The sequence below is a fragment of the Manacus vitellinus genome, unplaced genomic scaffold, assembly GCF_001715985.3.
Source record: "Manacus vitellinus isolate BGI_N305 unplaced genomic scaffold, ASM171598v3 scaffold_0_pilon, whole genome shotgun sequence".
Classification (NCBI taxonomy): Eukaryota; Metazoa; Chordata; class Aves; order Passeriformes; family Pipridae; genus Manacus; species Manacus vitellinus.
This window is the reverse complement of record NW_021938789.1, coordinates 39,528,185-39,595,326: the sequence shown is the minus strand read 5'-3', so window position 1 is coordinate 39,595,326 and position 67,142 is coordinate 39,528,185. Positions and strand designations below refer to the sequence as shown.

Genomic DNA, 67,142 nt, shown 5'->3' with positions numbered 1-67,142 from the left:
TATGAGGCAGCTCTTCTCCGGCTGCGACACCTGCGTGTGGGCAGCTGCTGCTTCACAGCCGCTTTATCATTTCATTTCACAGCTCCGAAAGGGCTTTGCAAGCTGATAGCAACGCCCCCTTGTGTCAGAGCCAAGCTTTGCGAGATATTTAAGAGGCACCGGTACGAACCCGTTCAGCTCACCGCTGGCTTTCCACAGTTTGTGTTTCACCATCCAGTTGCTTTTGTGGCATCAGTGACAAACAAAACACGTTCCTTTACGGGTCGTGCCGGAGGTGGGTGGGCTACCCCGCTCCCACGGGGAGCCGGCGCTTGTCCCAGCGCTCACCACCTGCACTCCCCGGCAGGCGATCCAGTCGGCAGCTTCATAGAATCATAGAATGTTAAGGGGTTGGGATAAACCTTAAAGATCATCCAGTCCCAACCCCCCCTGCCATGGGCAGGGACGTGTCCCATTAGACCAGATCGCTCGAGGCTTTATCCAACCTGGCCTTGAATGCTGCTTCGTTCCAGTACAGCTCCTTTCCCAAAGCCAGGAAGAGATGGAATGAAACCAACGGGAGAGCAAGCTGATGGAGAAACCTAAATGCAGTTTGGCAGTTCTTTAAAAGTTTATTAGCTAAGCTGAAAGGCCACTTCTTCACTCATTTCAGGGAGGAAAGCAAGGCAGTCGCTGAAAAGCCACCTAGAGCAAATGGTAGAGAGAGCCAAGTGGGGAATGCTCCATCTGCTCAGAAAAAACAAAGTGCAGAGTGGTGGAACAGGAAGCCAAGGGTAGCCAGACAGAAGGTGACTGTCAGTGCTGACAGTAAAAAAGAGAAATCCAGGGATGTTGGAGACTGAAACAGCCCCTTAAGGCCCTCCATGGAATGAACAGATCCGAACTGTATGGGCATAACCAGCATCATTTAAATAAGGATTTTGTTTTGGATTTGGAAAGCAGCAGGAAGCTGAGACCAAAGTTCTCCTGGCTTACTGGTATCTAGGGAGGATATAAACATCAATTATGGTTTAAGTCAGAAAGCCCCAATAACTGTCACCTAGATATCTCCAGTTTGCTTACCTCAACTTTAATCTGTGAGCAAAAGGGAGATTCCATTGACAAGAATAATATCAACAGCAACAATTTCTGGAAAATTCTCTGTGCACCTAGTGGGGCAGCAGCCACAGGTCAGAGAATGGGAAGAGTGATGAGGAATTCCTGTGAATGGGATTGAATATGGCTCAGGCCAGACAGCCTCATCCTAGCAAACAGATCTGCTTTAGTTGTTTGGTAGCAAAAAGGCTTTAGGAAGTATTTGCGTAGCACTACGTGACATGCTGAAGAAGTACTGTCCAAGTCTAACACTGGGAGCACAGAAAATCAGAAAACAGGAATTCAGAAGAAATTAGGATCTGGGCTAGGGCTACTAAGTACCTTTCTGCCAGTGATGAGAAGGTAGGCATGAAATCAATCCCCATGACTCGTGGAGCAGTAAATGAAGATCCACTTAAATGTGCCCAGCTCAGTTCTTGTTTGTGCCATGACTTTGAAGGCATGGGCCTTGACCAAGCACTGAGACAGCTCAGCAAGATTTCCCTGATGCCTGAATCTGGACAGCTGCTGCTTCACAGTCACCTTTCACTTCAAAACTCCAAGTGGACTTCACAAGTTAATTGCAACATCCTTTTTGTCAGAACCAAGCTTTGCAAGATACTTAAACAGCCAGAGCATAAGTATGCACTTGTTCAGCTCACTGCTGGCTTTCCACAGGTTACATTTCACCATCCAGTTGCTTTTGTGGCATCAGTGGCAAACAAATCACATTCCTTTACCCCCTCTGTATTTCCCATAAACCAAGGCTACAGGCAGCAACACTTTTATGAAATGTATTGATACATAATTATTTTAATATATACAAGTAATACTTTTTAAGATTTGGGATTCATGCTGGCCTTAAAAATTCATTGCTGGTTATAGGATTGATTAGGAAACGCTATGCTCTGGGTCAGCCTTTCCTGAAAGCTGTGAGCAGAAAGCCATAGAGTCTCTGAGCAACCTGATCTAGTTGAAGATGTCCCTACCCATGGCAGGCGGGTTGGACTGGATGATCTTTAAAGGCCCCTTCCAAACCAAACCTTCCTGTGAGTCTATGAAAGCTGTGCCTAGGAAGGTACAAGCAAAGCATTTAGGACTCACAGTATGAGACCCATCTATGAGAAAGTGGGGCCTGGCTCTGGATTTTATAGGGTGTGATGCCAAGTGGCTCTGGGGAGGCACCTCCTCTTCAGACTCCCACCTTTGGGTGGAGGTCTCTATCCTACTGCAATCCCAAATTTCCTCAAGCCTCCATCTTCCTGCCTCACATGTACAGCAATGCTGCTCCCCTTCCAGAGAGATGAGGCAAGCAGCAGTGCTGTTCACCCCAGCCCTTCTCTTTCTCCTGCCCAAAGCATGTCCAGGATCTCTTCAAGTGCTGCCATCACCATTTGTATTGGCTTGGTATGGTTTGGGGTAGATTCATAGCATTCCTGAAGAAATGGTGGGCAAAACAGTGCAGATAACGCAGTTCTGGGCAAAATTTGCTCAGGGTTTCTACTTAGGGTTCAGAGGAACGTGAAGAGGATCTTCAAAAGCATTTCATGAGCCCATTGCTTGTTCCCTGGCCAGCCACCGAGCCCTTGGAAACATGACTTCTTCAGCTGCTACTGAAGCAGGAACCAGAGGTTTTTATCATCTGGCCTGTGTGTCTGGTGGCATAGAGGGCAAGCATTTTCCCAAGGAGATGCCAGCCTCGCTCGGCACTGGTGCCAGAGCCCATGACTTTTGCACTGTCCCACAGTGCTCTCTGCACACACCTGCCACAGGGGCTTGTTTCTGTTGAGCTGATTTAGGTTCATGTCCTGTCACATGCAGCTGATTACATTTGCACCTCTTGTCATGCAAAGCCCAGGGTCAGGTTCTAAAATACTGTAGATAACTCAGTGTCTTTTACCTGACCCAGGAGGAAGTTGCTTTAGATAGAAGTCTTATTAATGATGCAGCTGCAGGGCTCAGTAAAGTGGAGGCACTTCAGATTTCATCTGAATAATTAAATCCCATCAATAGGACTTTCCAGGACCACTATTTAAAATTAATAACTTCAAATGCAATTCTGGTGTCTAATGGAATCCACTGAAATGGGGTTTGTTTCTTTTTTCTTTTTTTTTTTTTAAATATAAAATGCTTTATAGCTTTCTTGGCAATTTTACAGCCACCTGCCTCTCAGCCCTAGCTGATGAGAGCTAGAACAGGGGCTTGGGGTGGTTTCTGAATATTTTTAACCTCCCAAAAACATGAAATGGCTCCAAACCCAGCATCCAGCATGCTGGTGCTCATGTTTAATGGAATTCTAATAAACTGAGAGAAAACGAGGAAGTCTTGTTTGGAAAAATATGTCTCCTTTGCCTAAGAAGATGGGAAGACAAGGGGTCATCTAAGTCTATACCAAAAGCCAGTTCTCTTTTCTGAGAAATAAAATCTTTCTTTTCCCCAGAAACTATGTCACTCACAACTGGCAGCTTTAACTGTGATGAATGTGTTGAAGAAGCCAAGGGACACTGTCTCTAGCTGACACCATCACAGATTTGCACACCCGAGTGGGTACAGTGGGATAAAATGTAAGGTTCATAGGAAAGTACTAGAGCTTTCCTCTTTGGACAACCTTCAAGCAGCACTGGGGAAATCTGTGGGCCAGCATGCTGTTCATCATAGTTTTCTGGCGTAGCTTCATTCACCACCTAGAAGAGCTTATCAAAATTTGATTAGTGCTGCATGACTTTTTTCCTCCTCTTCATTATGCTGGGGAGGCATTCAGTTCCTGCTGCTTTGCATATTTTGTGATAGGAGGGTTGACAGTCAAAACTTCCCCTGCTTAGGAAAAAATTTTCCCTGTCTGTCCTTGCATGCTGCCAGAAAGACATGTCTAGTACAGGCCATGACCTCTAATAGCGGGCAAATGGAGATAAGTGCTTCTCTCCCTAGTGTTTTTCAGCTGGCTGAGCCAAACAGCTGCTTGAAGCATCCCTGGTGGAGGGGCTTGTCCGGTTTTCCCACGGGAAACAAGAGGATAATGCCTTTTGGGTCACACTTGCTGCAGATCACAGAGCAACTGGGAGCCGGCCTTGGCCTTAGAGAGGATCTGCAGTGCCCCTGGGCACCAGTGGGTGGGTGGCCCCCAATAATGATGCTGCTTTCTCTGTCTTTACCTGCACAAGGCACCAGAAAGAAGGAAATTGGCTGCAAATTTGAAGCCAGGGTCAATTTTCCCTGCAGAGACCTCTTATTTCTAGAAACACCATCTTGATTTAAAAATGTGATTTTGGTAGCAGCAGGTTGGGTGGGTTTGCATGTAGAGAGGTGGAAATGAAACCATCAACCTGGTATCACAAGAGCAATTGGGCAAGAGGGTGGGAGAAGAGAATGACTTTTTCTCAGTGAGGAATGAATGTGCTACTTTTGAAACAGGGAAGGAGCGTGCTCCTTTTGGCACACAGAGAAGGGTTACTTTCCATGCGATCTTCAGAAAAGCAAAGACACAAAAACTGGGTTAGCCCAAATAAAAGATGTACTGACCCACTGCAGGGATGCTCTGAAAATAACTGAGTGCAAGCCTGGAAACTAGTTCTACATGGGCACAGTTTAGCAAGAGGCCATGAAGTATCTCTGTTTCCCAGGGCCAGGATCTGACACCAATCACGAAGGAAGGATGAGCAGAATTTTATCCCCAGGTTTAGGCCCTCTCAGCAGAGCCTCATGGACCATGAACATCCCTGCATACCTGTTCCCCTTGAGCCCAAGTGGCCCTGGAGCCAAAAAATGAGCCAAGATCCCGGGACTGCCTCTGCTGCCTTTGACTTTGGGCAGCTCCTGATTCCTGCTGAGATGAGTTTTACCTTCATGCAGCCAGATTTTCTCTCAGGCCTGTGGGCTTTCCTCCCTGTCATTTGTATCCTTTGTCTGGTTTTACCAGTCAGCACTGCAAGTTTTTCACTGCGCAGGTGATGTTGTGCCCAGGAAGGCATTTAACAGAAACCTGGTGAATGTTTGTTAGGACTCAGAGGGCCTGAAAAGGCTATTTTATCCCTGCTTGTCTGTCACTGATGGGAAAGACAGGAACTGAATTTGTGCCTTTGCAATCTTGTAGTCTTAGTAATTTGTAAATTTAATAATTTAATGCAGTGACTATGGCTCAGCACCAGGTCGGTTCAGCTCTCTCCTTCATCTCAGGTGGGAATACAGTTAGATGCACAGGGCCATCCAAAAGGGAAGGTATCATTCTTGTGAGAGCTCTCCACAATAATGAAGAGAATAAAGGCTGTGAAGCTGTTTGCCCTGTGGACTACTTTTCATTTAAAAGGCTTTTTTTTCCTCTTTGTGGGTCTGAAGTAATAGCTTATAGCACACTTTAATGTTATAAGGTGACAAGGTCAGGGGAAACAAATGTTCTCAAGCTTCCAAAGCAAGCGGGAGTATTCAGTGCTGTACAAAGACAGTGACGCTTTAAAATCTCTGGACCTTTGGCCACGGTGCTTCGCTGGCAATCGTAAAGGTAAAGTCACACAACTCAGGAAAGCTCAGTGTCCACAGCCTCCGTCAGCCTGTCTCGCTGTGAAGGGACTCTTGCTTCCCCCCTGTAGCAGCAGTGGAAATTTCCAGGTCTATTTCTCCGACCCCCTGGAGCAAAGCTTCGCTGAGGAACCTGAAGAAGGCAGTGTTTACCGTCTGGCCAGATGTATGCAGCACAGGAAACAAAGCACGGCAGGAAGGTGGCAGAGTTGCTCCGGTTAAACAGAGGACTTATAGGCTTTCACACTCTCCCAACACGGAAACAGTTATTGAATGGGAAGGAAGGTTAGTCTCGTTTTCCTGCTGGGCTGCATGATAAAATCCCTTTCGCCTGGTGCAAAAATGACGCGGAGCAACACAACAGCTCACTAGGTGGTGAGCTGTGCCGAGCCGGGCGGCTCGCAAACCTCTCAGCAAGCCCAGGGGTAGGGCTAGACTCCGGGGCGGCGGCTGCTGTCACACACCGGGGTCCCGGAGAAGCGCCGGCACCGCCGCCTCTGCTGCCCCACCGCCTTCAGCGCCAGGCGGGCTCACCCACCCTACCGGGGCTCCCGAGGGGGGGGCAGGAGCCGCGGCTGAGAGACTCAGGCTAGCGTGGGGACCCTTTTCTGCCGGGAGGAGCAGCCGGTGCCCGGCGGGCAGGGGCGGGGTGTCCCCGGCGCGGGGGCGGTGCGGGCGCCGCCGGGGCCGGGCCGTGACCGCGTCCCGCCCCTGGCGGGGCGGTGGCAGCGGCGGCGGGGTGCGTGCGCGGAGCGGCGCGGCGGCAGTGCCGGCGCGGAGCCGCGGGGAGCCCCGAGCCCGCCGCGGCGGCAGCGGCGCGCAGCGCGGCCGCGCCCATGGCGAAGCACAGCGGCGGCAGGTAGGGTCGGGCGGGGCGGGGGCCCGCTCCCCCGGCCATGGCTCAGACGGAGCCCGAAGGCGGTGCTGCTGTGGCGCGACGCCGCCCTGCGCGCACGGAAAGCTGCGGGGCGGCCCCGGCGAGCCCGAGCCTGAGCCCGAAGCCGGACGCGGGGCCGCGGGGGGGCCGCCGCCGCCGCCCTCGCGCCGCCGCGACTCGGCGCACGCCCCCGCCGGCGGCGGCGCTGGGGGAGCTGGAGGCGCTGAACCTGAGCGGGCGGGGGCTGGAGGAGCTGCCCGAGGAGGTGGGCGCCGCCCTGAGGCGGGCTGGCGGGTGCTCAGCCTACGGCGCAACCGCTGAAGCCGCCTGCCGCCGCCGCCCTGCGCCACCTGGGCGCCTGGCCGAGCTCGACCTCAGCCACAACCGGCTGCGGGTCCTGGGGGACGGCGGGGCGCTGGCGGGCTGCGGGGCCTGCGCAAGCTCAGCCTCAGCCACAACGAGCTGGGCGCTGAGGGCCCGGGGCTGCCCCCGCGACTCGCCGAGCTCGGCTGCCTCGAGGAGCTCGACCTCAGCTTCAACCGCCTGCGCCGCCTGCCCGAGGGCCTGGGCCGCCTGCGGCACCTCCGCACCCTCGACGTCGACCACAACCTGCTGCCCTCCTTCCCTGCCCCGCTGCTGGAGCTGGCCGCCCTGGAGGAGCTCGACTGTTCTGGCAACCGCCACCTCGGAGCCCTGCCCGAGGGCATCGCTGCCCTCCGCCGCCTCAAGATCCTCTGGCTGAGCGGCACCGGGCTGGTGGCCCTGCCCGAGGGCCTCTGCCAGCTGAGCGCCCTCGAGAGCCTCATGCTGGACGGCAACCGGCTGCAGGCCCTGCCTGCTGGCTTCGGCAGGCTGCAGCGGCTCAAGATGCTGAACCTGTCCTCCAATCTGCTGGGGGAGTTCCCTTCTGCCATCTTGGCGCTGCACAGTCTGGAGGAGCTCTACCTGAGCCGCAACCAGCTAACCTTGCTGCCCCCTCGCCTTTGTCAGCTCCACCAGCTCCGCACCCTCTGGCTGGACAACAACCGCATCCGCTACCTGCCTGACTCCATTGTGCACCTCCACAGCCTGGAGGAGCTGGTCCTGCAAGGCAACCAGATCGCCATCCTGCCTGAGGGCTTCGGGCAGCTTTCCCGTGTCACCTTGTGGAAGATCAAAGACAACCCCCTCATCCAGCCCCCCTATGAGGTGTGCATGAAAGGCATCCCCTACATTGCAGCCTACCAACAAGAGCTGGCCCACTCCCAGCCTGCCCTCAAACCCCGCCTCAAGCTGGTCCTCATGGGCCTAAAGGATGCAGGGAAGACCCTGCTGAGACGATGCCTCATGGAGGAAGATAGGCAGAGAGGGGATATGGGAAGCCTGGAGGCAGGGAACACTCAGCCTAGAGGGTTTCCTGGCAAGCATCAGGACGTTGGGAAAGTGCCAGTTGGATGTTGCCCCTTCCCTGAGCTTCAAGACACTTCCTCAGCGCAGGTACCTGTCATGCAGCAGCTGGAACGTCTCCCCGCTGAGCAGCAGGAACGTCTCCCCACCGAGCAGCAGGACATCCCTTCTCACGTCCCCTCTCAGCGAGTGAAAGGGCAGACACCGTGCCCTGCACCATCACTGCCACCAAATGCCCCCGAAATACCCTCAGGACTAGGACTGTCAGGAGGCAGCAAGGGCATCGAGGTGATGGACTGGACAGCGGATGCAGAGAGGGGCTTGACATTCATTGTGTATGAGCTGGCGGGGGACCCAAGTTATGATGTGATCCAATCTTTCTTCCTCTCTCCTGGAGCCTTGTATGTGCTGGTGGTGAATTTGAGTGCCTACGTCCCTCAGCACTTCTACCCCTCTGTGGGCTATTTCTTGCACTGGCTCAGTTCCAAGGTGCCCCATGCTGTGGTGTGCATGGTGGGAACCCATGCTGACCTCTGTGCGGAGCGGGAGTTGGAAGAGAAGTGCCTGGACATCCATCACCAGATTGCTCAGCAAGAAAAGAGGGATGCTGAGGGACTCCAGAGCTTAGTCCAGCAGGTGGATGAGGCTCTGGGGCAGGACTTTGACCTGCGCTGCTCCAGCCCGCATGCGGCCTTTTACGGGGTCTCGGACAAGAACTTGCGGCGAAAGAAGGCCCAGTTTCAGTACCTTCTCAACCACCGCCCACAGATCCTCTCTCCAGTGCTGCCTTTCAGCTGCCAGGACCGTTGCCAGGTGCGTCGTCTGCGGGACAAGCTCCTCTCCGTGGCTGAGCACCGGGATATCTTCCCAAACCTGCACCGGGTGTTGCCCAAATCCTGGCAAGTGCTGGAGGAGCTGCACTTCCAGCCACAAGCTCAGCAGCTGTGGCTTAGCTGGTGGGACTCGGCCCGGTTGGGCTTGCAGGCGGGTCTGACAGAGGATCGGCTCCAGAGTGCCCTGTCCTACCTGCACGAGAGTGGGAAGCTGCTCTACTTTGAGGAGCACCTCACCTTGCGGGAGTACGTGTTCCACAACCTGCCACGGCTCATTGACATCCTCAATGTCTTCTGCCAGCGGGATGCCACTGTGCTGCTCCAGAAACTGCTCAGTGACACTCAGATTGACGAACTGAGGACCACTCAGCTCCATCATTACGTGGAGGGCTTCTTGCTGCATGGCCTCCTCCCTGCCCATGTTATCCGTCTCCTCCTTAAGCCCCACATCCAGAGCCGGGAGGATCTGCAGCTCATCCTGGAGCTGCTGGAGAAGATGGGGCTATGCTACTGTGTCAACAAACCCAAATGCAAGCCCTTAAATGGGGCAGCTGCTTGGTACAAGTTTCCCTGCTACGTGAAAAACGAGGTGCCCCATGCAGAGGCGTGGATCAACGGCACCAATCTGAGCGGACAGTCCTTCTTGGTCGAGCAGCTGCAGATTGAATATAGCTTTCCATTCATTTTCCCACCCGGCTTGTTTGCACGCTACAGTGTCCAGATCAACAGCCACGTGGTTCAGCGGTCAGATGGCAAATACCAGATTTATGCCTACCGGGGAAAGGTGCCTGTGGTGGTGAGTTACCGGCCTGCCAGGGGAGCTCTGCAGCCAGACACTCTGTCTATCGCTAGTCATGCGTCCTTACCAAATATCTGGACAGCTTGGCAAGCTATCACGCCTTTAGTGGAAGAACTGAATGTCCTGCTCCAGGAATGGCCGGGCCTGTACTACACTGTGCACGTCCTCTGTTCAAAGTGCCTTAAAAGAGGGTCACCCAACCCACACACTTTTCCAGGTAAGGCACAGCTCAGCTTGCCTTTCATCTCCTCTGGGGCTTTGCCCCTTCTAGAAGGGTGTGTTACCGTGTCAGCCTTAGCTCCCTTTCTTCTTTTTTTGTTTCTTTTTTCTTTTCTCCTCTGCTCTAACTCCTTTCCTCCGTGATTTGAGTCATGAGAGAAAATATTAGGGTAGCTCCAGGGAGACAGGCTTAAAATAACCCTATTCTGAGATGAGGCGGGTGTTACAACCCCTTTTGTCTGTGCCTTTTCTCTGTGCTTTTTTGGGTTTTGGCCCTGGGAGTTGGTGGTGCCATTGTTGAAAAGGCACTGATCTGTCCTTCTCCTTGTTTTGATTCCTTTGAATGGAACTGTGGTGGGGTTTGTGTTTTGGGGGTTTTTTTTCCTAATTCCTTTTACCCCGCAGCTTCCACTTGGGACAATTTGTAAACATGGATGGAGATGCCTAAAAGATTGCAGGTGTCCCTTACCCCCTCCTTCAACCCTCCACCCCCAAAACCTGGCCTGTGCTGCAGCATCTCTGAATGCAGGAAAGCCCCTCCTGGTAGACAATGGGTGTGTTGGTCTCCATAGCCCCGTGTAAAAAGCACTTTTTGGTATCTGAACCCTGTCTCCAGCAGGAAGCATTCCTCCCCGAAGAGAGAGGGATGCTCCATCTTCTTTGTTTAAGTGTCTCACCTAGAAATGATTCCCAGACTGCGCCTTTTGGAGCTATTATTGAGAGCAATTATTTTTCTTTCACTCTCCCCCTTAATCTAACAAAAAAAGCATAATCTCCTTCCTCTGGAATGTGACTAATCGTGGTGCTTTTTAAAGCTCTCACTTCTAAACTTGTGATTTTTATTGGTGCTGTTTTCCAACAGCATCTGTTTTACTTTGTAGGTGTGCAGGTACTGCCTCCTAACCAGTGTCCTCCTTGCTCCGCTTGGGTTTGCTCTGCGGCTTGTGGGGGCCATGGGAAAGGTTCTTTGATGTGTAAATCTGCATGAAATCAAAACACACTCTGCACTGTAAACAGCACCCCGGAAATGTGTATTTTTACACACATATACGTCCATGTTGGAGGTGTGTTGGACATTATTTACAGGTAGCCTGAAATTGTGGGGGGAACTGCAGTATGATTTGAGTTAAGGCAACCAATGGTGCTGAATTGATTCGTAAGCAAATGTGACTAATAAGGCGTGTTTTTTGGGGGGTTGGTTTCTTTTTTCTCTTTTTTTTTTTCCTCTGGACCTTGAGAATAAGGAGATGGTGTTTGCTCCTCGGCCTGCATCCTAGTTGCTTTGATTGTATCTCCCTCTAACCGTGCTCGCTTATGTAAGAGCCGTTGGGCTGGGGGTTGAACCCGTGCTGTGAGACACTGAGTGGTATCTTGCTGCTGACGTGGTGCTTGAGGGAATGTGATCTGCTTTCCAAAAAAAAAAACAAACATGGAAAAACTCCCCAAAACAAACCAACAACCCCTCAAAAAAGCCCACCAAAATTAGTCAAGATAGCCAACTATATGTGCAATGTGCTGGTGTAACAGGAAGCTATTGAAGGCTTAGTTTCTGAAGTCGAGTCTGCAGTCATGTATCTAGTTTGGTTTTTTTTTTATTTGGTGAATGTTTTTTGGCTGTTTCTTTTTTGCCTGTGAGTAGATGATGCATTAAAAGTGAAATTTGAAGAAGAACCAGACTGTCTGCAGGCAATTGGTGTCATTGCTGACCGGTGACAGTCAGAGCAGGTCCAGAAGCATGAGAGGGGCATTGAAGTTAAAGGGCCTTTTCTTTAATGGGTTTAGCTGTGCCATATATGTTTCCTTAGAGGTAGGAAAGAGTTGTTCTCACCTGGGAACCAGGTCAGGTGTGCTGGGAAGGGAACGCACAAGTAAGCAGTGTGTTGAGCGTGAGAGGAGATGGGGCTCATGTGCCAGGTCTCTGAATGCCACCTGGGTGATGCTGCCTGTGGAAAGGGGGTTGCAGAATTTCTGAAGCACTCCAAGGGGGGAAAGTCAGGCCTTGCTGCCAGGGGCACAGGACAGCATCCCAGGCGATCCTACCTTGGGGCAGGGGATGACTGTCTTAACATGGATACTACAGGAGTCTAGCTGGGAGAACAGCAGACATGCATGTTTCAAAGGCAAAGCTGATCTGTGGAAGTGCTGAAGAGTGAATAAAGGCTGCAGTTTATTGAGAAACCTGCTTGTCTTCTTGGATGATGATTAAATCTAGCCCAGCTGTGATCTAGAAAATAGGAAAAATGTGAACTGTGATTTGGCTTGGAGAGGCCTGTATGTCTGCATTTAATCTAAAATATTCTTTGCTGTGTGTCTGCTCTATGAATAAAGGACTGTTTAAGAGCCCCTGAATGGCAATGATGAAGCTCAAGATTTATTTTTTTTGTCCTGATTTTGTTGATCAGGAGGTGTACATGTTTAAAGTCATGCTGTCAAGCTTGCTGTCATGCAAGTGAATCATGGTTGGTGTCATTTTTGACAAGGTGTAGGAAAGAGATGGGTCTAATGTTACAAAAATATGTAGTGAGGGAGATGTCATTTTCTTTCCAAGCTCTTTCAGTGAAAATCCCTGGCAATTCTTAAATAGGTCTGTGGGCTTTTTAGGACTGCACCGAAGAACTGCTTTGCAGCCTGTTGACCTTAATAAGGGAAATATTTCTGTGGAGACACTGCCAAATTTGTGCTCAAAAATGGAAGTGCAGTCTGGCTGTGTGTGTGGTTGTGCAATCTGTGTCGTCATTCATGAAACGGATGGTGCATTCTTTGGTCATCCAAAATTTTTATTGGAATCCCCTTCAAAGAGGGGTCTTGGTTGTTCGTGTGTTGAGGATTAATCATTGCTTTTCCTCTTCTTCCCTTTCCGCCCTGTCCCACGCAGGCACGCTGTGACTTCCATGGATAATAAAGAAATACCCTAGGAACAAGCTACTGCGTATAGAAATGGTTAATAAGAGTTGAGATTTTGGATTCAGTCTTCTGAGGGTTTATTGCAAATAAACAGTGAATGAAAGTGATATAAAAATGCCTTGTTAGGGTCCTTTTAAGGAAGTTTTTGCATTTGAAACAATTTTTTAGCTGGGTGAAATAGTAACGGAATTGGCATCTGAGCTGGAATCTTAGTGTGCTTTGAGGCTGCAGTCATCCACTCGGCTGAAAACAACTTGGTGTGTTGAATTTTTTTTGTGCTTTACATTTGCACTACATATAAATAAAAGTTTTCCTGCCAGGCTAAGAAAGGCATATCCCTGCTTGAAGTGACCAACAAGAATGATTCACCAGTCCAAGACGATGAGAACTCAGTTAGGTTGTCACAGGCATTGTGAAATGCTCAGATTTGTATGTGATGTTCTTTTAGCCCCTGGACTGAAGGACTTTTAGGTTATTCATGTCCCATAAGCTATTAAGTGACTTGGGATTGGGGGGTGGAGGTGATTTGCCATCTGTCTGATAGTAGACACGTGTGCTTTGTTCGGACAAATGTGACTGGATTTTCCAAGCCTGCGTTCATGTGCACCTGCTAACTGCCCTGCTACTGTCTCCTCTTGCCCTGTGCCAGGCTGGGTCTGGGCCACCCCAGGCTCTTCCAGACTGTGGTTTGTACAAGGTGTCCTGATGTCCTGTGTGTGATTCTTTTGGTGTTTGGGGGGGGGGGGGGGGGATTATCTTTGACTGGTGGTTTTCTTTTATTCCTGCCTGTAAAGTTGGCTGAATGAATGTAGACATAAGAAAGCCAGGGCTTGTGTCCATTGCAGAAGATGGGCAAAATGCTTTCACAAGACAAGGTGATCTGGGTTTTCACAGAATAAAAATACGACAAAGATGGAAAGCCACGGACAAAGACACTGTGAGAGCCTAGCAGTCCCTCTCCCAAAGGATGTGCCAGAGCAATTGGGGAGCTTTGAGAGATGCTGGAGGACTAGCAAGAGGTCTCCTGTGAAGAGGAAGTGCACATCTCCCCACCTGTTTTGCTTTCCTCTTCTTGAGGTATCAGAGCAGGGAGATCACAAGCCTCTACTCTGCCTGTCTCCCACATCAAAGGTGAACAGAAGCAGGGATTATATACCAGTCACCTTCAGGGGTTCAGATGGAGATACAGTGTAGTTCCCCCGTGAGTCTCTCTGTCATGGCTAGAGCAGGGTTAACTAGGCCACCTTATGCATGTGATTCAAAGTGAACCATGCTCACCATCCCCGCATTGGAGTCAAAAGCAATCAAGAACTCCCTTGGTGGCTGAGATGGACTCAGGACATGGAGAGGTGGAAGATCCCATGATGTGTCACGCTGTCAAGTTACCCATGCAAGGTGAGGCAAGAGCAGGTGAGACTGGTTTTGTCAGAAGAGCTCAGAAGTTGCTCCAAAATCTGAGCTGCTGCTCAATGAAAGGCTGATGTCAGGTATCTAATTGTGCTTTGTAGTTACATTTTAAGCAGCTGGGGTTCTTTTCACAGGCAATTGCAGTAGAGTAACACCTGCTTGTTATAGAGCCTGATGCTAGCATTTGGCAGCCTTCTATTTTCCCTATTTGAGGGTGGAGTCTTTTTGCTTGACTTTCAGAGTAGATGCCATGGCTTCTTTGAGGCTGTTGTCACGCTATCCTGCAGGCTGTGTCTTCAACAGAGTACTGTGGCATAATTGGAGACAGCGTGGCAAGACTTCAGCACCATATGAGCTCTGGACACGGATGATCTGGGTGGCAGGATGAAGCTGAACAGGGCCCTGTGATTCAGGAGAAGAGCAGCATAGATTGGTTGTTGGGCTTGGGGAAGCTAGTGTGATTCTGTAGCTGTATTAGCATGGATAATTGACTGAATGAATGGAGACATAAGAAAGTTAGGATCTGTGTCCCTTGCAGAAGATGGGCAAAATGCTTTCACATTTTGAAGTGTGATTCTGTAGCTCTATTAGCATGGATAATTTAGTTTACCAACTAGAGCTGATTTCTGTGCTGCTGAACTGACAACCTAGAGTGGTGTGACTTTTGTAGGTACTAGTGTAGAAACACGGTAGCAGCCTCTTTGCCACTAGGGTTTTTTAGAGATTTCCTTCACATTGAGCTGTGTGTTGCAAGGTGAGCGTTTGAAGTCCCCTTGCTTAGTGGCTGTGGCATCCTCTAATTTACAAAACACATTGAAAGAGACAACAAATATTTTGTGGTCTTGGAGACAGAGGAAATTGCCAGAGGAAGAGTGTGGTATGCACCATGGATGGCTGCCATGGGACTGTGCCTGGTGGGGTGTAGATGTGGGAGCCAGTCTTTGGAGAGAACTGAAACAGCCAGTGCAGAGCTGGGCTCGTGCTTGACCATCTAGCTTGGAATGGGAGGGAATGTGGATGCCAGAAGAGAGGCTGAGGTTTTGAATTGCCTTCTTAAAGCTGTCCTGCAGTGTCTGGTTACTTTGTATTGTGTGCATTGCTTCGTGTGTGTTTGGGGGCTTTTTTTTTTTTAAAGCTGTTAATATAGAACTTGCTAAAATTACTTGCAATTAGAATGGCAACATGCACATTTAACACTGCTTGAAGAAATCCTCTTCCTTATGCAAAAAGTTCCTACGCATTTCTGATAAAGGAAAGGTTTCCTGGTACGTCAGCTCTGGTACAAGAAAGCTCTTCTGATTTGTTCCTTAACAACTTGTCTTGCCCTGACCTGTTCCCCATGGGAGTCATTGCTGGGCTTTGAGCCTCTGGACTTTGAGCTGCCATCACTGAACCAGGGAAACACTAGATTTGGTTGAGTGGATCTTTTTGGTTTGATTAGTGAAGCAAAGCAGAGTTCTTGGCCTTCAGTGCATTACTTTTTTTTTGTTTGTGTTTTTGGTTTGCATTTTTTATTACAGTCGCTGAAATTTGTCTTTGTAGGAAATGACCTATAAAAAGAGATGCTCAGTACCAAATGATTCTTTGTTTCATTGTGTAAGATGTGTTTAAAGGCTACTGACTCTGGGGATGAGATGAAATGTTGATGTAGGTTTTCCTCTCTTCAGAGTCAGTTGATTATGTGAGGACTGATTCGTGTGCCGCTTCATCATGCTGCGGACACAGGTGCCATGAACTGTGCTTTGCATCGTCTCGTGTGCAGGCATATCTGGTGGTGTGGTGCCTCCTTCTAGAAATGCTGCAGTGTGACAAGTTTTCCCATGTAAGTTTGGTTGAGATTTTGCATGTGCTTGATCCACATGCAGATGTATTACAGGGTCCTTTTGCAACTCGGGAGAGGATGGTGGAAAACCACCAATGGTGCTGAATCATTGTGGCCTTTTGGTGATGTGAACATGTTACTTGACATCGGGATAGAGCTGTGAAAAAAACAGGTGTCAGTTTAAAAACAAAATAAGAGTGCATCTGGTACGTAATTCTTCTGTATGCTGTGGTTTCCTGTTGCTTTTGCAGTATTAAGCAGGCAACTGTGGTAGCCTAGCGTGCTCTCCAGTTAGTAATTTGCTAGTAATAGTGCAGATTATTCGTTTGGCTCTTGAAAGCAATTTGCCAGGGAAGAAAGGGTAAAATGTATTTAGCGAAAAGTTCTGTGTGGGGTTTGAATTCTTGGAAGTTGTTGATGTACAAATTTTTTTACTATCTTCCCCCTTCTGCCCCACCATGTCCTGAGCAGAGGAAGAATAACTTCTGTAGATGTGTAAAGAAAACTGTGATCTGGGAGTTGAACACAAGATGATCAGTTATGTCCTTTTCTCTCCCTGTCCTTGTTTGTGGTAGTTGCACTTGTCATGCAGATGTGGACAACTGTGAGAGGGCTGGCTGGTGCCAAATAAGACCACCTCTTCTCAGGTGAGCTTGTGGATGTGCTTTTTAAGGGAGCACCTCTTAGGGACAAGGAGCAGGAAGGGAGTGCTTAAAGTACTTTGTGAGTTATAACAAACTCCTGCTGCTGCAAACAAAATATGTCAGTGCTTTTGACTAGCTATGAACACATGGGTCTGAGAAAGCAATGCAGATAGATTGTAGGAATCTTGGTCTGCTTGTTGTGGTTTAAGCTATACAGTGATCTTGCTTATATCAGGAGAGCTGATGGGATTCTGGTGACCACAGTGTGAAGGAACTGTGTTCTATACAGAGGGTGAGGAGGCCTTGGTGTTTTTAGAAGCTGTTGAGCAGATGCAGTTAACAGTCTTCAGTGGAAAGATCACCTGAATGTGGCCTTTGTTCCAGCTGAGGAACTGGGAGAGCTTTGTCCTCTAGCAACTTCTTTCTTGGAACCAGATGTAAGAACTGGGACTGGAGGGGTTCAAGACCTGTGAAAAAACTGGCTGGTTGGCTTTGGGAGCAGTGTAATTCAAGGTGTTCAGATGGACCATCTTTGAGGGCCTATGGTTCTGCCTCAGCAGGCTGCTGGAGGCTGAAGTCATTTTGTACTTGTGGTATTTTCCTAGCCAAAACGTGGTGCTGAATGCACTGATTGGGTTGCCAACATGGTCAGTGGTAGTGTGGTTTCGGACTGCTGCAGGTTCCGTGGTCAGGGGTGAGTTGCCTGTGGCCAGTGGATGAAGGCTGTGTTCAGACTGAGCTGTGACTGCTGGAGTGCTCGCCTGCTGGAGGTGGTTGTGGTTTAAAGCGAAACCTTAATTTCAGTTTTGTCTTTTATTCCCAGTGGTCATTTTCAAGAGCTCTGAGCTTCTCCCAAAGGTTTACAGAGAGTAGCTACTTACTAGTTTTAGCTGTGGCTATGTGGGACTCCTAGGGGATGGGTGTGACGGTGGCCTAGTACCTAGAGACTTTACAAAGTAACATTAATTTTGAATTGACAGTTCAGCATGGCACGCTCTGCATGGAGCAAACGAGCATTGAGGTGAGGAAGATGCTTCTGTGGGGTAGTCCATTTAACTGAGCACTTTGTGAGGATCAGACTAAACTGAGATGTGAGGGCAAGTAACCTTCAGCATCAAATAAAGCTGCATCTCAAATCCTGTTCAGACCTGTCCTGTTTTGCCACACTCTGACTCAGATGTGGTGCTTGAATACTCTAGGAGGAGTATTGTTGTTGATCTAGGTTACATTGAATTGTGCTAATGAGATGATGGGAGACTTCTTCTGGGCTTTTATTAGTGGGGTTTCACAAGCTTGTTTAAGTGCATTTCTATAAGACTCTGTATGAAAGCAATATCAAGATATCTTCCCCTTTACCCACTTTTAGGGTGATGCTTGCCAAGAGTCCAGTTTAGATAAGTATTTTTATTTGTGTTACATGAAGGAACCCAGACCTCCCAGACCATTCTGGGAAAGCTCCCTCCTCCTTCGCTTTCTTTAGAGGTTTCAGGTTGTTCCTGTTACAGTGTAACAGGAATAAAACAAAAGTAAAACAATGGTAGGACAGGGATTTGTGGGCCTCATGCCCATAAATGACTAGTGACAAAATTCATATTGCAGGCTTTTGTCCGAACAGAATACAAGATTATTACACACTTCACTCAAGACATCATCTCTTGAATGATCTGTACTAGTAACTCTCCAGTTTGTATGTGCTGAATTCCTGTTGGATCATGTTCTTTGCCTTTCTGGCAGGTGTTTTCCTCTCCAGCAATACACAGTGAGCAATGGCTATACATATAAAATACACTATATCTCCATCTGATAAAGGACAGATCCTGCCCTGCAGCAGGGTGTGGTTGTTGGTGAACATCCTAAAAAATGAATTGGTGGTAGTTTCACAGCATCAGAATCTGTTTGGCTTGAGACAGAGGTGCTTGACCTAATTTGCTTGCAATGTGTCTAGCTGTTTCGGCCCTATGAAGCCACAGAGTGGGAAAATGTTGAAGGTGGACACAGCTATTGGGTCTTGCTTGACTTTGAGAGACCTATGCAGTGCTTTTGGTGCCTTTTTGTCATTGCAAGGCTGGCAGCAGAGGACTGCTAGAGAGGCTGATTTGTCCCAAAGCTACCCAAAAACAAGTGTCCTCACATTTAGGAAGGCCCCTTGCTATGTGGGCAACATGCAGAGGGTGAGCTTCCTGCAGCAGAAGAAATAGGCATGTCTGTCATGTGGTCTCTGAGACTTTATGGTGGACACAGCAGAACAGCTGAGTTGACCTGCAGTACAGACCGAGTCTACATGGTGCAGCAGCACTCTGCTGCATCTCTAGATGTTGTTGTGGAGCTCTCATGCTGACCACTGAATACCTTTCTCCACTCCCTGTGGCCTCTTTCTCAAATGTCAAATGCAGTGGTCAGATATGGACAGCAAGCAGTTTTTCTCTGAACAGACAAGTGTTAGAAAGCAAGGCCTTAGCAATACGCAGAGCTGAAATGCACACGCTGTACAGTGTGGAGGATGGAGAGGCAGGGACCTCTATGTGAGACTGGCTGCCTGATGTCATTCCTTTACTCTGAGTATTCCCATTGCCTGTGTCTGAACAGTTGCGTTTTCATCTCATTAAAATTCTCAGATAAATCGAGATGATCAAGAATGAAGTACTAAAAATGGGGTAATGGCTTGTGATAGCAATCCATTCTGATAAGCAGTCATCTCGTATTGACCTTCCTGACATTTGCATTTGTATCTTTCCACTCTCTGTCTGTATTTATATTGTGGATAACTCACCAGTCTGTACACATGTTCTCCTCTATTGCATTATAGGGAAAATAGCATAATTGTCTGTAAAATTGCTAATCTTTGCACTTTTCAGGATTACTTCCTCAACAGATAATAATATGCAGCTGTACTTACTGCATATGTGGTGTGTGACAGGGAGTGTTTTGAGTTATTTATGTCTTTTTCATTTGGTTCTTCTCCAAAAAAGAGCAGAGCAGCTGGGGCATTGTCTATATGGGAGCAAAGGGATTTGAGGCAGGTACATAACTTAGTTGTCCCATCGCTTTTGTAATTCTTCATCCTCTTCCTTATCTGTGAAGTGGGGAGTGGCTCACAGGAACAATGACCTTCCTTAGCAGAGGGATTTAGTCATGATGGGACCTATAGGAGCTGGAGCAGAAGAAATAGTAGGGTTGCAGCTGAGCTGCTCAGCACACCTCCGTTGAGAGATCTGCAGTGTGGGAGGCATCTTGCAAATTGCAGACTCGCCCAGGAGTAGCCCAAGGGCATGGGAAATCATAAATCCAGAAAAACTGGTCTCTGACTGAGCAGCAGCTGTGTGGTCCCAAACTCTCACTCAGTCATGGGGAGCTGTTCCTGGGCCTAAGCTGGTTTTAAAGAGCACTGTAGGTTGAGAGAACAGCTGCTGACTTGGCCTCCACTGCCTTATTGTGTGCTTTGAACCAGCCAGCCTCTGTCCCACTGTTAAACTTTTTGAGTGACTCCATCTTGCACCACCATAGTGCTGAGCAGCCAGACCAGGAACAAGCAGTGAGAGCTGGGATAATCAGTTCTGGCTCAAAGTAGTCCCCAGGTAGTCCTTTGGATGAGTTGGCTTTCTTGGGGAAGCCTCATCTGGGCTGTATCTTCTGGAAGCCAGCGTACTGTATCCAGAGAGGAGTAAGCAGGTGGACAAGTAAGTCCATGCTGCCAGAACAATTCAGGTGGAAAGAGATGGACAAACTTATCCTTTTAATATGTCTGTGCTACTGCAATGAGAGGAAGAGATAGATGATTTTGTGTGTGTTTCCTCTCCTGGTCTGCATAGGGTGTCACCTCCTTGCTTTGTGTGGTTGTATTTTTGCATTGGTTTTGCATGGCAAGGTTTTGGTATCGGGAGTGGGGCACAGGAAGCCCTGCAGGGGTTGCCTCTGAGATGCTGCTAGAAACTTCCCCTCTGTCTGACAGAGCCAATGCCAGATGGCTCCATGATGGACCCACCACTGGCCAAGGCTGAGCCCATTGAAACCCTGTGCAGCAGCAATTGCAGTTGGAGTACGTGGGTGCCCGAAGGAGGCTGTGATCCCATGAGAAGCCTGTGCTGGAGCAGACTCTGGGCAGGATCTGTGGACCCATGGGAGCCCATGCTGGGGCAGGTTTGCTGGTAGGACTTGTGACCCTGTGGGGTCCTACACTGGAGCAGTTCATGAAGAACTGCAGCCTGTGGGAGGGACCCCACACTGGAGCAGGGAAAAATGTGAGGAGTCCTTCCCCTGAGGAGGAAGGAGCAGCAAAGACAATCTGTGATGAACTGACTGCAACACTCCTTCCCCCCCACCCCCCGTGCCACTGGAGAGGGATGAGATAAAGTCAGGAGGGAAAAAGTCAAGAGTGAAGTTGAGCCCAGGAAGAAGGGCTGGGTAGGGCAGAGGTATTTTAAGGTTTGCCTTTATTTCTCACTACCCTTCTCTGATTTGATTGGTAAAAAATTAAACTAATTTTCCCAAGTCAAGTCTGTTTTGCCCATGATGGCAATTGGTGAGTGATCTCTCCCTGCCCTTATCTCAGCTCTTGAGCCTTTCATTGTATTTTCTCTACCCTGTCCCATTGAGGAGGGGGTGATAGAGCAGCTTTGGTAAGTGTCTGGCATCCATCCACCCACCACAGTTTTATAGGCAGAACTGCTGGATGGGGTTGAATGTGCTGCAGCAGAGGGTGCTTGGTGGCAGGTTTCCAAACCAGGGAGTCAGCAGCAAGCACCAGGCCTACTTACACATGTTGTGTAATCAGATGAGTTTTCAGCTCCCCGTGCGTTTCTCTAAATCTTCCTTTTGAACAGCCTCTTTCTTTGCCCGAGAGAGATTTTCGTGCTCTTATTTCAGACAAGGATGCACACACTAGATATGGAAAATTCCCATATCCATATGACTCCGGTATATCAAAGTGGCTAAACTTAGAAAATCTAACAAAAAAGAGCTTCCCCTTCCTGTGATCTGACATAACATTTCTTGGTCGCTGTTATTTTTACTATGGAACAGCTTAAATCTATTTTGGTTGGGCACTAAGTGATGGCTACAGCGTGAAAGAAGAAATTTGTTTCTGTGAAGTCAGGCAGCCTTGCTGCAGCTTCAGGGCTCTGAGGGCTCAGGCTGAGCATGTGCCAGCACTGTGTTGGGGCCCCCTGACAGTCCTACTCAGCTCTCTCGAGTCCTGCCCCCTCGGAGAGGGTCTGTGGGGCTCAGAGCTTTGATGGCAGTTAACTTTTTCAGCATCTTATAATGAGCGGGAGTGGTGATGGATTTTAACACACACATGCAGACCCCACTACCTTACTCATCCTCCAGATTCTAGGAGGACAACATAAGAAAGATGTTGTTTTACTGGCACCAAAGTGGGGAGACAACTTCATGCACAATGGGAATTTGTAGGAACTAGCCATGCCTCTGGTTTCACAGGTCTCTTTAATACATAGACTTTCTTTCACTGTACACTGTTAGGACCAGGACTGAGCCATCCCTGTCTGGAAAATGCGCTGGTGTAATCGTGCTCTGATGGAGCACCTTGAGCTCTTGTTGTCAGGAATATATAATTCAAACTTTCAAACTTTTTTACTCATTTTAGTTGGTTGGTTTTTTGGTTGGTTGGTTTTTTAAGCCATCTCCTTTGTTAAAACTGGCTCTGTGGAGCTTTGAGCTCATGTTTTATTACAGCTGACTGCTGCGCTTCAGCAGCCTTCTGACTTGTTTCCGAACATCCCACACCTGCTTTCATTGAGATGGACTGAAGGCAAGCAACTGGGGTGTTGGAAAGAGACACCATTGCTTGCTGGCTACAATATCCCAGAAATCTGTGAAGCAAGAATTTATGTCTCACTTTTTTATAATTGTAAGCTTCTGACAGACAGTTGTGTAGAAAGGTTCCTCACTCTGAAACTTTAGTCATCTCCAGATACTTTTACTCAGGTTCATGATGGCGCCAGAGGGATACATAGGGAATGAAACTGCAGTGTTCTTTGTCCTCACTAAAAGGTCAGTCAGATCTCTGTACCTGAACCTGTGCTGTCAGGAGTTTTGGGCAAGGAGTCTTGCTCATGCTGTCACATGAAGGATCATGCTGTGATCTAGCATTGATGACGTTTTCATGACAGCTTGTGTAAGGGAGAAGTTTGTAGTTTCTCAAAGGAGCATGCGTGTGCCTGAGGGAGCCCTACAGGCACTGAGGTGATCATTACTGGATTTTCAGATCTTAACTGATGCTTGCATAGGCAAATAATTCAGCTCAGCAAGTAGCTGCTGTGGTCAGCTCACTAAGATGAGATGCTGAAATAAATGGTCAAGAGTTGAGTCTTGTGTGTCTCTTTTCCTAAACAACGTATTTGTGCCTCCAAGGCTCAGCCAAAGTAAAGACTTCTTTGGCTGAAAGAAAAGTGTGGGAACCTTCCCCTGGGATCAAAAAAAAAAAGTGTCTGTCATCTTTTGTAACAGAAAGCTATCATAAAGTTTTTGAAGCTGCCTGTTATTTTTAACTTGTCCTTTGTCCTTCATTGAAAGAAATCACATCTTCTCTGACAAAAGAGTGCCTACCATGTTATGTACATACACACATGCACATTTTTGAGTGCCTGCAGTGAAATTCAACACAGTGTTAAGAAAATGTTGCTGAACAAGGCACAACCATGCTAAAGTTATTCACACGGGGATCTGATAAAAAAAAAAAAGGTTGAAAATAAACAAATATCCCCTCCTAACAAACCATTGGATTGGAGAGAGTGTGATGAGAGGAGATGCTTTATGAGCTGGTTTGGGAAGTGCAGTAGGCTGACTCTGAATCTGTGACTTGGATTTCTGGCCTAGCATTTTGCAGGTGCTAAAAGTGTGCTTCCCATTAAAAGCTGGCAGCTGCAAGTGTGGCAGGGTGTCTGGCGAGGGGTAGCTGAGCAGCATGGCTGTTCACTTACTGCATGGCTGCTCCTGCCTCTTGGTAGCAGAGTGAATGCTGACAGCATGGCCCTCGTAGTTGCCCAGCCTCTAGTTCATTGCCAGAATGGCATGACAAGTTGTCATGTTTTATGGCAGACCTATGGCCAGGCTCCAGGTCAGAGATTTATCACTGTTACCTGTGCTCCCTGAAGTATTTAGTGTCAGTATTTCCTTGAAACAGCACCTCTGGTTGAAAGCCATGTTGCAAAACAGCCTCTGCTCTGCAGCTGCTGCGTGGTACAAGTTTTGTGCATGATTTTGCTTCTGTGGCATATACCAAGTGTATCCAGCCCCATCTGAATCTTGCAGGTGATTGTTGGAACTGGGAGCTGCCCACAAAGTTGTGATTCTGCTGGAGATGGCATTTTTGCCACTTGCTTTATGCTGCTTTATCCTCATTGCATAATGCAGCATGCTGCAGATAATCCAGTCATCATTACAAAAGGATTTAAAACTCTTTTTTAATCAGAAGTCATTTTTAATAAAACTTTGCCTTGCTTGGAGGACTGTTCTCTTGGCTTGTGTGTTTAAGAAAAATGCAGGAGGCTGAGGAAGGTGGGAGGGAACCAGATTAGGGAGAAGGGAGCCGGGTGCTTCTCTCTGGCTCTGAGGCAGCTGGTGGTGAAGTCCAGAGCTGTGGGACATGTTTCCACTAGCACTAAGCAGGCAAAATCCTTATGTGTGCAGATAGAAGCATCTAGTAGATGTGTGCTTTCTCTGAATTTTTCCCTCACAGAGCAAACTTGTGGTGGCGGGGGACAGAAGGAAAGGCTTGCTCTAGTCCAATCTGGCTTATGCTTCCCCTTTCAACCCTCTGCATCCAAAACACTGGTAGTCTTCTGGGGCCTCCTGCATCTCAAAACAAACTGTGATCCTGGACAAAGTGCAGCAGGGGAAGGGGTGCTCTTTGCTTCTCTTCTGATGGCCATTTGTGTGTGACTGATCTTGTTTCTTTGGTTGTTGCTCTGCCATTGTATTGTGCAAAGTGAACTATCAAAAATAACACGTGAACTCTGAGTTGCCCAGAAACATGTCCTCCTCTCCTCCTGTATGCTGGCATTTTGCCCACTTTTCTGGCAGCAGCCAGCTTTTGAGCTGCCACACCTGCTTCACCTCCCCTCAGAGCAAGCCTGGCTAGGGGCCTGAACTCCAATGCTGAACGACATTTGAGAGCAAGCATCCTGCTGCTTCATGTGTTTTTCAATCCCAGTAGTCCTCGCTCTTGGGATATCTCAACCATATGCTTAAGATGTCCCTGAGTCTCTCCTTTTCGATCAGTTTGAGTAAATGACTGGGAAGTTTTAAGGCTGGCTGTTCCTAAGACAGATCCCCTCTGAGGGGATTGGTGCTGGGCATATTCAGAGGAGAGCAGCAAGCTTGCAGTTCAGGTAAGTTGGTGAAACATCTGAAGGAGAGGGGCCAGGGCTGTGTTGCAGTGACACTGGTAAGTATATCAGAGTTATCACCTGGTGGAAATCTGCCTGGAGAAAACCTGGAAGTAATACAGGTTTACAGCACAAATAGCTAGGGTACCAGGAAGGAGCTCAGCTCTGAGACAGTCCCATGATCTCCTGGGAAGGTGCTGGGGAGTAGAGGAGACAGTGGAGGAATTAAGTGTTCTCCTATCAATACTGCTGCCTCTCTGAGATGCTGATGAGTTTTTTGCAGGCCCCAGGGCTCTTTCCTGTTTCAGTAGTAAGCATGACTACCATAGAAGTGATTTTTAAGCAGCAAAAATAGATGCTGCAATTTACCTTTGGGCACTGAGAACCCAGAACAGATGGCACTTAGCAGGCAATGAGCTCTGCAGGAGTTAAGTAGCAAAGCTATTGTTTCTGAATTGGTGTGACTTACCATTGGAAGGCATTTCAGTGGCAGAATAAAAAGTAGTAAGAATTGGTTTTGGCAGAGATAGTAAAACAATCTCTAATATTAAGTCTATAAGTAAACACTTTTCCTTGGGCAAAAGGTATTTTTAAGCAAAAGCTAGCTATTTTGTTGATTTACAGTTATTACTTGTCACTTGTTTGGATATTAGGGAACTAGAGGGTTCAGAGAAGAATGGTTAAATTATTGGAAGTGCTAAAGAATCACCACAAAAATTAAAACAAAAGAATTAAATTATTAGTTTTCATCCCCTCTGGAAAGGGAACAAGTAAAAGCTATTAATGGTAAAAGGATAGACAAAGCTTTGTTCTCGATCATTGAGCAATACAAAGCCAGCAGCTTGCTGAGACTTCGAATACAGCAATTTTGGTAATAACAAATATATTTAAAACCAAACAGAGAAGATATGAAACACAAATCAGTTCTCTACATCTGTTGGCACAGGGAAACTCAGGCTCTGAGCTTTGTGGAGTGCTGCTTGGGCACTGCCATGTGCACCAGCAATGCTTTTCTAGTGGCCTAACACATGAGACCAAGAGGAAAGTTGGCCAGTGGTCTTAGTGCTCTGCTCCCTCTGATTTTAGCTATATAGCTTGATGCAAATCTACACCACACTATGTCTGACAAGGAAGAAACACTTGACTTATGAAACTTCAGTGTAAAGGGAAAAAATATATGCAGAGAAGCAAATTATATCTGATGTCCTTGTAATTAAGGAAACTTCAGGTTCCTAGTCAGCTAACACCATACCTGTGGTCAGCATGTAGTGTGGGGATTGTTATTAGCTAGTAGAAAGTAGGTAGCTTTGTAGGAAAAGAGCCAAGGAGGCATTTTGTTTCAATTAAGCATGAGCTTAGAATAAATTCTGTGACGTACATGCATAGACCAAATTCTGCAGTAAAGTGACTTCAATACAAAGTCATGTTAATAGATTAAAACAGAGATTAGTTTAAGCCAGTTCAATAACCAGGTAAAACAATTGATTTAAAATTTGAGCATGAGTGGGACCTATGGTGTTTAGACTTTGCTCCTTAGACTAGTCAATGATGAAGGGTAAAAAAAAAAAAAGTTCCTGTGCTTAAGTGGGCTCTGTGTTTGTCCTGCTGAACAGCAAATGTTTTAGAGTGACCAAAATAGCTTTCCAGAGGAGTATTGCACAGGCATCTCACCTTAAATGATCTGGGAGAGAATAGTTACCACAACAGGTTTGAAAATATAGCACCTTCCAATTCAGATTGCAGAACACACTGAAGCGTTGGAATGGCCCTAAGGCAACAGCAACTCATGGAGCCAAGTTACTTTCACCTAGAAAGGAGTTTATTTAATTTCAGGGAAAACCGTTGGGCAGGGCATGTACATACATGTCTTGCATGTGTGTTTTGGTTTGTTCTCCTTTTTCTTGTCTGGCAAAAGGCAAGTAAATAATAAAAATATAAAAGCAAAAAGGTTACTGCAAAGGAAACTTCATGCCTTTCACTGCCCAGCTGGACTTTGGTGAATTTCTAGAAGAGGGGCTTCATGGGCAGGATCCTGCCTTCAGGCATGGCATGCATGGACATCTTGTGGGGAAGGAGCAAGTCAACAAGGAAAAAAACTTGACCCAAGTGCTCTTCCAGCCTTTGTCTGTCTTCAGCACAGAGATTTGTGTCTTCAATAATGCTTAAAGACACTTCGCCAGTAAATGGTCTGGTCTCTTTGTGAACCCTTGTATTGCAGCAGGGAGTTCTGCAGCTTGTGCTTCCTATTGCTTTTCTTCAAGTGCACCACACTGTACCTGTGTCAAGGCTTTCTAGTGTTTGAGTTGGAGCAGGCAGAAAATAATCAGTCAGTTCAGGGTGCAGTATTGTACCTAGACTATTGTGAGGAAAAATATCTTACAGACTTGCCTAATTCTCTAAATTTAGCAGAAGGGCAGGCAGAGGTCTGGCCCTGCTTCATAAGTTGCATAAGGCTGGAAGTCAGCGGGACTGAGTCTTGTAAGCCCTGCTTCAGGGGCTGGCTTTTCACATGGCCAGCTAGTAATGTGTTGTGATCCAAACATAAGAGCCAGAGAGGTAGCAGGATGCTGACCAGTCCTGGTAGCTCCCTCCAAACTTCAGTGAACCCTGCTTGTTAACTTTGTTTATTACATTAATGTCATTGAGAGCTCTTTTTTTTTCCTTTAGTGGAACCTGCATTGTGCTGATCATCTGGATGAAAGAAGGCTCAGCACCTTCACTGTGATGGAGGTGTAATAGCTTTGGAATTACTGTTTGGTGGAAGTACTTTGGAAGTACTGAAAGGTGGGCTCAGACTGGTGGGAACTGTTGCTGTTTGAACTGTCTGCAGCCAGTGTTGTCTGGAGTTCAGGTGGATGCTCTGTGTGCAGTCATGCCTTGCTGTTACTGGGTGAGAACAGACAGGTTGGGGCTGGCTGCAGCTTTCTCTCCAGCTGGTGCCTTGCTTTGGCAGATTGAGAAAGTGCTCATGGCAGATACGGCTGAAGGGGTGGAATTAAAAATAACCAAAAGGTAGATTCTGGGCTTGGTTACTCAGTGACAGGCCTATTTCTATTCTGGGATGAGGATAATTCGCACTGAGCTCATTACACCATGACTCTCCCTTAAAATGCCTTGACAGTCAATTTCGTTCCAGCTAATAAGGTCCTAAAATGTTAATGAGGCAAATCAATTTTTCATGGCTTTGTATTGCAGTCGTCAGAAAGTGCTGTGTTGCAACTTGCTAATTCAAGAAGCTTTTTAGATATTAGAAAGACAGCAAAATACTCAGCAATTTGGAGGATGCTTTGTTTTCTCAATTTCTCCACAGTGCCTCCTCTCATTTTTCTAAGCCTTTATGCTGTGCTATTTGCTTGTCCCTTTTGGTCACATCCTTTCTCCAGTGTCTGCTATGGTCAGTAATGGGAGGACGTGGCTTGCTCCCACCTTCCCCACTGCACAGGGAGAAGGATGGAGTGCCCAACAGAAAAGGTAGAGTTGAAGCTGGACAAGGGAAGCTACTCATGCTGAAATACTATTTGAAGTACACTGAGTTTGATGGAACAGAGTGGAGAAATGACATCATGTTCATCCCCCTCTTTTATCTTTTTGGAAGGGGCAGTGGTGTCAAAAGTCACAGCCTTCTCTAGAGCCTCATGGCAATTTGCTGAGATGTCAGTGTTACCTTGCATAAATGCTGTCTGTGCTCAGTATTTCATGGTTGCTGAAAGAGGAGAGAGAAGTTGCATTCATTGTGTAGCCACATGGTTGGTAGATCAGTTACCTGCACTGGCTTAGGAATAGGTTAGATGCCAACCATCCTTTCTCTGAGCTGCTTATGTGATACTGTCAGAAGGTGACAGAAGGGCTCAAACTTTCATGACTGCTCCTGGAGTTATTTTGAAGGAGCTGTTTTGATCATTTTCTACTGCTCTCCACATTCTCGTTTGTGAGTGTGCAGAAAGTAAGTACCAAATCGTGTGATTTGGGAAATGAATGGGGGGTTTTTTGTTTTACTTTTAACTGAATTCCAGTTCTAACTATAATTAACTTCTCTGTGCCTGAGAAGAAGATAATGAACTAATGTTTTGGGACAAACGTAGATTTTTCCAAGTTTTATACTTGGAAACCTTGTACTGTCACACTGGGAAAGGATGATCTGAAATAACTCCTGAGGGGATATTAGTGTATAAGTTGTAAATTGGTACTTTGAATAATTATCCTCCTGTAGCTACTGAGTCAAGCATCCAGAATGCTTTCCTCACAACTCCTCCACCCAGAGGTATTCTCAGTTCAGTGCCAAAGGCTTCACTAGAGCTTTTGCAACCATTGAGGTGTGCCAATGTCCTCTTCTCCTGTGATAGTGATGGGTTAAGATCTAGCCGACCTTATAATGACTTGGGGAAGGAGGAGGGTGTTTAACCCCCTTAAGCCTTTCAGACCATAGCTGGTGTTTGTGTGACTCTCCCCTTCCCTGAGTGGCTAAAATTAGAGTTAGTGATTGCCAGGTAGAGCATCTGTTTCCGTGTGTCTCCTGGACAGGCCCTGCAGAGCCCCTTAGCCTTTGACACAGCCCCAGGCTTCCTGCCAGGGTAATTAGTCTGGTAGCTCCATGGGTAGGAGATAAAGCGCAGGGTGATCTCAGCTGCTGTGGGGAAGAGCTGCCTGAGCTGAGCGCAGCTTCTGCTGCAGGTCTGGGGTTCCTCGCCTGGAAAACTGCGGCTCTGGGTCCTGAAGCTTGACTTGTCAGCTCCAAGCTGAAAAGCACTTCTGTCTGTTTCCAGAGGTTATTTTGTGTTTCTGTCATCTCACATGAATTAAGAGCCTTGGGAAAACAATTTCCTGTGTAGCCAGCTGGGAGAATATTCAAGGTGAGCCATATATATATCAACAGCTAGAGGTGTGAGGCCTGGAGATGAGGTGATGGTTCGACAGACACCTGGTCCTGTGAATGCAGGAGCTGGAAAGCTCTCCAGTGCTTGGATCAAGCAGCAGCTCCATGGCTGAGCCTGCCCCTCTGGCAGTTGTGATGCTCTAGTGTGGAGCTGAGCACCTCCAGGAGACTGCTCTGTATTCAAGGAAGGTGTCATTGTTGACGTTTTTGGTCTTGAACCCTTCAAAGGAGAAATGGCAAATTGCCATCGGTTTCTTTTGCATATTTTGGAAAGCTCTAACCCTCTCCCTTGCTCTCCATATCCTTTTCTCTGTGCTATTGCCTTCCGTTCTTGGGGAATTACCTCTGCAGGCTAGCCCTTTGCCTTGCAACTGGCTGCCTTTCCCACTCCACATTTCCAGAGCAAGCTTTCTTTTTGTTTCTCTTTTTAAACTGTATTAAATCCCAGGCTCATTTGTTCCTGAGTATGTGCTCATGTGCCGCCCCGATGGGTGGTTCTGCTCAACGGTGTGCCCTTGTGATCAGTGGTTACCAACAGAATTGTCTTCTCTGTTGCTTTTTTTTCACAGCAGTCTCTCCCACTAGGGCACTTTCACAGGGTGGAATTTTTGTTGTTGTTTTTGTTTGCTAGTATTAAGCTCCTTTAACTGGGACTGCAACGTGAGGCTTATGAAACTTTTGTTCATAATGGGCATTTCACCATGCTCTGCTCCCTTTTGTGATTTCTCTGCTTTCAGCTTCTTTATTTTTGCTATGTTTGTAGCCAGGAGAACAGCCTCTAGTGAGAAGAAAATTAAATCCTAACTTGGAGGTCTCTATCCAGTCCTCTGCCTCAAGCAGGCCAAGTAGATAAGGTCGCTCAGGACTCCAGAAATAAATCAGCTGCAGAGTTCTATCTTTCTGGGGAATATTTTTGTGCGTGACATGCAGGCAGTGCTGTGAGGAGCATATTAAAAATTCATACCAGTACAGAGCAGTATTTTCTGTGCGCAGTGCTTGAGAATAAGCTTGTGCATCATGCGCAGCAACATTTGTATGAAGCAAGTAATTAATTTCATCTAAGCAGAGAGTAACAAAGACAAGATTTAAAGGGCATGGAATAGAAGCAGGCTGGTTGTGAGACACCATCTCCTTCCCCCTCCTTCTGCCAAGACTCCTGGCAGATTTCTCTACTGTAGAGCTGGCTGCAAGATCCCAGTGTATGAGGGCATTGCCTGTGCTTACAGCAAAGGGGGAAATCTGTGCACATGGCTATTCGACTCATCCTGCCTCTGTGACAGCTTTGATCTAATTGTGTAAGTGCTCTGGCTATTGAACCTCAAAACAACTAACAGCCAGGCAGAGAAGCTGTAGCTTCTCCAACCGCAGTCTCTTTGCAGTTGTTTGGATGAAAGGGGGTAGGACTGCATGCAAAGCAAAGGGGTGTCATGTAAGCCCTGTTTTTCGACTGCTGTTGGAAACCAAGCATGGAACGTGTATTTTTGGTATGCAGGCAGTGTTTAAGTGTTCTCTTCTCTACTTTCCTGAAGGCATGACTGCTGAGTGCTATGCTGAGAGATGTCACAAGCAAAGATTAGTCAAGGGAGGCTTGACAGAGAAGCAGTTGAGGCTGAGAACTCCACTTGCAGTAGTTGCTGTCTGAAGCCCTTCAGCAAGGAGGAAGAGTGAGAAGGGATTTAGGGTAGAAGAGCATATGAGCGTTGGGGTTGCAAAAACCGTGGTTGGAGCAGCTCTGGGACATGTGGTGGAGTGAGTAGGTCAGTGCTCAAGCAGGGCAGCTGTAGGAGCAGCTTGGTTTTGGCTGTCTCATGCCCCTGTTGTGAAGCATGGGCGCTGTCTCTTCAAGATCTCTAGCAGACTGAAGAGAGAGAAGCAGCACCACAGAGCCAGGGCCATGTCCTGCTCATCCACTTCTTGCTGCAGTGTGTCCCAATGGGGCCCAGACAGCAGGAATGACAGCATGAAAATGACAAATATCATCAGGCTGATACTGTGCAAATGTCTTCTCCTGGGAGCTCTGAGAGAGAGGAGATGGCATGGCAGGCTGAACAGAGTGTCTCATCCTTAGGCCCTTGCTGCAAATTCTTGATATGTGAACAGGGAACCTTGTGCCACTTAGCACAGCCATGGCAGTGGGAGCTGTGTGAAGGCAAATGGTGGGATTTTCTTCCTTGTATTCAAAACCTTACTCTCTGTTAAGCAGCCAAGTAGGCTTACAGCTGGCCTTGTCTGGCTGCCAGCATGGAGTAACCAAACACTTCTGCAAGTACTCGCTTTTCTTGCTGTCAGCCTCCCTCTTAACTGCCTGATTTGTCATGGGTATCTGGCATTTCATGGGTATTTCCTAAAGGTCAGGGAAGTGCACTTTTCAGCGAGTGTGGGTCTGATGGCTGGCAGGAGCTCTGAGGGAGGCATCCCTCCCCAAATCATAGTAAATCAAGGACAGAAGGTATAATGTGGCTGACTGTGTATTTCACCAAAAATTGTAGTCTGATAAATTTCCGTGTTTCTGGGCATATATGGCAGTAGAAGTGTCTTCCTTGTGCACCGAGTGGTGATACCCAGCTAAGTTCCATCTGGCACATGCAGTTATCCTTGCTGGCTGCAGGCATTGGCCTGGCCTGGGAACCCAGTGCAAGTGGCACAAAGTTGGCTGTGTCTGTTCTGTGATAAAACAGTGGTAGTGAAGAACATCTTGCTGACATCTGCTTCAGGTGAGCTGGTTAATGCTGTGAGGAAACAGGCCTTTCTGGTAGAGCTTTGAGCATGGCTGAAGGTTTTTCCCTGCCTTTCTCTGTGACTGCCCACATGTAGCAGGTTTCTTTTAAATGCTGTGGGCAGCGTGACTCACTCAGCCCATCTGCCTGGGTGGAGTTTACAAGCCAACTTATGCTGTGGCCAAACTGACCATGGTAGTTTCATATCAGGGTCTTGGTTTGTGTCTCAACCTTAGCCTGCTGTACAGCACATTCTACCCAGTTGTGGAGACCAGTTTCTGTGCCAAAGCATCAGGAAGGTGGCCATGGGACAGATACAACTTTTCTGCACTATTTGTGCCATTGCAAATGGAGAGGCAGCAAAGGAGCATTTTCCAAAGCATGTGCTTTCTGTTTGCAGGTGCTTTTAACTAGGCTTGGCAGGTGCCTCTCTGCTATCAACTGAACTGGGACTTAGACGCATCTAAACATCAGGCCTTGGTCAGCAAATACCCAGCTTTAAAGGGCCTTTGCAAATAGGGCTCATGCTCTCAAATCAGATGAATCATCTTAAGCGATGCAGATTTGTCTGCTGAAAAGTGATGTTGTTCTTTAAACACTCAACTATCTTAGTCTTTAGCCTTAAGATGAAGTAGTTGGAGTTTTGGTTAAAACTTTAGTGGCTTCTGTGGAAGTTAACATTAAAACAAAGTCCATGTCGAGACTAGGATAAGCTTTGTCGTTCTGTGTGTGCCATTGTAGGCAACCTTTCAGAGAGGACAGGGGGAACTGAAGTTTCCAGTAAAATTTGTGACATGCTCATGGAGGAATGTGCAACCAAAATACAGACTGGGTAGCCTGTACACAGGGACAGAACAAGTGCTGCAGACATGAGCTGCTCCAGCTGCATTTAAACTTTGCAGTTAAACCAAGCAAACACCACCACATGCCAGGCACTTAGCTTTTCCTTTTGTATCAATCAGTACAATACTTCATTGGATCTCCCTTCCCTACCCTACTGTAGCCCTGAAGACTTCTATTTCTAATCTCCTACAGTTTGAATAATTTCTGATGTTGCCGGTATATTTTGGTTCTGAAAAAAATCTCCGGAGCAGTTAATTAGGGGTGAGATAAGAAAGGGTTTATTTGCCAAGGCAATAGGTGATATAGACGCGCGCGCCGGCCGTGCCCGAGAGGTTACATTTTATAGCATTATCCATCCAATCCCAGATGTGTCCACCCTTTGGCCCTTCCTCTGGACCGCCCCGGGTCCTCCCCCTGAGAATTGGGTCTGGGGTCTTTTTGGGACCACCTACTTCATCATCTTCAGCTTCATCAGAGTACAAAGGGTATACTGTCACCTAGTTTTTGACCGTACTCTGTGGTTTAGGCCCTGATATGCTGTTCTCCAAACAGTCTAGGCCTTTACCTTGACAAAAGACTAAACACTGCTACTGGATTCAGGGGTAGGTTGATATAGAAGGCATAGAATGGGGTAAAAGGGTTAGGGAATGTATAAACAAGGGAAAGGAACAAGGGACAGAGGGGTTTCTACTTTTAAAACCTACCTATAAAATTTACAAGTCTTATAACTATTAGAAAAATAAAAAACCATTAGGGGCTTAAGGCATCACTGAATAGAAATGTGAGGTTTCTGAAACATCCAAAAGATTCTGGGCCTGGAGACTTGTATCCAAGCAGCGTGTCTCAATGCTTGTTACAGCTCTAAGATTGCATATTGCAATTGAATTTACACTGGCTTTTATTCAGCAGTGATGTGAAATGTGATTTAGACAGTTATATCTGGTTTAGTATTGCAATGAGTTTGTGCAGCAAAGATGACCAGTTTGCAAAGAGAAGGGGATGAGAACACTATAGTGGAAAAGCAGTGGGACATCCTGTAGCTGAGAGGGGGAGAAATAGGAAGGAGGCCCAAGTAACCTTCTGTCCACTTGGTGCACGATATGTCTCATGGAGCAATTGTGAGAAAAGCCTTTCTCCTGAGGAACAGTGTGTATGACAGCAGGAAATGGGAGAGGGGCTGGAGGAGATGTGGATGGGACTGGGAACAGAGTGAGGTGAGCTTTATCCCAGAGGCAACCTAGAGGGGAAGGTAAAACCATGAAGAAAAGGAGGGTGACTGAAGAGCAAAGGGAAGGGGTTTGCCTGCAAATCAGGCATCTGTATTACCCTACAGCAATCTCCTATGCTTGAGAAATCATCATCCAAGTATTTCTGAAATGGGAAGATGGAAATGGGAATGAAGGCTCAAGCAGACAGACCAGTCTTATTGCACACCTCTTGTTTAAGATCTAATGGATATTTGCCCTGTCTTTAAAGTGCATAATGGTGCACTGATTTTATGACACATCTTTCAGAGATGATGTTTTCAGTTAGCAATATTGCAGTTTGGAAGTCAACCTGGAGTTGGAAACTGGAAACTGCTGGGACATGGAGCCCTGTGGTGGACGTGCTTGATGGAATGCAGTGCTGTTTTCAAAGGGTGACAGCTCATGTAATTGAGGACGCTGCCTTGCAGACTTAACTTTGAATTGCAAATCACCATCACGATTCTTTTTGTTTGGGAGAAGTGTCTTCCTTCCTTAAAAGCTGCTGTGCCAGTTCAGGTTTGAGTGTAGGTGTGAGACAGGGAGATACTCAAACCAAATGTGAATTCAGATTGCAGACTATAGGGGCAAACTGGAATTACTGGCCCTACAAGTGGGGTATCTCTCAAGGGGAACTGTGTATGTTCCTTGCCAAGCCCTCTCCTCTGTTTTCACTATATGAAATGACATGCTTTGGAAAAATCAAAGGATTTCAGATCTACTATTTCATGAAAGTGAGAAGAGAAACTGTGTGACAAGGAGACAGAAGGAGCATTTGTAGGGCTTCGGGTATGCTGGGGCTGACTGTTGTGCCATTGCTGCACAGGCTGGGCAGTACTTCTGCAAAGTGTGATTTCTTTACAGTTTTTCCTGGGGTGCCTGACAGTCTCAGCTTAGACACAAGGAGACATTTTCTGATGTTCTTTAACAGGAGAAGAATTTATTTCAAGTGCATTCAAAAATAGAGGAGTCCAAGGACCATCTGTCTTGAGTGTTTTGGTGGAAGTGGGGACAGCTCATGGTGGCTGCTTGATTGATGGGTCCAGAGAGTTTTGTGTGGACCTGTGGCAGCAGCCCGCTTACAGCTGGCCTGCCTCTGTAAAGACAGTCACTAATTGAGCCAGTTGTGGCCTGGTGACTCTGCTTTGGGTAGGTCTGTTTAGCAGCAATGTAGGCACACTCAGAAGAATTGAGCCCTTGCTGGGCATGGATGCTGTCATCCCAATTGCCTTTGAGAGCAGATCCTACCTGCCAGACAAGTATCAAGAGGTGTTTCTGCTGCTATTGGAAGTCTAAGGTGTGGCTGGACTATACTGAGGACGTGGCATATTGATGGCCAGGGGATCTGCCCTCCTGAGGCCAGTCATGTGTATAGTGGAGCCAGGAGGAAACTTGATTTGCTCTGAGCGAGCTGTTGGGGAAGTGTTCCTCAGAGCTGGGCATATCTCGGCACCTGGCTTTCCCCTCTCACTGTGCTGACCTGTGTGTGCCCTGAACTACATGCTGCAAGGGTGCCAGCAGTGGGGAGCTGCCAACTTGGCACTTGGGCAGTGGAGCTGACGCAACTCATTTCACAGAGGGATACCATGTGTTGTGAGAGCCTCCTCACTGCTACTGACTCCATACAGAGCTCGTATCGCCTCCATTATGGAAGAGCTGACAGCTGGGAGCTGGATCCACATGCTCAGCAGACTGTAGTGTAGCAAAGGGCCCTGACAGGATGCAGCAGCAGTCCCATGGCAGTTGTGGCAAGTGTACCCAGGGAGAGGGGCATTAGGGAATCTTCCATCTAGATGCTATGAATCCCTAAGGAGCTACTGAGTCAGAGTGCAGTGATTCAAAACAGAGATAGGAAAGATGGCAGATGTTACATTTGTGGCAACCAGCATGTCTCCAAGTTGTAAGCACCAGGATATTCACCATGGTTACATGGATGGGATTGCTTGGGTTGCAGGACCAGTAAGCCCTCTTACTGTGCTCACTTGCATCAGTCATGGATACCTACTTGGTGAGGGGAGGGGAAGGGCATGCTAAAAGCAAAAATTGCAAAATCTGCCTTGCTGATGGTTAAATATTTTTATTGTTTTCCTTTATTCACAGGAGAACTGCTGAGTCAGCCAAGACCAGAGGGACTGACGGAGATCATCTGTCCCAAGAACGGCAGCGAGCGAGTTAATGTTGCCTTGGTTTACCCCCCCACTCCTACTGTGATCAGCCCTTGTTCCAAGTGAGACCAGAAAGCAGACCTATTCCCCTGCCAGTAGACTCCGGAAAGACTATGTAAAACATGCCCTTGCTAAGCAATTTTTTCTGGAAGGCAGCAGCCCCACAGCCTGGGGACTGTTCTGATTACTTATGGATATAGACAGCCCATGCAAAGGATAAGAAGTACAGTGAAATGGGCTGAGGTGTTCTCTGAGCTGTGTTGCGGCAGATGTAAGACACATAGTGGGCAGGACAGATCAGGAGATAATGCAATCATGAATGGGTTTTGGTAGGATGGGACCTTGGGAGATTTCTGTCCACCCACTGCTCCACGCAGGACCACATTCACAGGCAGGCGTATTGCTTGGAACCTGTATAGGTGAGGGTTGGATGACAAAGATGGAGGTGCTACCACCTCTCTGGACTCTAGAGTTACACTATTCTCCTGGGGCAGAACTTTTTTTCCTTCTGTCCCATCTGAGTCTGCCTTATTACAGCTTGGCTTTCATTGCAACGAAGATGCACTGCTGGCTTGTCTTCAAAATGTTCTCCCCCAGATCCCAGGCCAGCTGGACCCCAGGCTATGGTGGTGCATGGGGTTGTCCTGTTCTAGGTGTAGAGCTATGCACTTGTCCTTGTTGAATTTCGCAGCACTGTCATTGGTCCAGTCCTCCAACTTGGTGAGGTTCCCCTGGACAGAAGCACTGCCCTCTTGTGTACCTATAGCCTCTGTGTCCTTCATTCCACAGAGTGGGAATGTGCTTGGAAAACAGAGATGTACTGTGGTGGGAACAAACGTGTGGAACAACACTCACAAAAACAGCCAGTGCCTTGGCTTTTTGAAGCATAGGTTTGCTTTCAGAACAGAAATTCAACTGTGGTCTGTTTTAATTGGAGTGGTGCAAGGGAATTTGGTAGGGAGCTTAGAGGAGCAAGCTGTGTCTTGCTGGTGGCTGCTGCTGTACTGTATGTGAATGCCTATTTCACCTCAGTGTCTGACAGCAGCTTTGGATGCTGTTCTCTCTGTTCAGTGCCATCCCATTCCAAAATACCACTTATCTTGATGGAGAATAGCTTTGGTGATGGGTGGGTGTTGGGCTGTATGCGAAGGTGATGTTGAAGTGCCCACCTGGGGCAGGAAACAAGGTTGCTGCTCTGATAGTGAGCCACAGGTCACTACTGCCTGTTCGTTTGGTCCTTCTGTACTTGGCACAGCATGTGTCTAACCTAAGGCTGCAGTTTTTGTTGTACTGTGCTGGCAGGCTATGCCTGTGCACTTGTCCTCCTGTCCTCCAGCCTGCCTTCCACAACGTCTGTTAACTATGTCCCAGTTTCACAGTCACTTTGCTGGCAGGAAACTTGTGTTCTCAAAAAGGCCTGTGTTACTTTTGAAGACCTCATCTTCCCTATTTAGAAGTCTAGAGAAAATTGTGTGTCTTAGATTATTCATCACAAGCATTATGGACTCTGCTCCTTGTGCTACATTACTTTTTCTTTATCCTTTCCTTTTCCAGATAAACCGTCAGTGCTGGTGCCAAAGGTTTTCCACCGGGCAGAACATGGCTGATGCTCTGCAGTGCTCCCATCTCTCCAGTTGTGGAGTTGTATGCTGACGGGGATCAATGGGACTTTGGACTCTGAAATGCTGTGGGGCAGGGGCAGCTCCCAGGTTGGGGCCTCGTGGTTGGAGTGGATGCAGTCATCTGGAGGCTGGGAATCACAATGAGGCATGAAGCAAAGTGATTGCTGCAGATGGCAGGGCTGCTGGCCAGAGGGAAAGCACTGGGGATAGGTTTCTGTGGACCCATTGATTGCGTGTTGAAAAACCATTTGGATCTCATGATGAATGTAAAAATGTTCTTGGTACCATTTAATTCAGACCTGCTTGGAGGAAAGTATCTTGAAATGAGCTGTAGCTGGATTCCCTGGATTTGTTCCTGGACAAGTGAGTTTTGTGGCAGTTGGCCAAGGTTTTTTTGGGAAGTGGGTTGGTGCTGTAAAACCTTTACAATTGCTCCACCACAAAACAGTTGGCTGTGTCCCATGCAGCAGACTTGGGCAGTGGCTGGCAGAGCAGGAGGAGAAGCAGGCTGGGAAATGTTTCCTGCCTTATGCATTCATACATGCTGTGCCATGAAGGTGGTAAGGATGTGCTATAATCACACAGGGATGAAAGCAGGGCAGTCAGTGTGCCTCTGGCACCTGCCATTTGTTCTTTTCTCTAGCCCCCAACAGCTCCTGGTCTGCTGTGTCTGGATGCTCTGGTACTGCCATTGTGGTACTCTCCATGCATTGTGTCCACTAGAGCAGTAAAAATCTAGATCTTGGTCCTCCTCCTAGCAAAGCCACCCAGGCATCTTTGTGCAGAGATCTGGTGAAGCAATGTGTGGCTGAGTTGTACAAACTGGCCCTGATCCCCCCGGGCAGCTGTGCTTCATGAGCAGCCATTCTCCCTCTCCAGATGTGGGAAAGGGCAGGCTGAGCACTGACACCACAGTGCTGGTGTCTCCCCTGACTACGTGGTTTTGAGGACTTCTAAGATGTTGCTGTCAGTTTGTGCCCTACAGCTGAGCCCTGGTAACTGTGCTGTATGTGTCCTGCTCCATGCAAATATTTGATTTGGTATAAATCAACAGGAGGCAGGCATTTCCAGAGCCAGGATGCCTTCATCAGATGTGGATGGAGGTCTGAGAGATGAGGGACTTAAAATACTTCTGTCAACCTACAACTCCTAGCAATTTGGGGTATGGTGGCAGACCCGGGATGGGTGGTATTAGTCAGCAGGCAGTGCCCACCAGAATGTGAGCTGACCAGGCCTGCAGTCAAGGCAAGACAGTGACGTGCATCCTGCTGGGACCTGCTGCTGTTGCACAGATGATGTTCCCCTGGCTTCCGATCCTTCAAATACCAGCCTTGTGTGCAAGGCTGCAAATACCCCCATTGGCAAGAACTTAACACTGGGAAGTGCAGGGCAGAATCCACTCTAGCGGGAGATTGCAGAGGCCAGGTAGAAGAAATCAAGCCATGTACCTCACTTCGGGGGGGGAAAGCTGCCAAATGAAAGCTCAGTCAGCTTCGTGTCTCTTCAGGGTATCATTCCAGCTTGGGAGGGAGCTTGGGCTCAGATTTCATATGTTGACCTGCTACCTCTGGCACTGAACCTTCTTATGCCAGTGAGAACAGTGCTTCTGTGTTGCTGTGGGTAAACTGGGGACTCAGAATTGCCTATGGTGGCTGGAGGAAGTGGAAGGGAGGTGAGATCTTGGAATGGTGTCCGGAATAATGCTGGGAAACTCCCTTGTCCTAAGTCTTGCTACCCATGAGACATGAAAGGCCCTGGTATAGGCAGAACTTGTGTTAGAGCATTCCTAGTGTCACCTGCCATACTGGGTGGCCTTCTCCTCCTGTTTTGCTGCTACTCACCTCTCTTTCCATTCTCCATAGGAAGAAACTAGCGATTTGTTGCTGTGACGTTGCGTGGAAACCACATTGTAAAGAAACCACAAACTGGAATCCTTTTCCAGCCGGAGGCCTGTTTCCCAGTGTGCCCATCTGGTCTGGGATGCGTGAGCATTGAAGGAGTGAGAGGACAGAGCAGACGTCTTACAGCCTGCTCCTTGGGACTGCAGCCCTCCAGCCGGGCCGGGCCACCTCCGCTGGAGCACGGCACTAGCTGGCCTTTGCAGGCACTCAGTCTGCTGCTGTGCACTGAAGCTGTAATGCTGGGAGTGTGGCAGTATAGAGGTTGATCTAGTTGGGTCTATTTAATATGAAACAGTGATTGCTCATCCGCCCACTGTTTAGTAGCTGGTGTAACTGTGTTTTCATCTGAATTTTTTTAATATGCAAAAGCCATTTAATTTTCTATGCAGTTCAAAAACATCTCCCCTTTGCAACTGCCAGGTGGGAGATCAGTGCAGGAGAACCAAGCCAAGTGGCTGATAGTACTTTTGATTTTGCTGTCACTGTCTTTTAAGGATGCATCCTCGAATCATAGTGTCCCTTTGCTGAGCTCCTGCCTCAGATCCCACTTAATATTCCTGAGCCCCAGGGATGCAAGCCCTGTATTTTTGAAGGATCTGTCATTTTTCATGAGTTAAGCCACAAGGAAAGAGGGCTTGAATGCAGTGCCCCAAGAGCAGATACCTGAGTTCAAAGCATGTTACGTTCCCGCTCTTGACCCTGCTCGGAGAGTTACCGAACTGTTAAAAATGACTAAGGCCTCTGTGAAGCACCCTGCAGCCTTTACTCAAAGTGTATTATAAAGAGATCAGAAAGGACTGGGGACTCAGTTGTCTCCCTGTGGAGCTGACAATGAATCTAACCTCTTTGGAATACGAGGAGCATCTGGTACTAGATGCCTACTTCACTTGAGAGGACTGTGCTGGTTTTGCTTATTGGTTTGCAGACCCCTTGCTTGTTGACCAGTTGTTTTCCTACTGAAACTGGTGCAGGCAGGTTTGGAAGCAGAGGTGATGAGCTGCTTTGCACTGCAGGACTTACAGCAACTTGAAGATGTCCTGGAGTACCTTGTGTTATGCTCTGAGGCAAAACCTGGGATTCAAATCTGCATCCGTCCAAGTGAAATTCCCAGGATAACAGCTTTGCCTACTGTGTCTGTGTAACACGTGAAAAACTGCGTGTCCCTAAGCAGCATACAGATCTGTAGAGGTGAGTGAGAGGGAACCCTAAGGATGATGCTGCCCATCTAGGTCATCTTAGGGCTTGCAGGGGTACTTGGAGGCTTCCAGAAGCTGTAGAGGGTCCTGGGTGGTGGGACACTTCTGCCTTAACTGTGCTAAAGGCAAAAAGGTCAGAGAAACAAGGTTGTTTCCAGCCTGCCACAGGGCCAGGATGCCTTTGACTAGTCTCCTTCCATAGCAGTGCTGTTTTTTCTGCATTCTGTCTCTGCTCTGAGCTTGGGGGATTCAGCTTTAAAAAGTTAAACAGAAATAGAGACTAGATTGGGGTTTAACATGCCTTATGGTCTCTCAGATCAGATGGAAGAGACTGGGAGCTGCAGAAGCATGGGTCATATCCCTTGCAGCATCCCCCATGCCACAGTTTCATGGTGGCTGTGAAAACTCAATAGTGTATTTGGGTACTGCTTTCCCCGGAACTCAAGATGTGCTTGGCTGTGCTGTAGCACTGGAGCTTACGTGGGTCCCCTTCCCCTTTGTACCTCTGAGGCAGTTAAAATTTGTCAAAGCAGTAGAGGCTTCTCATTGTGAGGAGACAGATATGGTTTTGTCAAAGGGAACTGCAAATGTTATTTAGGAGCTCACTAAGTGAGGCGAAAACCCACTGGCTCACTCCTGCAGAGCCAGATCCCGGAGCTTGGTTCTTCTCGCACCTTTTGGATGGGATCTTGGGCCGGCATCCTTGGAACAGCAGTGTGGGGAGGTGGAGATGCTGCACTGCAGTAAGCACAAGAAGAGGCAAGTAAGTGGGCCTCAGTGTAGCACTCATCACACGCTTCATGGCTCAGTTCATGGACTGTAATTGCAGGTATTCATATAATCTACATCACTGGGCAGGACTCTGCGCACACACACAGACATGCATGCCCAGACATACACGCAATACACCCACACTTGCCCACACATCCTCGCCAAAATGACTGAAAATAAAAGTGATCTCAATCTCCAGGAGAGTCCTGGCTGTGTGGTTTCTTTTTCCTCTTACGGTGCCTCCTTGGGCTCTGCCTCTGGAGTGGTCTGCACCTAGATCTTGTAGATCTGTGCTGTTAGCAGAATCATCAAGAGATTTCGCATCGAGTGAATCTGAGCATAGAGCCCCGTGTTTGGATTAGTATTGATGAACCATTGCCGAGTCCAGCAAGGCAGGTGATTTCTGGCAAACAGCTTTTTCCCCCACTGCATTTAGGGTGTTTTGTGGGTTTGTGATGCCAGCTCAGTGCCTCACATTGGTACCATGTTTGCATTCTTGTAGAGCTTGGTTCCCTGCAAATCCTGCTCAAGTTCATAGCAGGGTTCGGAGGCAGAGCAGTAAGGCAGGTGGGCCTCTGCTTGGCAACAGGGGCGTTAGCGGCAGCACTAGGAGGGTGAATTTTTTAAAAGAGGGAGCGAGTCCCCTCCCACTGCCGTGGTTTAACCCCCGCTGGCAACTAAGCACCACACAGCTGCTTGCTCACCACCACCCCCCGGTGGGGAAGTGAATAGGGAAAAAAATAAAAGGCGTGGATTGCGATAAGAGCAGTTTAATAATGGAAACAAAGTAAAATATGATAATACTAATGATAATAATTGTAATGAGAGAGGAATAAAACCCAAGAAAGACAAGTGATGCACATACAGTGTCTCACCACCCACTCACTGACTGATGCCCAGCCTGTCCTCCAGCAGCAATCAGCAGCTCCCAGCCAACTCCCACCCCCCTCACTTTATAAACTGACATGATGCTCTGTAGTATGGAATATGCCTTTGGCTAGTTCAAGTCAGCTGTCCTGGCCATGCTCCCTCCCCAGCTTGTCCACCTTCTCATGGGAAACTGAAAAGTCCTTGACTTAGAGAGTAAGCACTACTGAGAAACAACTAAATCATCAGTGTGTCATCCACATTCTTGTACTAAATCCAAAAAAACACAGCACTGCACCAGCTCTAAGAAGAAAATTAACTATCCTAGATGAAACCAGGAAACCTACAGAGCAACTGTGTGTGACCCCACTTCCACCACCTCTCTCATCTGGAGAAGACAAGACAGACCTCTGTGGCACACACACCGAACACAACAGGTCTAAGGGAAGCAATATCTGCATCTGTAAAAAGATGCTGTCATGCCAGAATGGGGCAGGAGGCATGGCTGCGGGTGGGTGGTGGGGTCCCAGCCACAGCAGGGCAGATGAGAAGATTCTAAGATGCTTAGTGGCTGGCAGATGTGGAGGCATCAGCACGGTTGCATCAGGTGGGTGACATGTGCGTCAGCCTGCATCACTGAGGGACACTGGACTACATTTCAGGGTTGTGGGAAGCACCAGCAGAAAATTAACTGCCCCGTGATGAACAGAGAGGCCTCTCTGCTTGCCTTCACCTCCTGGCCAAGAAGACCCAGAGGGCTCACATGTCTTATGCCACCCACCCCACCCTGCTTGCTGACTGAATTAAGGGATGCCGGGAAGAGCAGGCAAGGCAACTTCCCTGGCAGGAAGGGGCTGGGGGCCAGCTGAGTCGTCCTGGAGGCCGTGACCTGGCTGCCCCACGTTCCACGGGTATCCCAGAGCCGTGTTTAGGGTGCCCTGCGCAAAGTCAGTCTCAAGAGAAGGAACACGGAAGCACAGATGAGGTGTCTGTCCAGCGTGTTTCCCGTAACACAGGCAGAGCTTGCAGAGAGCTGCCGTGACCCCAAGCCCAGGCGGGACTGCCGGGCGAAAGCTCAGGAGGAGAGAGGCAGGAGCACGAGGCGGAGGCGCTGCAGCAGAGGAGTAGGGCCGGGGGCTGACGGGACAGCCGGGAAGAGGCGGCCGGGGGCGGGGGGAGCTGGGAGGCGGGGTCCGCGCGCGTGCGGTCTCGCTCGCGCCTATGCGGTGGCGAAGGCCGCGGCGGTGTAGCAGCCCGCCCAGGGGCGGTGCAAACGCGCTCGCCGGCCGCCGTCCCGCGTGGTTCCCGCCCGCTGCCGCCATGGAAGAGCGAAGGAGAACCGCCCGGAGGCCCCCGGACGAAGCGCCGGCGCCGCCCCGCCCCGCGCATGCTGCGTCGCCGTGGAGTGCGTGGGGCGGGGCGGGGCGGGCTGGCCCGCCTGGCCCGCCCCGGGCCCGCGCAACCTCCGCCCGCCCATGCGGCCCAGCCTAACCTCCCCGGCCCGCGCCTCGGGTCCGCCCGGCCTGCCCGTCCGCCCGGCGGCCTCCCGTCGCTCGCAACCTCCCAGGGCGCCGCCCGCGCCCGGCGGCCCCGCCGTGTGGCGCGCTCCCGCAAAGGCCCGCGCAGGGGGCGGTCGGAGCCCAAGTACCCCGGGTTTTTCATCACGGTTTATTGTGTCCCAGTCAGCGTGGATTCTGATTAGTTAAGGTGTCGAGAGAGGCCTCTTGGTGCTGGTGAAGACTTTGCCAGCTCGCACCAGAGAACTCGCTTTTTTTCTGTTGAAATTGGGATGCTCATTCAAGTTTTGTCTCAGAGAGCTGCTGTTTGGCATGGCAAAAGACACGTGCATTAGTATCCTTTTATTGCTTGTTGCTTTTTAGGAACATCGTGTTTCAGAGCAGGCTTCAGTGTTGATTTTCTTACCCAGCTATAAGCTAGTTCGCTCAGTTTGATCACAAGTGTAACAGCGTGATGCTTTACTGCATTTTGGTGCCAAAACGATTTGTAAAATGCTCTGAGTTTTTGTTTTGACCTTCTTAAATGACTTTCTGATTTCTCTTTTTTTTAGGGTAGGCAGCACTGTAGGATCAATGATCAAGAAACTAATGGCAAAACATCAACGGCCAGTTCGAATGACTTCAGTGATCCTGTTTACAAAGAAATTGCTATAACTAATGGTTATATCAACAGGATGACCAGAGAAGAGCTCAGAAGTAAGCTTGCCGAGTTCAAGCTCGAAACCAGGTTAGGCTTATTTGTAAACATTTTGGTTTATCTTTAAGAACAGTAGAGCCATACAGGATGATTATTTTAAAGTTTAAAAGTTCAGCACAGAGTGAAAAGCAGACACAGCACCAAATACCAGTTGTTTTATGTGCAGCTTTTGTTGTAGTATTAATGCATACTGCCTAATGTGTGATGTCTCAACTGGTAACCCAAAGAAATGAAAGAATGTGTAACTCATCATATTTTTTGTCAAGGGGGAAAGAACTGCAGTGATTCTCAGATGATGTTTCAGACCTTCAGCATATAGAAACTTGCTTCAAAACATAAATATTTTAATTTCCTGTACCAGTATAGTTCTGATACTTGCTAGAAACTGTGTGGTGATGGGGCTCATGATTTAATAAATGCAGAGGACAGGTACCTTTAGATGGAGAGTTTGCTACTGTGAATAGATACGGTAGAATAACATGAAAAGATAAATTTATTATAAGCTGGATTTTTGCTCACTGGGAAGGAGGAAAGGCAATAGAGCATACTTCCTGCTGTATTGGAAATGACCTGCAAGACTCTGATACTGCTGTGGCCAGACAAATTTGAGATATTGTGTAGAAGGTCAGCTGGGAAAAACCAAGGGTATTGTTTCTGTACAGCAGTAATGAGGAAGTAGTGGTGGGGAGTTAGCTCTACAGGAAGACGGAATATTAAAGGTGAGATGGAGTCTGAAAGGAAAAGCCTAGCTTTCTAGAGAAGACAGAGACTGTAGGGGAGAGGCTGTTCAGAGGGGGAAAAAAAGGATTTAGCAGAGATTGATTTGGACAGAATCAAAGAAAAAAATGGTGTGGAGGAGAGAAGTGCAGCCTGCTACCTCCAACATATCTGTCTGCAAGTGTTCTGACTGCATAGTTTTTTCAATTCTTCCTTTGGTTAAATTAATTTAGCACCTCAGGAGGAAAAAAAATTATCATTACTTGAGAAAATTTTCAGTAAAACAGGTTAGATTTGTACAGCTATTCAGTAGTTACTCTGATCTAAAAGTAAAAAGCAGAACTCAAATAGTGATGTGTTTGTGGTTTCCTCCTAGGTTATTTTATTCAGCTGTAAATGCAAAAAGCTTTAAACTTCTCTTTTACCTAAGTGTGGTTTCTTTTTTCAATATATCCAATTAAGTTAGTCAGACTGTGTCTTACCTGTAAACATCAGCTCTAATTAGAGAGTTGAGCAGATTACCACACACCATCCTTTCCCTTGAGGGCATTGTGATAGGAGATTGTCTCCCCTTTTCAACTCTTTTTATAAGTTTGATGAAGAAAAAGGTAATTTTCCCCTCCTTTAACTCCCCATACTGTCTCAGCTTTGAATGAACTACTCGTTGAATTAAACTAGATTCATAAACCAGAGTGAAGAAGTTCTCTCTGCAGAAGCAGCTGATGTTCTCAAATGCAGGTTTAGTAGTCTGACTCCAGTTTTATCTTGTGGATCAGTGGGCTGCTTTTCTGATAATACCACTTGCTACAAGTATTTCTTACAACTTCTGTGATTTCATTTGCAACACGTAATTTTGAAAATAACTTCCTTCAAAAAGTAGATTATCCTTGTTTATTCTGCTCTGGTTTGGTACAGTGGCAGTTCTGGCACCTGCACTTGCGTATTATGTTTGTATTAAAAACATGAAGTAAGTAACTTCAATTGTTTGCTGCTGCAAATTTATGTATAGCCACAAACCTGAAAAGCAAGATCTTGACCAGGAAGTTTTTCTGACAACTGAAATCTCGAGTGCTTTATTTTAATTGGGTTATTCGAACTCTATTTTGAATTTAAATTGAGAGGAATTTAAAATGTGGGGGTTTTAGCTAGGTTCTGCGTTGTCTGTGCCACTGAGGCAGAAAGACCTCAGGCGTGAGTTACTTCAGGCAGTGTGCAGGGAAATACAAGTGAAGCAGTACTGCTTCCAGGGCCAGAGGTCATCTGGCAGCAATCTACAAAGACTTGGGCTTTGCAAAGGCTTTGGCTACTGAGTCTTGCTGAACTAGAGGTGACTGCACTGTCTCTGTGCTGTGCTTCCCAGTCTGTCCCTGGTATTATCTTGATGTGTTAGTTGTTGGGGGGTATCACAGCCTCTGTGTTATTCCAGATAATGGATCATTAACTGTATGATAAAGTCGAATTCAGACTTCACAAGTGTTGATGTTCAAAATGAGGTTAATACATGAACTTTCAAATGTTAAATACAGCTTCTGTTCTACAGTGGGGAAATAATTAATTAAACGAGAGTGCGATCTTTGTCATTTATCTCTTCAGAGGAGTGAAAGATGTACTGAAAAAGAGACTGAAAAACTATTATAAGAAACAGAAGCTGATGCAGAAGGAACAGATTAGTGGACAGAGCTGTTATGACTACATCTGTGTCGTTGACTTTGAAGCAACATGTGAAGAAGGAAACCCACCTGAATTTGTACATGAAATAATTGAGTTTCCTGTTGTCTTAGTAAACACACATACCCTGGAAATAGTAAGTGATCTAATTGCTGTGTTGGTTTGCTGTTCTTTGGTGTAACTTCTTTGCCTCTGAAAGTCTAGATTAGTTTTTAGGTAGATGTTGAACTTCATTAAAAACAGCATACTTTTTTCCATGAAGATCTATTCTCTGTGCCTCTTAAGTACAAACAAAACTTTCTGTCTATTCTGAAAGCATCTGGAATGGGTCCTTCTGTTGTTGACTCCCTCTCTTGATATGAGATTCTCAGTCATCCGTGTCTGTTCTCCCCTGGCCTGCCTTTACCAGCTTTAAGATCCACAAATCTATTTCTAGGAATCAAGGAATTCATCGTAATCAAAAATTAGCAAATTCTGTGGTCCTGTGTGAGGCAGTCTAGAAGACACTAATGCAGATGTCTAGAAAGTGAGGTTGAGTGAACTCCGCTTATGTCAGGCTACACTGTTTCTACAACGTACCTGACAGATTTTAAACATACTTTGTAGGCATTAGGCAGCTTCAAGTGCTCTATTCCGGTACAGCTTTCTTCTAGGAAAAACTTCTTGCTGTCTAACTGAAACTGAGTGACTCAGTGAAACAGAGGATGTGCACACACCTCTGACTAATGGTTCATTTATCAAGAACTAAGAGGAAGAGGATTTCCAGTAATCACTGTGATGCTACATTAGAATGTAGCTGCATGTATGACTAATTGCAGAAGGAGGATTATGCAGATTACCAAGATTGTTTTTATTACCTTTAGAGTGGTAGGAAGCACTGCGTCTTTTCTTCTGTCCAAAAGGTTTTGTGCTGTTGTAGTAGCAGGGATGTGGGACTTGTTTTTTTCCGTGAAACTTACCTACAGTCTTCACTCCTGTATTGCTCAGTTTCCCAGAGTGAGGTCATGTTTATCTTTGCCTGGCTGGCATCCAGGGGTGTAGGACTTGCATGCAGCCTCTGAGATGTGTGGCCAGTTGCTTTCCTTGAATTGCAGGTGAGCCTTTAGATACCACCTAAAAGACATAAGGCTCTGCTCATGCCTCTTTTCTTTTTTCCTTACTCACACTCTCCTTTTCCCAAATCCTCCCCTTTTTTGCAGTCTGCCCTTCTCCCCTCTTAAATCCACGTTCCTGCTCTATGATGCCTACTAGCTGAGAGGAAGGACGTGTTTTGGTTGGAAAGCCATCCATCCCATTAGGAATCTGATGATGGCCAGTCAGGAGGCTCATACTGGCTCAGGAGGTACACGCTCCTTTTTGCATCCAGAAGGACAAGTAGCTGTTATTGCCTTTGGGCTGTAGGCAAGCCAAAGAAAAGTTGCGTTGCGGGCTACACAGTGTGCTACAACTGAGCATTTGATTCTCTCATTACAGGAGGATAGCTTTCAGCAGTACGTGAAGCCAGAGATTAATCCCAAGCTTTCAAACTTCTGCATCAATCTGACTGGAATAACCCAGGTAATTTGCACTTTAATTTCTTCAGGATAAAATATGAAAAAAAGTGTGATGTGGTGTTGATGTTTTCAGACTGGTAATCTTAAATGGTAATCGTTCATGGTTATTTTTCTGTAGGGCCTCTTCTCTTAATCCTTGTTTTTTTCTTCCTCCCAATATCACCTAATTGATTTCACTACATTGGTTATTTTGTAGGGAAAAGCACTCGCTTTGTAATTCATATGTAGAAACTTATTCTTTAGCAGAGCAAAGCACCTTTTGAATTGCATCAGTTCCTTTTCTAAGATTTTAATTCAAGAGAGTTTAGAGTCTTAGGATGGCAATTGCCTGTGGTCAGGTAACTTGAGCAGGAGCCTGGGAAACAAGCTCAAAAGGTTTTAATCAAAGTTCAGCTGCTGACTAACCTTGTTACCTTTGCAGAAGCTGTTAGGAGGTTGGCTCTTCTAATGATGCTTTTGTAGTGCTATTTTTTAAATTTAGACAAATCTGTACAGTTGTCTGTTAATGTGTAATCTGGTTTTCTAAAGATTTTGGTGAAGCCAACTTTGTAAGTACCCATATACCAATATACTTTTTACAGTTCACGCTGGTTTGGGGTTTTTTTCCTGAAAAAATGTTCCTCACTTTGGGGTTCTTTGTTTCTCCTAGGACGTTGTTGATAAAGCTGATACTTTTCCTCAAGTTCTGCAGAATGTCGTGGAGTGGATGAGACAGCGAGAGCTGGGAACAAAGTATAGCTACTCCATGTTGACAGACGGGTATGTCCCTATGCAACCTTCAGCACAATCTAAAACTGTGAAACCGTGTTTAATATTTGTGCGAGTATTGTTAAAGGTGGATCAGGACACTGCCATTTTGCTGTTTCATTTTGATTGAAGCTTTTGGGAAAATGGGCAAAGCTCAACTAAACTATTTGAAATGACGCTTAAATCCGTCAGATGGCGCTGTTTCTTTCCTAGCGGTCTGTACCCAACGCAGTGCTGTTGAACAGACTTCTTATGCTTTGCTGTTGCTGTAATTCTTCGTTTATGTCTAGCTTTCATATAGCACATAATACCTGAAAGCATCACCGTGCAATTTCAGTTCTAAGCGACTTCCATGCCCTGAGGCTTCAGAGATGTGTGGTGGTCGTGCTGTAGTGTCCTCTGTGAGTGTTAGTGTTAATGTTAATACATCTTGCATATTTTGCCAGAAAACAGTAATGGATTGTGATGTTTATGGAACAAAGAGAAATGGCTAGTGTGGAAACTTCTCTGCTTTGGCTTAGAGGGCTGTGGCTCTGGTGGGTCCCAGCTCTGACAAACTTTGTGTGTGAGGAATTGACTAGTCCCTCAAACTGCCACCTGAACTTACTCACTCTCTCACAAGGTCTGTGTGGAAAATCAAGTCCCCTAATGACTGCAAAGTGAACAGATCATGAGATCTAGGCACAACTGTGATGCAATATTGTTCTTGTGATCTTAGCTTTGTTATATGGTGAAATACAGTGTTTGAGCCTTGTCTTGTATAGCACTGGCCAGGGATTTTTTTTGCAGGTGATGCTTGCCTTTTAGCTGTGAAACATTACTATTCTGTTAGCATACCTGCTTTTATCCTTCTCTTGGAATGATTTAAGTAGGACAGGGAGTTTTTAACATGAGTTGTGTTAAGGTGAATGATGCATTTTTATGTTTGCCTGCAGTAGGAGTGCATAAACTCAAAATCAGAGTTTATGAAAAAAGAGCTTGGGAAATCTTAGTAAAACTTTCTAATACTTCTATCAAGTGAAACACAGATAAATATTCTATAGTGTGAGTAGTTTGAAAAATAATGTATCGTAGTAGATAAATGGGTACATAACTAAAGTTTTATAACTAACCTAACTAAATTAACAAGTGAGAAGTTATTTTTGGTCATGAGACCTTTTTCTCAAAATTCCTGAAGATTTAGGCAATTACTGTGAGTCACAGGCCTTTTCTGGTTAAGAACCGGCATCACTGAAATGTTGTTGTGTCCAGTGTAAACAGTGCAGCCATTTTTAAAGCTGTCACACAAGACTTGAGGTGTACAGTATAGATCCACATACACCGTAAAGATAAGAAGTTAACGTAATGCCATTTCAACTTTAATTAATTTAAGGAACTGTAGTAAATTCTATTTGACTAATTTTTAACCTGTAATTACATTGCTATCTTTGGAAACAACAGTGAATATAAAAAAGAAGATGCTAAAGCAAAACTTGTGCAAGACTGGTTATATTACTGGGCCTAAATGTCTTTGGACATCCCCTCCAGAGGAATCCTCTCAGTGAAATTCCTTAAGGAAAATACCTGCAGTGAAATCTCTGTCATATATGTGAGATTGTGTAAACAGCTAAAAGAGATAAGAAAAGAAGCTTTATTTTAGCTTGAAGCTTACAAACTTGTTGGAGTGGTTCTCTTCAGGAAAGCAGGCTACAAGTGTGTAGGATTACAGTTTCATCTTTTCATAAAGATCTGGTTTCTCATAAAACTAAGTGCAGTCTTGCTTCAATAACCTATGTGAAGTAGAGAGATGTGTGCGTACCTAAGTAATCAGGAAAATTTAAGGTGTCACTTGCTTCCCCAAGGGCTGTGTAAGCATCTAATTTATATGCAGTTTTTGGAGTAGATGTGGTAGGTGGAGTAGTGGGCACTTTTTTGTTTTAACATCCTAATGAAAATGTTGCTCCTGTCATTTTTTTTCCCCTACGAACAAATTCATGTTAAAAAATTCCTTACCATGACTATAGCAAAAGAGTTTTTCCTAAACTGTTTTCCTTCTACTGATTACCAGAGACAAGACAGCTTTTAGTGCTATGGCTATGCAATATATAGAATATGGAATTGTATATTACTAATGTTTTTCTTTTTTAACTTTTTAAGATCTTGGGATATGAGTAAATTTTTGAACATCCAGTGCCGTGTTAGCCGTATCAAATACCCTTCTTTTGCCAAAAAGTGGATCAATATTCGCAAATCATATGGGAACTTCTATAAGGTTTGTACAAATTGTTGTTTCTCTTATGGGAAAATTTTATTTAAAAGTCTGGAATGTCCTGTTGTGCTTCTCATCTCTGCTTGTGTAGTATAAAATGATAGTACTTAAACTAGTTGCCTGGGGCCTCATTTTCAAATGTGTTTCATGTCCAGATCTCACTTCACTAATTGAAGATCATATAATCTACTGCATTTTTATTTTAATCTTATTTTTAAGATTCAGGATGTGCTCTGTGAAGGATTGTATAAAAATATCGTACTGACCCTCTTAGATTAAGTGTGTCTTGAAGTAGTTCAGCTGAAAAGACTCTATATTGATTTTTCAATTATTTTTTCCTGTTTTCATGTAATACACTACAGAACTAATTTGCACCACTACCCTCAGATAATCTTGACTTTTGACAGTGTAAAAAGGACAGAGAAAGATTAGGATAAATCTACAGAGGAATCAAATTGTCGGGAGAAAAGTAATACCAAGTTCAGTGCTGGACCTTATTGCTGCTTTCTGTCAGATTACCATAAAATGAGTTACTTGAGATTCTAGCAAATTCCTAGTCAGCCTACCCTAAACCACTTTTTTTAAATGTGATTTCAGCCTTGCTGTTGATCTTCTTTTGAAGAGCTTTTTCATACTAAATGTAACGTCTAGATGAAAAAGAGATTGACATTTAATAAGAAAAGAGCTTTACTTTGTGTTGGGCAAATATTACAGGGTTACTCCATTTCTCCCTCTACTATTGTGCCTTCTCTACATGATGGTTTCTGTTGGAAACATGCTAGGACACAACAGTTTTGTTAATCCTATCAGCTTTAACCTAAACAAACCTTCTTTTTCCTGTTCTATTAAGGCATCATCAGAGGCAATGAAGATTGTAGCTTGGAAGAAATTGGTTTCTTTTTTTGTGTTTTTTTGTGTTGTTTTTTTAAATATATGTAAACAGTTGTAGCGTTTATAGTTGTTCAGTGCTTCTGTTTAGCTATTCCATGCTGCTGTTGAATCTGTTGTTAAGTAATAGATAAAATTGATGACAAGGAATGTACTGTAGCTTTTCTGTGGAATATCCCACAACTTGCAATATGCATCCCCTGCCCAGTTTTTTGTGTTATTATTGGAGTTGCATATTGCCAGGTTTTGGTAACTGTGCTGTTGCCATTCTGCCTACCTATTAAATCCAGTAGTATGGTGCAATATCCTGGAACTTGTCATGGCCCATGTTCCCCCACCCCAACCACCACCATCACCAAAAGAACCAGCTAAAGTTTTCATTTAAAGTTATCCTTCTGTTTTTCTTTGATGTTTCCAAAGAACAAGTGTGTATTTAGTAGTTAATCAAGAGAAGACTTGGGGCTTTAACTGGTGTTGCACTTTGTATGGGTAAGTCAGTAAAGTTTCCTTGTATGTTTGTTCTGTTAGTCATCCATGTAAACATGCTATAGGTGTTGCTGATCTGTTGCTGTGGTGGTTGGAAACATTCAGGAGCTTGATGTCAGTGAGAACCAGGAGCCTGTGCTTCCTTAATCACTTAGCATTTGAAAGGAAAACCGAAATCTGATTCCCTCTGCAATGCCACATTGGGTGGTAATTTGTTTTTTATTAAGAATGTTAAACCCATCTAGGCCTTGGCTTCCGCCCTTGCCAGCGCAGGCGCATCTTGAGCTGATGCTGGTGAGAGGCTCTTAACATCATCCTGAGTCTAGACAAGCTCCTGTTGACTATGTCTCTGTAAAAATGAGAGTGTCTGTCTCACCAAGGCACTTTGAAGTTAAATGGTTAGTGATCTGACAGAAGGCAACATGAAAGTATATGTGACTTAAGTAGACTTAAAATCTGCATGTGTTTCTACTGCGCTGTGTTAGATTAAAAAGACTTGGTACAGAAATTAATCCTTGAATGTTACTCACTTTCTCCATCAGGTTCCTAGGAACCAGACCAAGCTGACAATCATGCTTGAAAAGCTGGGCATGAATTACGATGGGAGACCTCACAGTGGACTTGATGACTCTAAAAACATTGCAAGGATAGCTATAAGGATGCTGCAGGATGGCTGTGACCTGCGGGTGAATGAGAGAATTCATGGTGGACAGCTTATGACAGTCTCCTCCTCAGCCCCCTTAGAGGGAGCCCCTGCTCCACAGATGCCCCGCTACAGAAATTAGCAGTTCAGCAGTTCTGCCTCAGGAACTGCCCTCAGATGCCCTCTCAAGACTGTGTAGAGTTTATTAAACAGCCACCTTTGCCAGCTTGTCTGCCATGCAGAATTCTAAAGCACCTTAACTAATCATCTCCGTTGAAATAAAGAGGAGCGTGGAGCTCTTTGAAGCCTGTTACAGCAATTTTTTTTTATACTGATGATTTTTATTTTTTCAAACTTTGCTAGAACCAAGGTTGATATGCAGAATCCCTAAGCTTTTGAGAGCATGTAATTTAAACACCTGCAAAGATGGATTGCTGCCGTTCCACCCCAGCCTGTGGGTCGTATTTATTCACTGTGCTGTACTCTAATCATATCTAGCATCTGCTTATTCATTGCACACAAATAAGCCATTGCTGGAAGAACTGAAATAGCAAGTGGTCGGGCTGGCCTTTCCTGATAAGGCACTCTTCCAGGAGTTCTTGCCAATTTTTTTTGTTTTTTACAAAGTCTGGGAGAAATGGGAGCATGCTCATCAACTCTAAAGCAGTAGAGAAGTACTCTGGTGTTCAGGGCTTTTCTTTAAGGGATATGTTTGTCTCCTTCCCCATCAAATAGAAGAGCTGTGTATTGAATAAAAATTTTGTTAATGCAATATGATAGTACTTTTTTTTAACCTGTATTTCAAAAGAGAAGGTTCTTCAGATTTTCACTTTGAGGAACACATCTGTTCCTGCTATACTCGTAGCTGCCCTTCATTTAATGTCACTTTTAGACAATGTCAGCCATTTGGGCTTAAACATGAGTGAAGTAAAAGTAAGTTCAAAACATTCCAGATCATCAGAATTTCATGCTCTGTGATTATTACATAAAACAGGAAGCTTCTGGTTCATAGCTAAAAACATCCTCAACTATTTTTGGTATCTTCTTGTGCTTCTGCCACCTCTATCTCAAGATCTAACGTTGGAAGATTAATATAATTTTATTAGTAAAGGCCACAGCTAATTACTAACAACTTCTGCTTACTTCCCAGACCTCAGATAGGATGATATTAAAAAGAGGCCAAAGTGTTAATTTGTTTTGTCTCCATGGGCTGTTACAAAGTTACAACATTAATGTGATCAGCTTTGCATTAGAATGGCTTGCTCTAAAAAGCAGAATGATGCATTTTGGTTGCTCTTAGTCAAAAAAAAAAAAGTTAGTTTGCTATCCCTGTATTACAATTCATTCTTTCTACCACTTTACATTCAGGAAGCAAAATAACCAGTTAATAAAGCTTTGTTAAGAACATTCACTGTTGACTAATCAAACTTGTCCCAGCCCCTCTTTGCTCTTCTGACTGTTAAATCGCATCAATGGAAATGTGAAAGCTTTTATTTTAAATTTGTGTAAGAAGGAGAGGTATTGGCCAATTCTTACTTGCTTCATATGTTTTCTTTCCAGAGTCACAGATTTGGATAGTCACAACTGCTTTGACTGCTTAGAATTATGTTCTTTTTTTTTTTCCAAAAGCAAATACTTGTTCTACTTGTAGAGTTTTGTTGAACTTAACAGTTTCTTTTCCTTCTGTAGCTGCACTTGATGGATTTTCAGAAGGGAAAAATCCAAATCTCTGATGTTCTTACTCCTAAAATACCATTTATCTGTCAGCCCATATTTTGTACAAATTCTTATATATGTGCTTTTCACTGTAGCAGCCATAGTATCCTCTTTTCTGAATAACCATGGTAATTTACTTTTTTTTTTGACTCTGAGTTGCTGTGTGCAGGTTTCTATGATGAAATTGAGTCCAGCTCAGCAGATCTCCCCTTGGCATGCTGGCTGCCAGAGACTTTATCACTAGTCTTTTATTTACAGGTCTGTAACCAGGCTCACAGTTGAAGGAAAAACTTCTATTTGTTACAGATTATACTACGGGTTGCGTAAGAGCTTTGTAATTTTACATCGTTTATTTTAAGTACAGAGTTGTTTATTTTTGTTAATTAACTTCAAAAAGATATTTTGAGATAAAGGTTAAATAGTAATTGTTTTCTGTTTACTACTTGGGTAGGTTGGTGGGTTTTTTTGTCAATGAGTTGCAGAAATCAGTAAAATCATTCCAGATGCTAGTTTGTCCAAGTTGGATTAATGTTAGTTGTAACTATTTTCGCAGAATATTTGAGTCTGTGATTTTGAGATAAAGTGAATTTTAACAAAGTTTGATGGTTTGCTTGAAATGTAAACAAACTTATTAAAATAATTTCGCATTTTGAAACCTCTCAGGTACTGAATTTGGTCTATAAAGCATGACATGATTTCAGCAGTCTTGGGGGTCTTGGTGTCAGCACAGCTCATGGTTAGTCCTCTCTGGTGGACTAGCAACATTGCCATGGCTGGGTGGCTTAAATCTCTTGCATGTGACTAGTTCACAACACTCGATAACAGGATAAATTTTCCTGGATGCTTTCAACCACAGGGGAAGGAGGCATTTGAGAGAAAAAAAATGCAGTACGGTGATTTTGCTATTGGTGCTTGTGTTCAGCCAAACAATGTTTTTTCAGGTTGATCTCATTTGTTCCTCCAGAAAAGCTTGCTGAGTGCATCTGCTCTCATGAATATTTTAATTTATTAGAGGAGTCATCCCATGCTGGAAAAACTAATTGACAACTATGTACAAAACAATCTCGTTTTTATGCAGAAGAAAAGCATGCAGACGTTGCCCTGTTGATAGAGTCCTTGTTTTGTTGTTGTTTTTTATTTCACATTTCAGGAGCTGTACTTGAGCAATTCTACCGCTACTGCAGACAGCCTTTGTAGAACAGTAGCAAACTTTAAACAAAGGAATTGTAGACTAATTTCAACATGAGTGCTTTCAAGTAGGTTTCTTAATATGTATTTATATGAATGTGAGAGGGTTTCACAGAATCTTGAGGTTATGTTAGGCAAAAAGGTTTCTCAGACAGGTTAAAGAGCAATAGCCTCACTGTCTCGATGAGCAAACACACGAGCAAATGGGAAGAAGAGGTCACAACAGTTTGTACTGTCCCATCAACCTCCTAGTGAGATACTGCTACAGGGACAACTCACAGCAGGTCAGCTGTCCGCAGAAACTGCTCCTGTGTTTATCTTATGATAAGGTAACTCAATAATTTAGTTTAACAAGGTGGCTGTTTCCATATTTGGTTGGAAATTACCATTGCAGTGAGGAGGGGGGCTGTTGTCAGCAGTGAAAGTAAATAAAAACCTTGGTTCACCTTGAGCTGAGATCTCGTGCTCTTGGAAGGCTCTCAGCACTTCACTGAAGGCCTTCACCACTCTTTGGTGGCCTTGCAAAAACAATGTTGTTTGCACTCTTTCTCTCACCCTATCTTCCCATGGCTGTTTTTAAGTCCTCCTTTTCCCTTTTTCTTCCACTAATGAACTTTTTTCTCCTCTGGAAAGAAGTTTGTGCTAGGTAAGATCTTTGTATGCTCTGTCTAATCTAGGAAAAAAAATTACAACCAACAGGCCCTTTATGAAGAAATTGGAAGTTTTACCTGTGGAGGATAAGTGTCAGGAGACCCAGTTGCTGACTGCAGGCTTTTGAAACAGGCTAAATGTGTAGAATTCTGTTGCAACCAAGTCCATTCTAGCCCTCTCTCAAGTACTCCATGTTTGGCACCCCCATGGGTAGCAGTGGCAGCTTGGCAGGAGGATTCACCAGATGGAGATACATGAAGTAGGCAGGTAATCGTCAGTACATGCTTCTGCTCTGCCTTGTACTAAGCTGTGGCCTTAGCTGCATCCATACTTGCTAAGCTAAGGCTTTGCAGGTTGAGAAGTTTCTTCTCTTAGGTTCCTTCTAGGTCGATCCTTTCACGTTCACAGCCTCCAACACTTGACTGGCTTTTGCCCTCTTTAAATTGGAGGACTTGGTGTTGTGGGACAAAAGCCTGAAGTAGCTTAAGGAGTGTGCTCCTTAAACAGAAGGATTGTGACTTCTTTGCACGATGTGGCCTTATATGAAAAAAAGTCTTTTTCAAACGAATGACAAGAGCCTTGGACACCTCTTTATGGCAGAGGTGACCTCTGGGTGTGTTCTGATTAGGGACGTGATTGCAAGGCTCAGGAACTGTCTCCTCTGTGGCCACTCAGTTCATGGGTGCCTGTGGGTAGCCCCATGCCCTGCTCCTGCAGTCGTAACTTAGTGTGGTCATGACTGCACATCTTAATTGTAAATCTTGTGATGCTGCTTCCAGATGTATCATGGGGGAGGTTCTGCCTACTTTCCTGGCTGAATTCGTGCTAATCGTGTTTTTTTGCTATTTGAAGTGAATGGTAGCAATGGTCTTGCATTGGTGTAAAGTACTTGCAGGTGATTCTGACCTCCTCTGTTTATGTTGCCTGTTTCAATTATGTTGATTTTTAAAGAGCACATGTAGCCAAATGGACCCTGTGAGCCACAGGTGTCCCAATAAGCGGGAATTGCTTCACTGTGGTTGTGTTTATGTTTGGGGTGGTGTGCAGGTCCCCGGCTGCAGGCCGGCTTTGAAGTGTGACACACCTTTCCAGAGAGCTACATACTCAGCAAAATGCTTTATGACTGCAGTCAGTATGATTTGAAGGTCTCCTTGCTGTGTTCCTTTCTTTATTTCATAATTCCTAGGTTGAATTGATAAGGAGTTGAATACTCACGATCTGAGCAGCATGAAAGCATTTTATATGTAATTTAGAGATAGGTGTAGCAGGCGGCTGTATGAGGCTCAACGTGCCTCCCTTTCTCACTTGAAAACACTTCCATTCATCCATATATGAACTGAGATGATAGAGACCTAAAAAGAAGGGAGAAGTGACATGTAGTTAGCTGATCTAGGCAGGTTAGCCCCAGTATGTGCTTGTACTTTTCCATATAGACTGTTTAACACAGCTGAACTTTGAGAACAGGCTCTTTGGGATACCAAACACCGTGTACAAGGAGGGTAACTGACTGCTTCTGTCCTGTATGTTCTGGCTGTATTTAAGTGCAGTCTGGGAGATAGCACGGTCATATATTGCTGTAGTCCACAAAGAGAGGGAAGTTCGAGCCAGCTACTCATGTTAGTGATAGCTGTGCTCCAAATGGGAGTTTGGACAGGGGACCTCCCCACTTCCTTTCCAAACAACACAGCTCTGGTTCTGTGAAAACCAGTCAAGGAGAAAAACAAGCTGTAGATTATCCAGTAGTCTTGATCTGCTGCTGGGATCGCTTAGTTAACTAGGAATTTTCCATGTGTTTTTAGCCACAGACAGGGCCTTCAGGCCAACTTTACTCCTCAGAGGACTCTCTTTTTTGTTACTGATAGAGAGCTGCTCTTTTGTAACAACACAGTCTCCTGCAATGTATTACTTTGGTAAGTTAAGCTATGTCCTGCAGAAGTAATAAAGCAGGTCACCACACCTGTCAGTCTTCAGTAAACAGGCAGACATGAAGATAAGGGGCATTTGTGTGAGCTGAGAAGCCTGGGAGGGGCATGGCTGAAAAAGAAATCAGGAATCCAGCACTGGAGGGAGTTGTGGCAGTGCCTGCAAAGCCTGTCTGTTGGTGCTGCAGATCTTTGGGAGCAGTTTCCTTCAGCTATGCTGGTGTTTTGGTTTTCCTCCTGTTAATCTGCAGAGTCACATGGGCATGCTGCTTCTTCAGACTTCACATTTGCTGTATTCGGGGCTCGCTTCTTTGAGATTTACTGGCTCACTCCGTGTTCTTGCTTGTTTTGCTCACATGAAATAGTCCTTCCCTAACCCTGCCATTACTGATTTTCTAACAAGCCTTGTCTGGACACAGCTGTACTCTGTGCTAGAATCCTGTCTGCACTGCTGGCCTAACTGTTATGAGCAGATCTTTACAGAAACCTAGTCAGATCAGGGGCTGCTGCCTTGTATAGTGTAGTGTTGCGGTTCCTGAATGCTGTAGCCATTTAACAGACACTAACAGTAGGAAGGACAGTATAAGTAAATGGAGAATCTTTTGCCTTCCTTCACAAGTCATGGCAAACAGCTTGTGGCAAATTCTCATGGTTTAATGGCGCTTTCATTCATGCATGCTATCACATGCACATCTCTGGAGGTGCTGCTGCCGGTAGAGATTCTAAATCATGGGAAGGACAGGGTTATTTTGAAACTGAATGCCAATTAAGTTAGATGTGTAATGGGTGTTTGTTTGATTGATATTTGTTTCTGCACTAGAGCTGCATTGGTAAGTGTAGCATCATGTGAAGGAGGTAGAGTGACACTTGACAAGATTGAGCAAGTAAACCTGTTCAAATGCTTTTGATTTTTCTAATAGACTGTCATTAGCCTTCAAGTGTGGAAAACTTGTGTTGGCCTCGAAAGAGGAAAATAATGTTTTTAAACTTACAAAAATCCTTTAGTAAGTTTGTATTTGAAGAATTGGGAAGATGAAGAGGTCTACATATGGTCTCAACATAGTGGTGGGAAGTTTTCTTCCACTGTTTAGTCTGGGAGATGGCAATGTCCCTGCAAGTGTTGAATCAAGGCTTCCAAAATGAATGCTCTTCAGACAGTGCTCTTTCACTGAATCACTGAAAAAAGAATCACTGTAACTAATCCCTTTCAGGCAGAAGAAAGAAATGCTGCCATCCTGGCCTCCAGCCAAGAGACCTGCCCACCTTGGTGGATACCAAGTGACATAGACACTGGAGCTTTTTGTTGTTTGGTGACATGATTTGGCAGGGAGTGAATGAACTGATTTTATCTGTGTGTGAAACATTGCCGTAGATGTTGTAGTAGATGTGTCAGACTGGATGAAACTTCTGTTTTGAACTGAGGTAGCCATGCTCAAGACTGTAGAGCTTCTTTCCTGAGCCAAGAGACCATAGACCTAATTCAGGCCCCTCCTGGTAGCTGTGGTAGTGAGCAAAATACTCTGTAGTGGAAACATGAGCTTTTGTGTCTGAGAGGGGAAGAGCACAGGGCTTGGCTGTGTGCTGCTGGGTATATGGCCAGTTTGCGCAACTGTGTTCATACCTTATATGAAATGGCTTCACAGCTTAACAACTGAGCTGGTGGCTGCAGCCACCCGGCCATTGCTATGGGAAGCTTTCCATCTGTTCCTCCTTTTCTGACTTCTGCATAATATTTTTAAAATTGCATCAAATCTCATTGGGCACATTGTACAGCTCAGACAGTTCCTCATGCGCTAGAGCCCTTTGTACATACAACCCTATATCTTTTAGAATGTAAATGTCTTGAAAGGGCTCCCCCCACACCTAATCTTTGGGTTTTGGAGCATGTATAGAATGGACTGAATTGTCTTTGTGTACTCTAGCTGACCTTTGTTCCTCTATCCACACCACCTACCTTTCAACCTGGCAGACAACCACTGCTCTGTTCACTTGTGGTTTTTGTGGCAGGATGAATGTCTATAACATACCTTGAAATACAACTGACTGCTTTTTGTCCCCCTTTTTCTTTCCTGTTCCAGCTTTTCACTCTATCCTGCATCAGCTGTGCTGTGCATGTCTGGGCTACAGCTTCCCTTTTGTTTTTCCTCTTTCTCCCTCTTCTCTGTGCTGTGGTCCTGACCATGGCATCTTATTATATTCAGCAGCTCCTCAATGTTATGCAGATAACCTCCCAGAGTATATGCAGTTGGGCTGAGTCCTATCGTTGCTTTCGAGAGAGTGACAAGTGTGGTAACTTTTTTACTTTGACTGTGGTTTACAGCAAAATTACTGGCCCTGTTCTAAAGAGGATGAAATCTAGGGCATAGAATGAGACTGCTATTCAAGTTTATGTAGTGACTAAGGACAGTGCTGGAAATGGAAACTAGCTGCCTTGTCTCCCCAGCTGCTGCCTTCCCAAAACCTTCTACTATTTCTTTTCAGTAGACAATGTCTTTATGTAGGTTGCCAGCAGAGGAAGAGGCTGTGCCACTGCTGTGGTGACTTTGGCTGAGCTGCTCTTGAAGACAGGCCCTTGCCTGAGGGAATTCTACTCAAGCTTGTGGTCTCAAGCTGCCTCTGCATCTCCTCTCTGAACAGGCAGGATATATCTTCTGCAAATGCTTTCCTGAGCAATGGGACATTGCAATCTGCTTGCCCTGGCTCTAGCCACTGAGTCTTCTAAGAGCTCTGAGTGCATGCAGTTGCTTGGGCTGACAGCATAAAACTCTGTAAACTGTGTTTTGATGATTGCAAAGGAACATCAGCAATTGCTCTCCAGCCCTTTTATGCTACCAGGAGTTCTCAAGATTTGTGATGAACACACCGATATGAATGGAAGAGGAATGGGAGTGTCTAGAAGCACCAGAAAGAAGGCATTAGAGGTGTATGAGAATGACAGGTGCTGATCGCCACATGTGTTAGCAGATTGTCAAAGTTACACCACACCTACAGTTCATAGAATCATCAAATGGTTTGGGTTGGAAGGGACCTTAAAGGTCATCTAGTTTCAGCCCCCCTGCCATAGGCAAGGACACTTTACACTAGACCCATCCGACCTGGCCTTGAACAGTTCCAGGAATACCTAAATGGAACGAACAAGGGACAGCCTAAAGCAAGACAAGACAAATCTGAAATATCCAGGCATAAAAATGTGCTGATTGGATAATAAAGGAATGGGATTGGAGCAATTAGTCATTTAGATAAGGAGACAAAAGACAGCGAGTATATCCTGATTCACAGAGCATAAAACCCAAAATAATCCTAATCACAGTTCAAACTTCTACAGGTACAGAGAGACTATTGAAAACATGCATATGCTCACCAACCTGAGCGTTCAGGAGGGTAGGAGAAGATAGCTGGCATCTGTTTTTCTTTCACTTCATTGCAAGTGATCCTAGAAACAGCCCAGACCCTTGCGCTCTGGACTGAGCATGTGAAATCATGTTATAGCACATGTGATTATATGTATGTGAGTATGTATAAGTGTGATCAGTTTGGGGTTTTTTTTAAACAGTCACTTTGTTTCTGTAGTCTTGTCTTGAGCTTTACTACAGTTGTTGCTGCAGTGTGACTGCAAGAAGAGCAATCCATCAGTACACAGGCAGTGCTGGAGTGCAAAGTGTTTGTTCGCTCTGTCTTAAGCTCTTTAAGAATTAGACCTGTAGGGCCTGCTGGGGGAAAGATTTAGTTACCTAAACATAGGTGTCTAGTGCCCTCTGGTATCTTAGCTGTCTGCACAAAGCTTGCAGAGATCATGTGGGAGCTGCAAGACCTTCTGTCTTCTGAAGCAGCAGCTCGAGGCCAGCCTGGAGACCTGAGGTATCTCCAGTAGCTCTATTGCTCATCCCTGTGTGTGGGCACTGGAATGGGGCTCCTGGAGCAAGTCCGTGGCTGTAAGCTTGATAGGAAGAGACAGGTACCACCAGAGGATGAATTGTCCTGTTGGTCTTTGCTGCCACTTTATATGTTAGCTGGAAAGTGTGCAGCATATGAGCCTCCACAGACCCTTTGCTAGAGAGACAGGGTTTTCAGGCAGCCAGGAGAGGAAATGCAATTGCGAGGCCAAGATATCATTTCCCAAACATCAAAGGCTTTGGAAATGGAGATGCATTTCCCCTTGGCTCACTCACTAGCCTTCCCAAAAAGCATGGAGGAAGACAGCTAGATCTACATTTAGTTATTTTGTTTCTGCACTTCAGTAAAAATGAATAGTGACAACTGGTGTATGATTGCTAAGGTTGGGATCATCTTCTGCTGTACTTTGCACTTTGCACAGGAGTGGTGGACGAGCTGATCTGGAAGTCAATTACTTGCCAAAGTCCTCAATTGCATGTAAAGGTGCTTAGCCTTTGGCCTTTAAAAAGTCTTGGACTTATTTAAAATTGCAAAGTCTGAAGTGCTTGCTGAAGTGAGGAAAGCATGGTGCTTATTTTTTGGTAGTGGGTTGGTACATGTATTTGAGCTGGGATGAAGGAATTTCAGCTTTTCAGATTCTTAGAGCAAAGTGCTACACTCAGGATGCCTGGTCTTAGTACATACAGGGTCAGGTGTCACTCCCTTTCAAGGTAACTTTTGCCTGCCAAAGTACCTCTGTGGTTGTCTGCACAAACCACAAAGACTGTTGTCTCCTTTCTGCTGGTGGAACATGAAAAGACACTTCCTGCATGAGCAGGACAGAGCTAATTTCTGTGAAACTGCATGAGAACAAGTGGAGCAAACTGGAGCGCTAAGCAGTGAACCCAGTCTTGCAAGACACTGAGGCACAGCTGAGTATAGGTGAAAGGGGTTGTCAAGAGAACTGGCCCTCCTCTGCAAAAAGAATGCAAAAAATTTAAAAAAAAAAAAAAGATATGAGAAAAGAAGGAGTATTCTTGCGCTTTATTTTCCCATTGTAAATTTGGAGCAGCCAGTCTTTCTGGGCAGCCTTTGGCCCCATCCTTCCTTCTTCCCAAAAAGTTGTTTTTCTGTGATCAGGAACACTCTCTAGCACAGAGCTCTACCTCTGGACAAGGTAGTGCAAGGCTTCAAAGGGATGTGCGTGCAACACTGATAGCACAGCATTAGCCTCTTCCACAAGCATGGGAGTGCTTTGATTTGATTATTTAGCCAGGAGAATTGGAAATGGCTGTGAAACTGTGGAAGGCATAAAGGGACAGAACACTGGCTGGAAACAGAGACAGCAGTAAGAGAAGCGCATCTGACAACGGACTCTCAGCACTGTCTCCAGTCTGGTCCCTCTGACAGGCAAAAAAACCCACTGGAGAAAGAGGATAATCTCCTAGAGGAAAACAAAAATGCAAAATGGATACAACCAAATACATGCGTAAGCATCTGCAAAAGGAATGGTGAAACCTACCCACATGCTTCACAGGCAGAATCCTCTTCCTCCCTATGGGCTATTTCTCTCTTCAGCCCATGGGTGGGACTTACAGGTACTGCAGGGAACAGGGATACCACCCTTGGCACAACTCATGGGCAGGGAGTTACAAAAGTAAAGGACTGGCAGACAGCTCCTAGGCTGAAATATGTTTTGCATGAACAGTTCGTACTGTTCTGCATAACAGACATCAGTAAACAGAAAGGCAGTTTGCCCACACTCTGTTAATAGGTAGCATGGCTGAGGTTTGCCAGAGAGTTTTCTTGCAATGAATAATTCAACTAGTCCTGCTGCTCTTAAATTTAGATAATAGTGCTGCAGTCAAAGGCTTTCCAAGTTTGGCACAATGCTATTGTGGATTTGTATCTGTGTTTGGCCTGAGGCTTGCACCATTTCACAGGTAACTTTTACCTTGTGTGACAGCATCACTACAGACTGGTTCCCTTTTTAGCTGGAAAATCAGGCACAAATTCTTTGGCCAGTTTGGCAATACCAAACTTGTAAAGCAGCCAATGTTGTTTTAGAGGAGACTGAAAACAGAGCTGGAGGTGGGGGATGCTGGCTGCAGGTCAGCCTCCAAAACACCTTCCCAGAGCTCAGCCTGGTGGCACTTTTTCTTCCCCATTGCCATCTTGCCATTGGCAGGGGTATTTGTTCATGGTCCACTGAGAACTCAGTTGTTACCCACTTCTTGGACTCTGAATCATGTCAAGATTTCTGCAGGTAGCATTTCCACTCTCTCTGCCTTTTCTGATGACTGCAGGACACCCTCTGTACACAAAGCTATAGGTTTTGTTCCAGTTCATCTTAACCCCTATACTGGCAGGCTCAATACAAAAAGAAGTCTTCAGCGAGTGCTAAGGGACTCAGAAAACAAGATTGCACAAGATAGAAAAGGACTTCTGAATAAATAGTATTCAAATGTAATTCTAGCATAAACATAAAACCCAGATGCATCTTTGCCAGTGACTAAGCCTTTTCTGCAGTCCATGTTCCTATGGATTTGGTGTCCACAAGTACACCCTTTCTCCCTGCTTCTGCTCTGTCTTCTGCAGAGGCTGTCAGCTTTGAGATGTAGCAGTCTCTCTTTCAGAATAATCACACCTCTGAGGACAATTCTCGGTGGTACTCATCCAGCTTCACTCCAGTTTTTCAGTGAGACAGAGTATCCTTGATGTTCTGGAGCTACATGTTCTTTGTTCTCAGGGGTGATTTCTCCTGCTGAGCTCACACCCACATGACAGAAGTAAAGGAGATGGTTGTTTTCCATGTGTTTGGTGTTTGTAGCTTTGTTTCAGAAGCCCAGTGTCCATGTTTGAGGACCTCCAGAAGAAAGAAGTCAACAAACTGGAGGGAGTCAGGCAGTGATTATAATGTAGAGAGGCCCAAAAAATAATAAGTTGGCAGAAAACCACACTCTGTGCTGGTAAGGTAGGAAGAGTTCTTGGACAGGGTGGTTTCTGTTATAAATAGTGTATGTGTGATGGACAGAGACATGCCTTTCTTTTGAGCCATAACTGTAGGGGAGAGGCAGGGTGTGGGAAGATGGTGATACTCTGACTCCAGCACAGGGCCATCGGGTGACTTCATGGGGAAAATGCCACATCTGGTAACCTTGCCAACAGACTTAAAACCTGGGGATCATCACCAAAATGTCCACCATGGCATTCATCTCCTGCATGCCTTTGCTTCACAGCATTCCTCTGCGGTCACATTCAGGTCCATCAGCATGGGGCTGGGCTGGGAGCCCATCACACATCTCTTGCTGCAAGAGCAAACCCAGAGAAGCAGTGCTGGTCCTTAAAGCTTGCAGGACTGACCTTTCCTGTTCAGACTCCTCCTCAGTGGTCTTGAGCAGTTGTTCAGGCTTCCCTCTTCTCTGTCTCCTATCTGACTTTTGTTCTGTCTGTATTCAGCCATTTGTGCAAAAGGCTGCCTGGAGCCCTACTGGTGCTTTCTCCCTGACCCTTCAATCTACCTACCGCTTCTTATATTTGACAAGTCATGGCAGTCAAGTGAAGTCCAAGGTGACTGGAAAAAGGGAAGCATTCTACCCATCTTTAA

The 67,142-nt window shown here is 45.9% G+C and overlaps 2 protein-coding genes across 2 annotated transcripts; both read left to right on the top strand.

Annotated features, from left to right (window-relative positions):
• Positions 1-6,482: 6,482 nt before the first annotated feature.
• Positions 6,483-42,352, top strand: MFHAS1 (malignant fibrous histiocytoma amplified sequence 1). Its single transcript, XM_018071259.2, is given in 11 exon segments — positions 6,483-6,496; positions 6,498-6,543; positions 6,545-6,624; positions 6,626-6,743; positions 6,746-6,794; positions 6,797-6,811; positions 6,814-6,879; positions 6,882-9,698; positions 36,600-36,755; positions 38,219-38,649; positions 40,149-42,352. Coding segments are annotated over 9 exon segments (3,336 nt in total). The 3' UTR covers positions 36,731-36,755; positions 38,219-38,649; positions 40,149-42,352.
• A 2,330-nt stretch (positions 42,353-44,682) lies between these two features.
• Positions 44,683-55,536, top strand: ERI1 (exoribonuclease 1). The gene is made up of 7 exons (XM_025894976.2): positions 44,683-44,718; positions 45,090-45,265; positions 47,546-47,756; positions 49,094-49,177; positions 49,823-49,932; positions 52,057-52,171; positions 54,085-55,536. The coding sequence occupies exons 2-7, from the start codon at positions 45,213-45,215 to the stop codon at positions 54,325-54,327; spliced, it is 816 nt and encodes a 271-aa protein (XP_025750761.1). The 5' UTR covers positions 44,683-44,718; positions 45,090-45,212; the 3' UTR covers positions 54,328-55,536.
• Positions 55,537-67,142: the final 11,606 nt, after the last annotated feature.

Excerpts from the sequence above, each read along its gene's own strand:
- ERI1 (XM_025894976.2), top strand. The coding sequence starts at position 45,213 with ATGACCAGAGAAGAGCTCAGAAGTAAGCTTGCCGAGTTCAAGCTCGAA. Across the intron at positions 45,266-47,545 it reads GAGTTCAAGCTCGAAACCAG|AGGAGTGAAAGATGTACTGA; the intron begins GTTAGGCTTATT and ends TTATCTCTTCAG. Across the intron at positions 49,933-52,056 it reads TACTCCATGTTGACAGACGG|ATCTTGGGATATGAGTAAAT; the intron begins GTATGTCCCTAT and ends TAACTTTTTAAG.